Source organism: Metopolophium dirhodum, chromosome 7 (genome assembly GCF_019925205.1).
Source record: "Metopolophium dirhodum isolate CAU chromosome 7, ASM1992520v1, whole genome shotgun sequence".
Classification (NCBI taxonomy): Eukaryota; Metazoa; Arthropoda; class Insecta; order Hemiptera; family Aphididae; genus Metopolophium; species Metopolophium dirhodum.
The window spans coordinates 9,995,935-10,063,840 of NC_083566.1; the positions used below are offsets into that span (position 1 = coordinate 9,995,935).

At 30.3% G+C, this 67,906-nt stretch overlaps 4 protein-coding genes across 12 annotated transcripts; 2 read left to right on the forward strand and 2 right to left on the reverse strand.

Annotated features, from left to right (window-relative positions):
- Nucleotides 1-10,769: 10,769 nt before the first annotated feature.
- Nucleotides 10,770-13,929, forward strand: LOC132949583 (isatin hydrolase-like). Of its 3 annotated transcripts, none has more exons than XM_061020553.1 (5): nt 10,770-10,926; nt 11,337-11,418; nt 11,509-11,863; nt 12,655-12,844; nt 13,427-13,929. In XM_061020553.1, the coding sequence occupies exons 3-5, from the start codon at nt 11,542-11,544 to the stop codon at nt 13,713-13,715; spliced, it is 801 nt and encodes a 266-aa protein (XP_060876536.1). In that variant the 5' UTR covers nt 10,770-10,926; nt 11,337-11,418; nt 11,509-11,541; the 3' UTR covers nt 13,716-13,929. The 3 variants fall into 3 exon arrangements, with proteins under 3 accessions (XP_060876536.1, XP_060876535.1, XP_060876537.1); XM_061020552.1 differs by having other exon boundaries at nt 11,522-11,863; XM_061020554.1 differs by lacking the exon at nt 11,337-11,418 and having other exon boundaries at nt 10,807-10,926; nt 11,522-11,863.
- A 3,135-nt stretch (nt 13,930-17,064) lies between these two features.
- LOC132949762 (histone acetyltransferase KAT6B-like) lies at nt 17,065-29,013 on the reverse strand. 4 transcript variants are annotated; one of them, XM_061020825.1, is made up of 15 exons: nt 28,291-29,013; nt 27,393-27,450; nt 25,790-26,481; nt 25,500-25,730; nt 25,247-25,440; nt 23,032-24,284; nt 22,299-22,399; nt 21,970-22,236; nt 21,771-21,902; nt 21,568-21,691; nt 21,339-21,506; nt 21,048-21,259; nt 20,541-20,962; nt 20,232-20,448; nt 17,065-20,137 (listed from the first exon to the last, which is right to left on the reverse strand). In XM_061020825.1, exons 3-15 carry the CDS (start codon nt 26,474-26,476, stop codon nt 17,615-17,617), a joined length of 6,531 nt encoding a protein of 2,176 aa, XP_060876808.1. In that variant the 5' UTR covers nt 26,477-26,481; nt 27,393-27,450; nt 28,291-29,013; the 3' UTR covers nt 17,065-17,614. The 4 variants fall into 4 exon arrangements, with proteins under 4 accessions (XP_060876808.1, XP_060876807.1, XP_060876806.1 ...); XM_061020824.1 differs by lacking the exon at nt 27,393-27,450 and having other exon boundaries at nt 28,291-29,011; XM_061020823.1 differs by lacking the exons at nt 27,393-27,450; nt 28,291-29,013 and adding an exon at nt 26,943-27,249.
- A 4,860-nt stretch (nt 29,014-33,873) lies between these two features.
- LOC132949542 (cytochrome b5 reductase 4) lies at nt 33,874-36,747 on the forward strand. The gene is made up of 8 exons (XM_061020484.1): nt 33,874-34,106; nt 34,736-35,007; nt 35,089-35,283; nt 35,468-35,810; nt 35,886-36,174; nt 36,244-36,336; nt 36,400-36,570; nt 36,628-36,747. The coding sequence occupies exons 1-8, from the start codon at nt 34,097-34,099 to the stop codon at nt 36,677-36,679; spliced, it is 1,425 nt and encodes a 474-aa protein (XP_060876467.1). The 5' UTR covers nt 33,874-34,096; the 3' UTR covers nt 36,680-36,747.
- Nucleotides 36,748-38,412: 1,665 nt separating this feature from the next.
- LOC132949489 (uncharacterized) lies at nt 38,413-60,465 on the reverse strand. Of its 4 annotated transcripts, XM_061020406.1 has the most exons (21): nt 60,080-60,465; nt 59,700-59,887; nt 57,896-58,052; nt 57,670-57,821; nt 57,322-57,505; nt 54,196-54,338; nt 53,559-53,709; nt 53,325-53,464; nt 49,666-49,834; nt 48,501-48,955; nt 45,356-45,636; nt 44,710-44,856; nt 44,209-44,622; nt 43,931-44,131; nt 42,292-42,407; nt 42,008-42,212; nt 41,192-41,254; nt 40,892-41,132; nt 40,000-40,049; nt 39,104-39,271; nt 38,415-39,011 (listed from the first exon to the last, which is right to left on the reverse strand). In XM_061020406.1, the coding sequence occupies exons 2-21, from the start codon at nt 59,776-59,778 to the stop codon at nt 38,982-38,984; spliced, it is 3,546 nt and encodes a 1,181-aa protein (XP_060876389.1). In that variant the 5' UTR covers nt 59,779-59,887; nt 60,080-60,465; the 3' UTR covers nt 38,415-38,981. The 4 variants fall into 4 exon arrangements, with proteins under 4 accessions (XP_060876388.1, XP_060876387.1, XP_060876390.1 ...); XM_061020405.1 differs by having other exon boundaries at nt 38,413-39,271; nt 59,700-59,882; XM_061020404.1 differs by having other exon boundaries at nt 38,413-39,271.
- Nucleotides 60,466-67,906: the final 7,441 nt, after the last annotated feature.

Genomic DNA, 67,906 nt, shown 5'->3' on the forward strand with positions numbered 1-67,906 from the left:
CAGTTAAATTTATTCAAAATTTTTTTTTTGTTTCCTAAAATGCATTTGCCTGTGGGCGCCAACACCCTCCTTCAATTTTTTTTTTTAGTATTGTTACTCTAGTTGAATTTTTTGTATTGATTTGAAAATTGATAACTTTCTGCCAATGAATAATCATTCTATAATGATCTAAATATTTTGAATACTTTTTTCTGTTAAAGATTCTGGGCATTTTAGTTTGTACTTTGTAATGTGTATTCCTACAGTTAAATTTATTCAAAATTTTTTTTTGGTTTCCTAAAATGCATTTGCCTGCGGGCGCCAACAACCTCCTACAAATTTTATTTTTAGTATTGTAACTCTAGTTGAATATTTTGTATTGATTTAAAAATTGATAAGTTGGTGCCCTAGGAATAATCATTTTTTAATGATCTAAATATTTTGAATAGTTTATTCTGTTTAAGATTCTGGGCATTTTAGTTTGTACTTTGTAATGTGTATTCCTACAGTTAAATTTATTCAAAATTTTTTTTTGGTTTCCTAAAATGCATTTGCCTGTGGGCGCCAACACCCTCCTTCAATTTTTTTTTTTAGTATTGTTACTCTAGTTGAATTTTTTGTATTGACTTGAAAATTGATAACTTTATGCCAATGAATAATCATTCTATAATGATCTAAATATTTTGAATACTTTTTTCTGTTTAAGATTCTGGGCATTTTAGTTTGTACTTTGTAATGTGTATTCCTACAGTTAAATTTATTCAAAATTTTTTTTTGGTTTCCTAAAATGCATTTGCCTGCGGGCGCCAACACCCTCCTTCAATTTTTTTTTTTAGTATTGTTACTCTAGTTGAATTTTTGTATTGACTTGAAAATTGATTACTTGATGCTAATGAATAACCATTCTTTAACGAACTAAATATTTTGAATAGTTTTTTCTGTTTAAGATTCTGGGCATTTTAGTTTGTACTTTGCAATGTGTATTCCTACAGTTAAATTTATTCAAAATTTTTTTTTGCTTTTCTAAAATGCATTTGCCTGCGGGCGCCAACACCCTCCTTCAATTTTTTTTTTTAGTATTGTTACTCTAGTTCAATTTTTTGTATTGACTTGAAAATTGATAAGTTGGTGCCCTATGAATAAACATTCTTTAATGAACTAAATATTTTGAATGGTTTTTTCTGTTTAAGATTCTGGGCATTTTAGTTTGTACTTTGTAATGTGTATTCCTACAGTTAAATTTATTCAAAATTTTTTTTTTTGTTTCCTAAAATGTATTTGCCTGTGGGCGCCAACACCCTCCTTCAATTTTTTTTTTTAGTATTGTTACTCTAGTTGAATTTTTTGTATTGACTTGAAAATTGATAACTTGATGCCAATGAATAATCATTCTATAATGATCTAAATATTTTGAATACTTTTTTCTGTTTAAGATTCTGGGCATTTTAGTTTGTACTTTGTAATGTGTATTCCTACAGTTAAATTTATTCAAAATTTTTTTTTGGTTTCCTAAAATGCATTTGCCTGCGGGCGCCAACACCCTCCTTCAATTTTTTTTTTTAGTATTGTTACTCTAGTTGAATTTTTTGTATTGACTTGAAAATTGATAACTTGATGCCAATTAATAATCATTCTTTAACGAACTAAATATTTTGAATAGTTTTTTCTGTTTAAGATTCTGGGCATTTTAGTTTGTACTTTGCAATGTGTATTCCTACAGTTAAATTTATTCAAAATTTTTTTTTTTGTTTCCTAAAATGTATTTGCCTGTGGGCGCCAACACCCTCCTTCAATTTTTTTTTTTAGTATTGTTACTCTAGTTGAATTTTTTGTATTGACTTGAAAATTGATAACTTGATGCCAATGAATAATCATTCTATAATGATCTAAATATTTTGAATAGTTTTTTCTGTTTAAGATTCTGGGCATTTTAGTTTGTAGTTTGTAATGTGTATTCCTACACTTAAATTTTTTCAAAATTTTTTTTTGGTTACCTAAAATGCATTTGCCTGCGGGCGCCAACAACCTCCTACAAATTTTATTTTTAGTATTGTAACTCTAGTTGAATATTTTGTATTGATTTAAAAATTGATAAGTTGGTGCCCTAGGAATAATCATTTTTTAATGATCTAAATATTTTGAATAGTTTATTCTGTTTAAGATTCTGGGCATTTTAGTTTGTACTTTGTAATGTGTATTCCTACAGTTAAATTTATTCAAAATTTTTTTTTTGTTTCCTAAAATGCATTTGCCTGTGGGCGCCAACACCCTCCTTCAATTTTTTTTTTTAGTATTGTTACTCTAGTTGAATTTTTTGTATTGATTTGAAAATTGATAACTTTCTGCCAATGAATAATCATTCTATAATGATCTAAATATTTTGAATACTTTTTTCTGTTAAAGATTCTGGGCATTTTAGTTTGTACTTTGTAATGTGTATTCCTACAGTTAAATTTATTCAAAATTTTTTTTTGGTTTCCTAAAATGCATTTGCCTGCGGGCGCCAACAACCTCCTACAAATTTTATTTTTAGTATTGTAACTCTAGTTGAATATTTTGTATTGATTTAAAAATTGATAAGTTGGTGCCCTAGGAATAATCATTTTTTAATGATCTAAATATTTTGAATAGTTTATTCTGTTTAAGATTCTGGGCATTTTAGTTTGTACTTTGTAATGTGTATTCCTACAGTTAAATTTATTCAAAATTTTTTTTTGGTTTCCTAAAATGCATTTGCCTGCGGGCGCCAACACCCTCCTTCAATTTTTTTTTTTAGTATTGTTACTCTAGTTGAATTTTTTGTATTGACTTGAAAATTGATAACTTGATGCCAATTAATAATCATTCTTTAACGAACTAAATATTTTGAATAGTTTTTTCTGTTTAAGATTCTGGGCATTTTAGTTTGTACTTTGCAATGTGTATTCCTACAGTTAAATTTATTCAAAATTTTTTTTTGGTTTTCTAAAATGCATTTGCCTGCGGGCGCCAACACCCTCCTTCAATTTTTTTTTTTAGTATTGTTACTCTAGTTCAATTTTTTGTATTGACTTGAAAATTGATAAGTTGGTGCCCTATGAATAAACATTCTTTAATGAACTAAATATTTTGAATGGTTTTTTCTGTTTAAGATTCTGGGCATTTTAGTTTGTACTTTGTAATGTGTATTCCTACAGTTAAATTTATTCAAAATTTTTTTTTGGTTTCCTAAAATGCATTTGCCTGCGGGCGCCAACACCCTCCTTCAATTTTTTTTTTTAGTATTGTTACTCTAGTTGAATTTTTTGTATTGACTTGAAAATTGATAAATTGATGCCAATGAATAATCATTCTATAATGATCTAAATATTTTGAATACTTTTTTCTGTTTAAGATTCTGGGCATTTTAGTTTGTACTTTGTAATGTGTATTCCTACAGTTAAATTTATTCAAAATTTTTTTTTGGTTTCCTAAAATGCATTTGCCTGCGGGCGCCAACATCCTCCTTCAATTTTTATTTTTAGTATTGTAACTCTAGTTGAATATTTTGTATTGATTTAAAAATTGATAAGTTGGTGCCCTAGGAATAATCATTTTTTAATGATCTAAATATTTTGAATAGTTTATTCTGTTTAAGATTCTGGGCATTTTAGTTTGTACTTTGTAATGTGTATTCCTACAGTTAAATTTATTCAAAATTTTTTTTTGGTTTCCTAAAATGCATTTGCCTGCGGGCGCCAACAACCTCCTACAAATTTTAATTTTAGTATTGTAACTCTAGTTGAATATTTTGTATTGATTTAAAAATTGATAAGTTGGTGCCCTAGGAATAATCATTTTTTAATGATCTAAATATTTTGAATAGTTTATTCTGTTTAAGATTCTGGGCATTTTAGTTTGTACTTTGTAATGTGTATTCCTACAGTTAAATTTATTCAAAATTTTTTTTTGGTTTCCTAAAATGCATTTGCCTGCGGGCGCCAACACCCTCCTTCAATTTTTTTTTTTAGTATTGTTACTCTAGTTGAATTTTTTGTATTGACTTGAATATTGATAACTTGATGCCAATAAATAATCATTCTATAATGATCTAAATATTTTGAATAGTTTTTTCTGTTTAAGATTCTGGGCATTTTAGTTTGTAGTTTGTAATGTGTATTCCTACAGTTAAATTTTTTCAAAATTTTTTTTTGGTTACCTAAAATGCATTTGCCTGCGGGCGCCAACAACCTCCTACAAATTTTATTTTTAGTATTGTAACTCTAGTTGAATATTTTGTATTGATTTAAAAATTGATAAGTTGGTGCCCTAGGAATAATCATTTTTTAATGATCTAAATATTTTGAATAGTTTATTCTGTTTAAGATTCTGGGCATTTTAGTTTGTACTTTGTAATGTGTATTCCTACAGTTAAATTTATTCAAAATTTTTTTTTTGTTTCCTAAAATGCATTTGCCTGTGGGCGCCAACACCCTCCTTCAATTTTTTTTTTTAGTATTGTTACTCTAGTTGAATTTTTTGTATTGACTTGAAAATTGATAACTTTATGCCAATGAATAATCATTCTATAATGATCTAAATATTTTGAATACTTTTTTCTGTTTAAGATTCTGGGCATTTTAGTTTGTACTTTGTAATGTGTATTCCTACAGTTAAATTTATTCAAAATTTTTTTTTGGTTTCCTAAAATGCATTTGCCTGCGGGCGCCAACACCCTCCTTCAATTTTTTTTTTTAGTATTGTTACTCTAGTTGAATTTTTGTATTGACTTGAAAATTGATTACTTGATGCTAATGAATAACCATTCTTTAACAAACTAAATATTTTGAATAGTTTTTTCTGTTAAAGATTCTGGGCATTTTAGTTTGTACTTTGTAATGTGTATTCCTACAGTTAAATTTATTCAAAATTTTTTTTTGGTTTCCTAAAATGCATTAGGCTGCGGGCGCCAACACTCTCCTTCAATTTGTTTATTTAGTTTTGTAACTCTAGTTGAATATTTTGTATTGACTTGAAAATTGATAAGTTGGTACCTCTTGAATAATCCTTGATTTATGAAATAAATATTTTAAATAGTTCTTTCTGTTTAAGATTCTGGGCATTTTAGTTTGTTCTTTGTAATGTGTATTCCTACAGTTCAATTTTTTCAAAATTTTTTTTTTGGTTTCCTAAAATGCATTTGCCTGCGGGCGCCAACACCCTCCTTCAATTTTTTTTTTTAGTATTGTTACTCTAGTTGAATTTTTTGTATCGACTTGAAAATTGATTACTTGATGCTAATGAATAACCATTCTTTAACAAACTAAATATTTTGAATAGTTTTTTCTGTTTAAGATTCTGGGCATTTTAGTTTGTACTTTGTAATGTGTATTCCTACAGTTAAATTTTTTCAAATTTTTTTTTTGGTTACCTAAAATGCATTTGCCTGCGGGCGCCAACACCCTCCTTCAAATTTTATTTTTAGTATTGTAACTCTAGTTGAATATTTTGTATTGATTTAAAAATTGTTAAGTTGGTGCCCTATGAATAATCATTCTTCAACGAACTAAATATTTTGAATAGTTTTTTCTGTTTAAGATTCTGGGCATTTTAGTTTGTACTTTGTAATGTGTATTCCTACAGTTAAATTTTTTCAAATTTTTTTTTTGGTTACCTAAAATGCATTTGTCTGCGGGCGCCAACACCCTCCTTCAAATTTTATTTTTAGTATTGTAACTCTAGTTGAATATTTTGTATTGATTTAAAAATTGATAAGTTGGTCAGTTCGTTTGTCAGTCTTAATGTCGATACTTTTTTGAGCATATAAATTTGATTTCAAGGCTTGGCTTCGTTGAATCTTGAAGACTTTAATTCGATACGACCAATATTGAATGATTTACGTTTTCGATATAATACGAATTTGAAAGACATATCAAACAATTTAAAAGGCTTGACTGCGTTGTATCTTAAAGACTTCAAGTCGATAAGACTAATATTGATGAAGTTAGGATTTCAAGTATTTTTAAAAAAACTATAAATCTAAAGTTCAATTTTTGGAACTCAGATCAGCTATGATAAATTTTCATTAAGTACCTACTTTATCAAAAGTATTCAAATACTTTTTAATCACTTAAATACGCGTATTTTACATACTTTTCAAAACAGTTATCTGTATTTGAATACTCTTAAAAAGTATTTTTTCTAGTAAGTATTATATTAATTGTTAAACTAACATTCTAATAGATAATAGATTTAAATAATAATTTAACAACTGTGTTCCAGAATACAGAATATAATATATAGTGTATTATATATGGATACATTTACGACTTTTGTTACACTTATAAGTTATAATATATTTACAAGACTTATATTTATTTATTTCATTTTTTGTTTATTATAGTCTCAACAAATAATACGTTTTGGATAAATTAGATATTCACAGAGTTAATTTGAAATTATGTTAATAAATCATAACCATTGTTATTACTTATTTGTTAACTGTTTTCAAAATTTATATTAACAGTAGTAATATTTAAAATAAAATTGTCAAAATTGTACTTCATTGTTAATGTAGTCGTTAAACGTCAGTGTTGAAATATTTCCTTATTCATATGAAAAAAACATTATATAGCCATATAGGTAGTATTATTTAAACATTGTTAATTAATCAAAAGTTCATATTATATAATATCCATTTATAACTTAGAATATAAATTTAAAACCATAGTACGTGCAGTGCTACTCTACCTATGTTATGTTAAAATAAATTAAATTATTTATCTAAGTAATCACTGTAGCTTATGAAAAAAACAGTCTGTTGTGGCATTGTTCATGTACAAAATGTATCTGAACCACTCAGAACACCCTGAAAAAAAGTTCTAATGATGTGCCTGATAGTTATTAATATAGTATAGTGCAGTGGTCGGCAACCTTTTGAAGAAGGTAAAAAGAAAAAAATAACTGTTTAAAACTTTAAAATAATAGAGCATAAAAATTACAGTTTTTAATAATATAATAATTATAATATAAAATTATGGAAATTACAACTGCTTTAGGCTTAATTTGATTTTTGTCGTTGGATATTGTTTATTATTTTTTAAATTTCCACATTAAAATTTCTTGTGCTGGCTCGAAGTACATGGTGGAGATGGTCATTAATTAAACGTGAACGGTATAGATTTTTAATTTTTTTCATAGGAGAAAAGGCCTGTTCACACACGTAAGTGGATCCAAACATACTGAAGTATTTTGCAGCTATATTTTTAATTTTTGAAAATGATGCCGGAAGTTCAACGAAAAAAAGTAAAGGAGATGCTTTGAATGAGTCTTTTAAGATATCTTGTGACTGAAAATCTATTATTTCCATTTGAAGCTCAACATCAACATCTTCATAATCAATATTAAATGGATTGGCGAGTAGTTGAAAAACGCAACGTTTTACTTTACTGAACAGAATAGAAAATTAATATTATAATCCAAATACAAATAAATCCAAATAATAAAGCCAATTTAAAGCGGGCCGCCGGTTGCCGACCACTGGTATAGTGTGTACTGAAAGAATCCAGATTTGTTTGTTTAATTAATATAGTATTAAAACAATTTTGTTAATTTAACACAAGAAATCGATAATATTTTTAATATTTTTTAAAAAAATTAACTTAAATTATAAACTTGCTGTATATTTTATTATGATTGCTTCTAACAGTAATTCAAGAAAGATAATGTGTTTATGTATGTTTTCTTGCCAATTATAAAAATATTGAGTGCTGAGTGGGTAAAATATTACATATAAATAATAATGTTTATTTTAGTAACAGTAAAAAACTGTATGAGGGATACATTTTCAATTCAGAATTAAATTAAAAGTGTAAAATTAAATGATATACCCAAAATACGTATTATGAGATGTAACAACTAATAGTTATTAGGTTAAGTTGCGTTCGGTTGTATACGACTTAAGCAATTATTATATTAATTTATAACTTTTTATTTTTAAGTTAGTATTGCTAACCTGTGGTTATAATTTATAAGCGATAGTTATGTTTTTAGATATTTTAAATTAAGATTTTTGTATTTGTATTTTAGAAACACTGGTATTTAATTTTTAAATAACCTAGGAATATTTAAAACATAATATTATTATATTATTCATATTATTATAATACAATATTTAAATATAATATATTATGAACCTACTGCCCTACTATTTCTAGACGTTTACATGGCAATAGTAAAATTCTATTAAACCTATTAGGTACGTAAACAACATTTATCAATATGACAAATATTTAAAATTTCAAAAAAGGGGGACCTTCAAGTTAATACCCCTCACTTTGTTTTTTGGATAGCGCTGGGAGTTTTTGTGCAAAAAACGTCGGGACCTGGTGCACATTTCTGCACAAACGATGCACAAACGTTTGGCACATTCAAAAATCCAAATATTCAATGTGGGGGGGCTACCGTTTCAATGGCCCCCCATTTTGTTTTAGGGATAGAGCTTTCAGTTTTTGTGCACAAACGATTGGACATGGTGCACATTTCTGCACAAACGATGCACAAACGTTTGGCGTGGTCAGAAGTTCAAATTTCGAAAGTGGGGGGGCCATTGAAATGGACCTCGGCCACTCCGTTCCCCAACAATAATATTATTTTGTTTTATACCACGATTTGAAACAACATATATTAATGGTTCTTTTATAACACTATATAGGTATACCTATATAGGTTCATTAACTATTGTTTGATAATTATTTGTATTATTTGACTTATCGAGCATATTTTGAAATATTTTTATTTTTTATTTTATAATCTCTGAAATGTTGTAACTATATAAGTAAAACTTGTAAGAAACGACTCCTAATAATAATAAAACAATGTAACATCAAATATTTTTTTTAATAAATGAAGAAAAACTATAAAACAAGTTATAGTAGTTATTATTACAGGCCGTTAAACACTTTTTAATTTCATATTCCACACTTAACATTTCGTACTACACAAATATTGTAGTTCCTGCTGCCTATACATATTATAATTAAAATTAAAATTTTTATAAATTACTTTTAAAAAAAATGTAGATTAGCGTTGCCGTAAACCACCAGCAAGCTCTGTTTTGATATTCGATCGAAAACCCTACAATGGCAAAATTCAAAAACGTATAAAATATGTATTAGTTGACAATCAACTGGTGTCACCAGCGTCCAACACTATATTAGGTTCGAAAAAAAATTTGCAATTTTGAAACTTGTTCTACGTCTATGACTACTGACTAGACTTTACACTAATAGACGAAGCAAGGAAGGCGTTCCCGCAATGAATGTATATAAGTGAGGTCAATGATTTTAGTAAGATTCTTGTTTCTTCATGTCTTTGAATTATCCTTTATTATAAAGCTGATATTCATACAATCTATTTTTCAGCATGTCTATAGAATATGTTCGAGAATCGTATAGGCGTAATATGCGTTCTTGTATATTTTTTAGGTAATAGCACTTGCATATATACTTTTAAAGCAATTTATTAGTCATCTAATATGCTTTTTCCAATTTTCATATAGGTACTTATAGTATTTTTATCCACCCTTTAATTCCGTAAAATAATATCAAAATATAATTATATAACACGAGTTATTTATATGTAATATTATAATAGGTATATAAGTTCTTCAATTGGATTTATTTATATAAGTTAATCCAATGTTTTAGGTCAATAAACGTAATATTATACTCATGAACCGATGGTTAACCCAAAATGAGGTACCTATATAGGTACCTTATGAATATATATATATTCATAAAAATCAAAATATCGAGTACATAATCTGATAAAGTCAAAGGTGAGAAGTACCTATACATAGGTATTTTTATATAATATTAAATTATAATATGTGGTTACAATAACAGTATAACACGAAAAAAACAATAAATCTGTTATGTAATAATAATATATAGGTAAAGTAACTACTCGGGACATATAATATATTATACATTGTGAGTAATCGATGTATATAGGTTTAAATAATAGGTACCGATACGTATATCGTATTATAGTCTAAAGCTGGGCAAGTAAGTCACTTTTTCAACAAGTTAAAGTTAAGTTATACTTTAATATAAAAACTAACCAACTTAGAGTATATATGTTTGTTCTAAAATTTACCAAAATTCTAACAAAGTTAGTTAAAAGTTAGTTTGGTGAAAATAGTAATTTAAGTTAGTTGTAGAAGTTATAGAATAGTTAGTTTTTTTTTGTTAAAAATATAAATTTGTAAAACCGTTTTTTCAAATGTAATGTATTACATAAATTAATTATTAAGAAGGTATATCTATAGGCAAGTAACTAACTTAAACTATTGGTGATGAATAAAAAATTGAATTCAACAACTGTCAACTGATAATTTGATTCTGATAACCTTAATTTATTGGAATATCAGTAATTAAAATATAGAAAGTTTAACAAAATAAGATATTTAAAAATGAAAAAAATGAAAAAAACTACAAAAAAAACTAGTAAAAAACTACTTATTATTCTTAACGCGTTAGATTAGATTATTTTACACATTAAATTCAACTAGTTAAGTTACAAAGTTAATATTAATTAAAAATAACTAGCTAAGTTGGAAAGTTACTTTCTAACTTCACTAACATTCTAACTAGTTAGTGCCCAGCTTTGTAATTATACGTATTAAATATTAATATATATTATATTATTGTGTAAAGCTGTAATGACGGTTTTTTTAATACAGAACATTAGGTAATGCATATAGGTCCCCATAAATGTATAATTTCGATAACCTTTTCTTCGATTTCTTCTGCAGTTCAATTCGTCTGAGACGATGATATTATGATCGGGAGAAAAAATAATACACTTTTTGCGTGTACGACCGCAACTACTCAGTTATATTATATCGCATTACTTAACCTATAAGTGCACGTAACACAATATGCTCTGCAGTGGATCACGTATAGTATAACAATATAATTGCAAAAGGTAAGTACCTCCTAATATAGGTAATAAATAATTATAATATTATATATATAAGCAAAACCAACGTTCGGAAGTTTACGCTTAAATAATATTTAATTTAATTTAATTCTAATTTTTTGAAAGGTTGAAGAGTACTCAAAGTGATAAATACCACTTTTTTAAATAGGTAGTTACTCACATTTTTTTCACGTTATTTAAAATGATGTAGACTATATACGGCTCTTTGTGAGTTTTGGGCTTTTTATCATGCAAATAAAAAAATTTTTTAAATCGAAATTCGAACAAGTCATTTCTCGGTTTTTCTCCTGTATGTACTGAGAATAATAATTATATATAGTAGTCTATATTAAACATTTTAATATAACATTATTGTGAATACCTATTACCTATATCATTTTTTCGGTATTCTGCAGCTATTTAGAGAGAATTCGTCCCGAATTACAAATTTGGTGAAGTGCTTGTACATAAATCTGTTTCGAATACTTTGTATAAATAGTAAGTATACCTACCTGTGGCTTCTTAATAATATAATATTATAATCGACAACCGTAGTCTTACAAGTAGATACTATTATTTTCTATACAGGTACATTATATAGGTATACCGGACTACAGTGAAATGGAGTGCTCACGACTACGATTACTGTCGTCCTCGGTGGGGTTGGCTGTGGTCGCGATGACGGCACTACTCCCTTACGATACCACAGCCGCGTTGATAGACCTGTGTCACGGTTACCGGTATGGTGTGACAACATGCTGGGACCCGACACAACGATTCGACATTTTCGACGTGCACACGGGATCGGGACCGAACGGAGTGTACACCACGGAGAGCTTCTCGACGCCCGAACACTGCGGCACTCATCTGGACTCGCCATTTCACTTTAATCCAGTCGGATGGAAACTGGAAGACATCCCGCTGGACCGAATGGTGGTCGAAGGTAACTGCGGTTACCGTGCTAGCTGGGGACGGTGGCAGAAATTATGATCTACTTAAATGGTTTGACACACCATATATTTAGATATATAGATCCGGTATCGGGGAAATTAATATGAAACAATCAAATATTGATAATGGATGATAAACTATTAATACGCAACTACAAAACTTTCTTTTGGCATGTAAAAATTAGAGTAAAAAAAAAATGAAGATTATAATTTATAAGTTAACACAGACAATTTTTACTTGCCAAAAGAAAGTCAATTCAGCACCTTTTTTTTTACTAATTTAATTGTTACTAATTTAGGTTTACATCAGTGGCGTAGACAAGGGGTGGGGCGTGGTGGTTAGATCCCCCCCCCATTGGCTTTTTTTTACCTTAGTAAAAAGTTTTGAGAAGGTGGGGGATTTTCCAATTGTTCCCCTCCCATTAGCTATGGGGGGTTTTTTTTTTATCTTCCTTTCAGAAATTATGTCTATGCCACTGGTTTACATTACGATAAATTGGGTGTTCAAATTGTTTTTTTTACATATATAGGTATAAACGTTTAACATTACCCTGCAGCCGACTAGGCGACGATAATATTATTGATTCTCATTTTATTAAAAATACTCTCCGAAAACCTGTAAGATTCTTTCATTGATATTTATTATAATCTATGAAAATTTTCAGTGAGAGATCTGTCTGTAGTCGGTGAACAATCTTAATGCTTTGTGTATTAACAATGCATTTTAATTTATTATATAAACTGCTTAACTATACTTAATAACCTTACACGTATATAAATATAGGCGTACACGTGAACGTAAGTAGCGAAGTCAACGGAAACGGCGACTTTTTACTGACCGTCGGTCATTTGAAAGCTTGGGAACAGGCCCACGGCCCGCTGCCCAATCGATCCGTGATATTGGTGAACTTCGGTTGGGCTCACAAGTTCGGTAATCGCCAGTCGTACTTCAACGGACTACGCGAACCATATAGGTATAATATACATCATCATTATTCATTACATTTATATTGACTGGAGTTTCGAGGGAAAAACACGTTTTTAAATTTGAATGCTGAAAGTGTATATAGGTTCCTACCCATAATACAAAATGCCAATGTCAAGCGCAACTAAAATATTACATTTTTTAGAGAATAGGTAGTGGGTGCCCACGTCCTTTTGGAAAATGTATAACCAGCCATATAAATACCCGCGCATATGATTTCATAAATCTCATATAAATATCGCTGCAGCCCTTATTTTTTTTCACCCTACACGTCCAACACTCGTCGGCGAAACCTACGCGCTATGATATAGTTATACATACAAGGTATAATATCGCAACTACCCGTATATACAATGTACCTCTATATATATGTCATGTTATATGTAACCCTAATAAAATATATTTTGAAACGCCGTCCGATATTTGTAAACATTATTGGCATCTATTGACATTATTTTCTACCCGATAAAATTGATCGTCGTAATATAATAAACAGTGTTTAATCCGGAAAAAACAATATGTACTTGACCTATAACCTACCTGTATAACAACGAGTCGATCTCCGCTGCAGGTTTCCCGGACTGTCCAGAGACGCGGCCCAGTGGATCGTCGATTCCGGCAAGGTGTACGGCGTCGGGGTGGATGGTCCGAGCGTGGACCCTGGACGGTCGACGACGTACGGCGTGCACGGGGTGCTATCCAAAGCCAATCTGTACAACCTAGAAAATGTGGCATTGAACGGCACGACGCTGCCGCCGAGAGGGTTCAAGCTGGTCGTCCAACCGGTCAAGATCGTCGGCGGCACCGGTGGCCCGGTCAGGATATTGGCTTTCACGAACGACCCGTTCAAATTATTATGATCGCGACCAGCAACGGCGCCGATTTTTGATTTTTTTTTTTCCCCCTCACCGTTCCGTCCGCGACAACTGCACTGCACGACTATGATATAATATGGAGGCGGACTTGGCCGACGGGATACCCGGTGGCGCCCGCTCCTCGAAAATATATCTTGTTACACTACTAAATACACACCTAAATATAATGAAAAATAAGAATAAATGTAAATTATAAATATTTTGCATTTTTGTATCAAAACGCGCGAGATGTGGAAAATTGTCGCTTATATTAGGTGATTGAAATTTTAGATTTTGGTTCGGTTCATTATCGTCCACATCGATTGGATTCAAATACGAATTGAAATTTTTACTGAATTTTCTTAAACATTAATTTCCAACCAAAAAATTATTTTCATACGTCAATGAATTGAAAATAGAAAATTTTTATTTAGCGTTTATTTAAAACTTTTTTGACTTTTAGAGCATTTTTTTTTAGCGTTTTTAGGACATTTTTATGGTTTGAAGGCAGTTGAACAGCAGTTTAAAGATCGACCTATGTTTTTCATCCATTGTGACTCAGTTATAGACTATAGAGTATATACTCTATTACAATAGGAAATAAGTAATACGTTGTACTCTGTACTTAAGATAAATTGCTAAGCACAGTGAATCTGAAGTTGTTTCCTGGAAAAATTCTGAGATGAGTATAGGACGTGACCTTCATTTATTAAAACTTTGTGTACATATATATTTAAGTTTTTACGTTTTGCGATGATGATGATGAAATGACAAAGGCCGGTCGAAATATAGACTCCCCGAACCGAATAGTTATCCCAGTCCGCCCCTAATGCACGTCATGCATAGAAGACATAGGGACTCTATAAATAAAATATAATCATGTTCGTACATACTACAGTCATACCTATATAGATGTTTTAATTTTGTGACGACGCTATTTAGAATCCCGAGAAAAAGATCCCCAGGAAAAATTACAATATTACTCACAACCACGTCATGCAAATGGTTGAACATTTATTTTTTAAGCGTTAATAATTAGTATCTATAATTACCATTCATCGCATTATTGATATTTAATTACAAATACGTAAATTTTATTATATTATACTATATTATAATATCATATCATTCAAAAAAATTATATATAGTAATAATAGAATATTATAGCTGGTGAGTATATGTTAACGTATATAAGGCAAAATTAAAACATTCTTGTTGACCAATTAAGTAAGTCGATCACTCGAAATATTTGTATATGCAATATTTGTGATGGTGAGACATGAGTGGGTACGTTATCCATTCATTATAATTTCAACTTTAAACTACAATATTATAATTTGCAAATGTTTGTAGTTAAGTTGAATTACACATAATTTATCATCGTAATTTAAAACAAAATATTATTTATATTATCATTAATATTCTATTATTATTTATTACTATATATAATTTTTTTGAATGATATAATATAGTATAATATGATATAGGTAATATACGTATTTGTAATTAATAATGTGGTAATTATAGATACTAATTAACGTTTAAAAAATATTTGTTCAACCATTTGCATGTGGTTGCGAGTAATATTGTAGTCTGGGGTTTTTTTTCCAATTACCCACTATTTAATATTTTTTCACAGAGTTGTTCCAAATACTTTCCTGAGTGTCACCACGCGTGACCCGATTTTTAATTTTCTTATATCAGTGAGGAGGGAGAAGGGGGATTGGATTTTCATAATGTATAAATAATGTATATATTATATAAAATCCAAATACCACTGGCTCACTGATTTGGAATAGTGGTTCCTCTAAAACTTTCACCGTGCAATAAGAAAGGATTTACTGAAATTCGCAATTTAAAGAGGTGCTCCAACGGGAACACTGAGGTTCACAATGGAAATTGGAAATTTTATTTTTATTTATTAATAGTCGCCATTGGTTATTACAGTATACAGTAGACATTAGTATTTATTTATTACTATAGCTGACCTCGCGCATTTCGTTGCCCGTCAAAAATGACAAATCTTAAAAAAATTGTGATTGTTCAACTCCTTTTGGATGTAACTTGTTGCAGTAAGTGCAATTCAGCCACCCTGGCAGGCAATTCATCTGCCCGCCCTGCGGTGGATTGCGGAAACCACCGATGAGCGACTATAAGTACAACTCAGCCTACTTTCAAATACTAATTTCTACTAATAATTATTTCTCCCATGACCAATAGCAACCATTTTAAACCAATGGAAACTAATAATTATTATTATAATAGCTATAAAACCCATGGCAACCATATATAAAAATTTCCATCGGAAATCTCAAAATCCCTGTTTGAGCACCTCCCAGGGATGATCCTCTCTCTTTTTAAATTAGCCTATCTTCTGCCCCTGAGGTCTAATCTATCTCTGTACCGAATTTCATCAACATATTGGTCAAGCCGTTTAGGAATGCATAAAAGACACACAGACAAACATTCATATTTTATATATAATATATAGTTTGGTCATTCGGGCAGATCAGGTACAAGCTTACATCAAATCAAATTATTAAACATTGCCTACCAAGGTGAAAGAGTTGCCCTTTGTCCGAAATCCGACATAGTCGGATTGCCTATCAGGATGGCTGAGTTGCACTTACTGCTGCAAGTTCCACTCAAAAGGAGTTGAACAATCATAATTTATTTAAGAGTTGCGATTTTTTACGGACATCGAAGTTCGCGGGTTCAGCTATAGTATCGTAAAATATTATATAACCTGACCTGATGAGATCTTCATATTACAGTCAGAATGCAGATATTAGATCATATTCAAAATAATATGCATAAAACAATAACGGAAAGAAAAATTTAAAATTAAATTGAATAGTTCCATTGCATTCATTAGGTATATTTCCGTGAGAAATTATGTTTTGCGCGGGAAAGAACCGAGAAGGCTAGTAATAACTAAGAAACGAAATTTTCACCACATAAAAAGGATAACTTTGACTGCTATATCTTTTTTTTTTCGTTATCGTAACTTACATACATTTTTAGTCTTACATTGAATTATTCAAAATATTTTTAAGCAATAGCTTGACAAGCTAAGACTGACACGTCTTCTATCTACGTCATCAAAACAAAGTAAGACATATTATTTATGTTGCATAGGCGTCTGCATAAATTAATTTTTTTTCTGCAACGATTTAACATAACTAATGGGATTCTTAACATAGATCAGCTCTGATGAGTGATGATGTAAAAGATAAACCTTTGCCGTGGCATAATAACCCATTATATATGTTCTTTAATGCCTAGATTGTTTTAGACCATTGAAAAAAAATGATAAACAGTCTGATTACAAAAATATAAAATAACAAGTGTGTAATTAATTTTTAATAAATTAGTTATGTATATTTTTATACAATTACAGTAGAAAAAAATAAATAACAAGCTGAAACTAGACTTTCAAGTGTTTTAAAATGTACTTACAGACTAGGGAAATTCTTTGAACTTTGTACAATAAAAACTTGACGTACCCGTTCCTTTAACATTTTTTTGAATTGTAATGTTTAAATATTGATCTCAACAATCAACAGAAAGAAAAAATAATAATAAAATAAATACAAATTGTTGTGAAAAATAAAAAAATAAAAATAATGCGTAGCATACACAACTAAAAAAAAAATACTGTTTGTGAACTAACATAACTTAAAGATAAGAATCGACCCGTTGAAAATGCACTTTTCTTATGGTATAAAATGAAATTTTGTGTTGTAGTTTTCATCTTAATATAACAAACTGGTAACATTTTTTTCTTCTTCCTTTTCGTATTTTTATATAAAAGTATATTATGTTAATTATGGTGAATAACAGACTTTTAATCATAATTAATATAAAAAAAAAGTTAATAATAAAAATAATAATATAACAAGAGATTATCTATGCATGGACCCGTTTAGAGGTTGTAAATACGAGCCGTTGTATGCCGAAGTGGGGTATACACTATTCTGATGGTGTGGATCTTGTGTATGCGTCGTGTACTGTAGTTGTCCAGGTGTCTGGTTCATATAACTCGCAGCAGATGGCGGTGGAGTGGATTGCGACGCTACCCTGTAACCGTTAAAAGGAGGTGGCGCACCATACTGCATTGTCATAAGACCAACGTTTGGTGTCGCCGAAGAAGCACGTGTTTGATGTCCATACTGCCGTGACTGATTGGTCTGACCCGCCTGTTGGTACAATTTATGATAAGCAACCGCAGACTGTTGGAGCAAGTGTGCGGCGGCTGCAGATGCAGCAGGAGGTGGTGGAGTCATATTGGCAGGGGAAGAGGCTGGTGATGATGCAGGTGAAGATATATGCCTGCGGTGGTGATCCAATCCATTTGTCATTTGTTGAAGTTTGGACAGGTTGCACGATGCCATCTGTGCAGCTGCAGCAACTGCGTGTTGGTTAGAATGTGACAAGTAAAAATCAGCAGACGAACATGAGCCTGCTTGTTGACCCATTCGGTGCTGGATCACGGAATGATGATAGGGACTAGAGGGTGATGGCTGTGGCATCATGTATGTAGCTGTTTGATGGTGATGGTGATATGATTGTGTGTGGCTAGGTATTGGTGATGGGGTGGGTTGTTGAGTAGACGGTGCAACAGGCGTCTGGTTCTGTTGAGCCAATCTCCTTTGTTCGCTTTTTTTATTCCGAGATTTAGTCTGATGAACCGGAGGCGGTACCTGAGCAGGTACAGGTGGAGTGTGATGATACTGAGATGAATGAGCCAAATGATGATGGAGCGATAAGTGCATCATAGATTGGTCTGTGTAAGGTGATTGTTGCATAACAGATGAATACAAAAGACTGTTGTCCATAGTCTTGGGCAAGTTCATTACTTCTTTGTCTTTGGGTAAGTTCATGTTAACAGCATCAGTTTTTTTGTCTGCGTACATGTCCTTTGTTTTAGAAATATCTGGATGGCCCATAGCTATAGAATTATTAATCTTTTGATAGTTGAGAAACCCCATTGTAGGCAAGTATTCATGTAATCGTGATTTATCTACTTGTGGCACTTCAGTGGGCAAACGATATGGCACAGTTTTTGGCGAAGGTGTAGTTCTTTTAGACTGCTTCTCATGTTTGACATTGTCGTATTTAGGCACAACTATTGTGTGGTCAGCAACAATTGAAGAATAATTTTTTTCAGAAACTTTAGGTTTTGATTGCTCAACGACCTTAAACACGTCTTGTGAACTATTAATGGGTGTTGGGATAACTTGCAAGTTTTTTATATACTCAACAGAATCTTCTTTATTGTACATTTGCTTGTTTATATCTGACTGATGCATGTCCAATTTTCCATATTCATTTAATAAAGCCTCGCCATATTGTTTTGGATTTGGAAGTACTACTGTGCCTGATTTAATGTATTCATTTGGCAAAGGTTCACCACCATACTGTTTAACATTTGACATCAATGATGAATCTGACAATGGTTTACAATAATCATTTGTAACCATCGAACAACCACTGTACTGTTTATCAGTGATAGAAGACATTGGAGGCTGTACAGTAATATCTATTTTGGGAAAATTATTGCATGCTGCTGGATTATTAAACATTCTTATATCAGTCTCCACAGAATCAGATTTAAATTTACTAGATAAAACAACTTGGTCATTGTATTGCTTTGTTTCAGTTTGAAGAAGATTTGTCTTGTCATAATTATTTGGCACATTTTCATTTTGCCTTATATCCAGAGGCAAAATATTATTAGAAGGTTGTACTTTAGGGTTTTCTAATATTACATTATCCACAATAGATTTTTGAGACTTCTCTAAGTTGCATGTAAATTCTACAGCATTGTTAGAAGTTTCTTTCTCAGATTCTGATAGTTTTCTTTTAGGAACATCATTACATATATCGACTACATTATAAGACTCTCTGTCATTAGGACGTTTTAGAATGTCATTGTTAGTTAATACTTCGACGGCATTAACTTTACTATCTAATTTATTTTGGTGTTGTTCGAGTTCTTCCTCCTGGGAATTTGCAATATTATCACCATTAGTCTTAGAACAAATTATATTTTCAACAGTTATCTCATCAGCCTTGAAATCTGTGTTCTTTTTTGAACATTCAGCTATGACATTTTTTGATTTTTCAACCAATACATCAGTATCTATTTGTTCTATATTATCATCTATTGGAGTTTCTTCTTCAAACTTTGTATATTTATCTTCTTTTTCTTCAATTAGGTTTTCTGGACTCTGATCGTTGATTTTGAGTAAATTTTCTTTTTCTCCTTCGTCATATTTTTCAGATATTTCTTTGTTTTCCTGTTTTTCCTCTACATTTTTACTGTTAAGATCATCTACATTGTCCAGTTCACCACCTTTGTCAGGTTCATCACCATTGTCCAGCTCATCGCCATTGTCCAGTTCATCAGTGTTCTCATTCTTCACCTGATAATAAAAATAATAAACCGTTAAATTTAAATACATTTATATAACATGAATATACACATAAAAAAATACTAAAGCACTACAATGTACTTACAGGCTGTAGTTCTATATTTTCATCAATAGATTCAATTTCAAGTGACTCTGGTTCAATCTTTCGAACTTTCTTGGCTTTAGGTTCGGTGTTGTCATTCTGGTTTTTGGATCTTTGTCTTTTACGTGATCTACCTCGAGGCAACTTTCTTTTCTTCTTTTGAGGAATAACAGTAACTTTTGTATCTGGATTTACACGCTTAAGGAAATTTGTGATTGAACTGAAACAAATTATTCATTATTATAAATAATAATACACATCAAAAAGCATTAATACATAAAAGAACATATATACAATTACAATTTTTTATACCTTTGTTTGGTTTTGGCTGAAGATTTAGTATTTGATATTTCTACTTTGACATCTTCAATGCACTCTTCCTTAGATTTTTCTATCATTTTATCTTTTTTAGTAGATTTGTCAGCATATTTACATTTTGACTCAGACTTTTCATCAGTTGAATGGTCGATTGTTTCTTCTATTTTTATGTTGATTATTCGTCCGTTTTTATGTTTTTTCACAGTTGGCTCTTCTTCAACTAGGCTTATTGTGGTTTCAATAGATTGAATAGAATTAGGTTTCTTTTCTGCACCATATAAACACCTACGCTTATTCTTATCCATTTTCCTACGTCTCTTTATCATTGGCATTCTTCTTGTAATGCGCTTCTTTTTAATTGGACTTTTGATTATTTCAATTTTTATTGGAAGAGGTTCTTCAAAATCTTGGTTATCCTAAGAAAAAAAATATTATAATAATTAAAAATCAGAATCTTTTAAATAAATGTTAGTTATTTTTTCTTTGTCAAGAAAAACTAACTTTGTCATCTGGCGAAACTAATAAATTGGATGCTGGCATTAGAGGAGTCCATCTTAAACATTCTGGTTCAATAGGAATTTGTTTAGATGAATTTTTCCTGTTTAAATGAGTATCTACGATGTTCCAGTCGATACAAATAGTCAATTTTTCACAAATTTCAACGACCATGTTGAGAGATTGTAAAGTATATGTAATATCATGTCTCATTAAACCTGAAATAAAGTTGTAATTATTTTTAAATTATCTCGTAAAATTCAGATTTAAGTTTTAAATTATTATTTTTCTAATTACCAGTTTTACTGCTAATATCATTAATACAAATAGAGTTACTGTCTCTGTGTTTGTCTAAATATTCTAATATAACAGCTTTCCAATATGCATGATATGATACTTGACCCAAGTCGGAAAGAGGTTTCTCTGGTGTTCCTGGTTGCCCTTCAATTTTTGATAGAAGATAACCTGAAAATATGAATTTTACATGATGTGGTAAAACAACTAGGTGCATATAGTATTAACTTACTGAATTCAATAAGGAATCGTCCAAACCCTTGTCTTTGATACTGAGGCATAGTTAAGATACAAGATACATTATATTTTTGTTGACAATGTTTTTCTTTTGAAAAGTAACCAACCAAATGACAGCCCTTAACATTTTAAATAAAACAAAAATAGTAGACAACTAAAGAAATACAATATAAAATGTAATTAAACAGGAACACTTACAAAACCGTCATTTTTTGTCAGAACATAAAATAAGAAAGGCTCAACATCATAGTACAAAGTTTTATGATCCAAAAATAATTTTGCTAATAGACATAATGTTTGGCAATAAATTTTATTGGCGTTTCCATCAACCTGGGTGAAATAATAAAAATTATTGTATAGTTTACCTCTTATGAATCAATAAATAAAATTAATTTACTTCAAAAACACTCAGATTTCCACGTCGATATATTTCAGTAGCTGGCGGGTGTCTCCAGTTACAGTTGTGCATATGTCTTTCCAAAACCGATTTACTCTTAGTGTATTTCAAACAAAACTCACAAAGGAACAATTTCGGAAGTCTAGCATACTCTTGTGGAAAAGGAGATGAAAACCATGTCTCCACTTCATATTTACCAAATTGAATTGCAGCAGGACATCTTACGGGATGATTAGACGTAATGAACTCGGGAGCTTGAATTGTACTCTAAAAGGCAAATTATCAATTAAAAAAATAAAACACATTAAAATAAGTTATTAAAATTTTACATTCATTGCTCGTGTTCTTGTCTCCTTATAGATTTCGACATCCTCATGTAAAACGCCAGATGGTAAGTCTGATGCAACAAGGCGGCTCATATTTTCTAATACTGAAAATTGTATTTAATATTTATTATTAAGACTGGTTAGTGAGCCAAAAAAGTTAACTGCAGCATTACACTAATAAAAATTGTTAAAGAGCATAGCAGAACACACATCAACTGTTTAAAAATACAGTGTAACCTGTTAATTTTGCATAATGTTTATTTTCCAGTTCTCTGATGAAGAATTTCCAGCATAATAAATTTTTTTACCGGTCCCATGGAGATTGTCTTCAATGAGTTTTACTGTATTAAGTAATAAAATAGAATGAAAACATTATAACTTATATAATAGTTAATTAAAATGATTATCAGAATTGTTTATAATATTAAATTGAGCATAGTCTTTATATATGTAAACCATTGTATTAATTACTGCGTAAATTAAAATTAAAATTAAATTAATTCACATAGTTAATTTATTTAAGGCTGTCTGATATGCTCTTAACAAATAAATGCAATATTGTGGTATAATATATTACTTGGTATCTACATACTACGCTCGCTTGATTGACTCAAAAGAACAGAAATAAAAACCTACAGCATGCAATGGATTAAAATTTATATAAGCCCTTATGAAATATGGTAGTATTTTATGCAGCTGGCGAATACTAGCAGGATTTTGTAAGGAACTTGCTTACCGGAACGGGTGACTGGACGTATCGTCGGCACGGACAGATGGTCACGGAAGGCGGAAGGAGAAATGTCTAAGGATTTATCATTATTAAGCATTTTATCACCCTCTATTCCTGCTACTTCTCTAGTTTCCATCAGTTTAGATGATACAGCTGACTTAACCAAAAAACTAGGAGATTGATGTTTGTCTGGTATTTTAAGCTTTTTATCAGCAGAGGTGACTTTTGGGTCAGATTTACTGGATAATTTTGGATCTTTATCATTTCGAGGTCGAGTACGAGATTGTAATGGTGTTGAATAGAAATGACTTAACCCATCAAATAAACCTTTCAGTTGAATAAACCCAGCAATAGGTTTATCTTTTTTACTATTACAGACTTCGGGTTTTATAGGTTCAATGGGAGCTTTGGCAGCCAAAGCCGCAAACCCCCATGGTTTATCTGAATTCTCTATCAATAATTGTTTGAACAGAGAAATAGGTGAATCTGAACTATCTGATTTGGAATGTGAAAGTGGAAAAATTTTAGGCTGTGAACAATTCACTTTAGCAATTAGTTTTGGTGCTCTTAATAATACTTTAGGGGTTACTTTAGATTGATTATCATTTATTTTATCAATTTTTTTTATGCCACTAGGATCATTCAACTTGTCACTTATTTTTAAATGATGTTCATTCTTTTTAGAGGATTGAGCAGACTCAGATGTTGAATTACAACTTTTAGAGGACACATTTGAAGGACTTTTGTTAAAATCGGCATTCCTTGCGGCGAGACATTTTGGGAGAGGAAATATGGGCCGGCTTGGACGCACAGAAAGAGAACAAGCATGCGCACTGCTGCTACTACTGCTGCTAGAGCTGTTACTACTATCACTAGAGCTACTGGTTGTGCTACTTGAACTGCTGCTGCGACTCCGGCTGCTCGAGCTTGAACTCGAGCTGCTAGAGCTGTCACTGCTGCTAGAACTAAGGCGCTTGTTTAAGGGGGCATTGACTTTCGGCACACCAGATCCTCTCCCGTTCACACCTCGCGCATTAAACGCAGCACTTTGCCTAAAGAATTTTGCTTTCTCCTTGGAGATAGCAGTGTCCCGCCGCACACTGCCACTAATCGGAACGGGAGAGGGGGGAGCCGAGGAGTCAGGAGAGGAGACATTACCGTCTTCCGTGACATCACGTTGATTCATTGAACTTGAAGTGGATGGTGTTCCTAGCTTGAGATCTTGCATCTTTAAGTGTTGACTTCGACCACGACTAGACCTAAAAGTTGAACAACAATTTTAAAAGAGGAAAACCATAAGATTTTATAAAATAAAATCATTAGTTTCAAGTTTGATATTATTTTTGATTTAAATGTTTTCATAAAATTATTTGCAAATTTTTACAATTTTAAAAACTGAATTAATATCATATTATAATAATAATATTTAACTATTTTAGATTCTGAGTGAAGAATATATTGGCTGAAAGACACTTTTTATAGTTAAACAAATGCCCTAATCTTTAACATTGCAGGAAGTTTCTGGCAGCAAATTTCATCTAGTATGTACTTTGTATTAATTATAAAAAAAACAGGAATATTTACCCAAAACTACTAATTTAAAAAACCGTAGCAACTTTTTTTCTAAATATTAATATTGGCATTTTCTAAATACAATTATATTTTCAAAAATATTCAGCTATTAGTAGAAATTTGAAATTTTCAACCAGTCAATTTTATTTTTAATAAGCATTTTAAAATTGTATAGAAATTCATCAAAATTTCAAAAGAAGGTTTATTGTTTTTCATTATATACAGTGACTTATTAATGAATTCAAATTGTATCCACCCATTGCAGTGACCTACTCTGTGTCAAGGGGAACACTACATCTACTACAATACAGCAAAGCAATGTCCTCTTTTTTTAAAAACAATTGAAATAATTGATAAAATTACTTTGGGTTGAACTGGATATTAGAATGATTCATAAGTAAAACATTCAATATACAAATATATTTTTTATATAATAGATGTGTAGATCATCTGTTTTCTTATATAAAATTGCACAAATTTAATTGTATAAAAAATAATACATACACCAAGTTTAATATGAGGTGTAATCATTTTAAGAAAAAACCGCACAACAATTAATACTATTTAATAATTATGTATTTGTCTCAAAAACAATCAAATCTGAAGTACCCAACTAACTTGTAACTAACAGTATATTTCATTAACGTACCTTTGGTTTTTAAGACTTGACTTTTTTCTACCCCTACGCTCTTCAAATGGTTCTACCTCCATAGAAATGGTGGTGTCGTGATGATCTAAGCAAAATGAACATCGCCATGCCGATTTTGGTTTATCCACAACCGGAGGTTGTAGACATTGCATATGATAACCTCGATCGCATGTATCACAGTTTAATAAAAACATCTATGTATAAAACAAAATTAATACCTACAATTTTTATTTTTTATTTAAATTGTACTTACATGTTCAGTCACTGAACACGATGGTATTGCTGAGCATGTTCTACAGTCCTGACAAAACCACCGAGAACCACGAGCTAACAGAGTAGTCAAAGGACCACTACATTTAATAGCTAAACAGGATGGATGCAATGAAACACCACAACCACCTCTGCATTGTTTTAACGATTCCGCTTCACCGCAGTGGTTTCTTGCCGATGTACCTAAACAATCAGCACAGATATTCCTGGAAGCCTGTCAAAATTACGATATATTAATAAATACTGAAAGAAATAATATTTGACCTTTATTACTTTATTTAACTCTTTGTCACTAGCTTCATTATCAGTCAGTGAACTAGTATCACAAACTGATATCTTTTTTCTTTTTCTTCCCGCTCTACGGGGGGTAGTTTCAATTTCATTTGAATCTACTTTAAGCAATCGTGCTTTTCTTCCAGAACTATATTTTAAGACTGGTGTACCAATCAATGATGTTGTGGAATCTGGACTAACAGGTAACCTATATAATTTTCCATCCAACACCAATAAACCCTTATCAACTGCTTTGGTCAATGTTGACTTAAGTAATGAAGTCAAGTCACATGCTTCATTTTTGAGTTCTATAGAATAGGCATGTTGAATGTAACGATCAATGTTTTTATAAGATGAACCCTCTTCATCTAATTGGCCAACTACTTTCACCACAATCTTAGTTAAATCAGTATCTGCATTAATAACCAGTTTACGATTTGCAGTGCCACCAGGGTTCATATAAGTATTTTGGCCTTTGTTGAACACTTTCAACACAGCACCACTTTCCACACATCGTTCAACTTGTGTTTCAATGTCTCCTATGGGGTAACGGTGATGCTGACGTATTGCATTTACAATACGTTCTAAGGATGGTCGCTGCTTTTGGCCACGAATTTTATTTACTGCTTCCAAAACCCATGTCTGCCATTGGGAGAAACTTACACTGGTGTTCTCTTTTTCCTTCATTTTTCCTAAAAAATTGAAGAAACTAATTATGATATTGAACAAGAAGCTTCAAAAGCAAATCAATAACCAATAATTTATTACTAAGGTAAATATTGGCTATTAAAACATAATTGTGGTGTCAATCAGGTTAACAAATAAAAAACAATTTCTTATATAATAATAAAATTAAGTCAATTATCTAATAATTTTAGTAAAAATTACTTGTAAAGTTTAATACTTAAATGAAAAAAAATGGAGTACTTAATAATAAAAAAATATGATATTTTTAATTTAATTGATAAATCTAATTTTTTCAAGGAACATTTTATTAATTATAAATAAAAAAAAGTATATTTGTCTTCAATCTTTTGAGGTTATGTATAGGTATAACCTTTGAGGTTAATAAGTGTTAGATCATAGGCTTCATTTGAAAGTAAATTGAAGTACATATTACAATTATTATGAATTTTGATGGATAGGTACTTACTCATAAAATACTATACCAATCGGAAAACAAAAAGAAATCCCGGGTCGGTCATTAATATTATGTGACAAGGGCCTTGTGTAATAATTTATTAAATTGTGTCATTAGGAATTGAAACGAGTGTCACCATTAAGGATTAAAAAAAGATTGTTCAAGACAACAGTAGAATGGTTGGGACGCTTACCGACAAAATAATGAACATTACATTACGTTGGAAAAAATAATAACAATTGAAAATGGATTGAAATAATATTAATATCTACCATTTACGTATCGTTGTGATATGGTAAGTGAGAAAGTTTATCGATGCCTGATAATAACTATAGGTACGGATGTATGCGTCAACAACCAAATCCTATGTAAATTTTCTGGGACTACACCTACCTATAACAGTTAAACGACGGTTACGGCTTTAGTACGAGGGAAACGTAGAAAATAAAAAATACAACTCACAAGCTTAACGTTTCGGCGACGGGCAAATGTCCATTACGAAAGCGTCTGACGAAACGATCTAAAATTAATCGGAAAAGTTACGTATAATAATAGGTACATTTTTATATAATATCGTGTATTTGTCGTGTGTACAGTTGTGTACGAGACGAAAAGAGAGCGATGCAGAGAGAGACCGACACCACGACGGCGTATCACAAAGAAATCGTATTATTATTATTATTAAAATATGTAGTCGTACAGGCTGCTATCACGGTCGCGAAATGATAATCGCATTTGTTTTGAATGGAAGGAGGGTGGTGGTGGTGGTGGAGGTGGAGAACCGGGGGATATCGACGCGGGAGAATAAAATATCATAGGTGAATCAAAATATTATATTATATCTCTGGTCGTCGATCGCACAGAGATAATTTAAAAACCAAGATAACGATAATGTCCTATTTATCGCCGTACACCGTAGAGACCGAAACGGAACCGAAAAACCAACGCGACGAATTATGACGACAATGACGGTCGAGTGACGCGAGGTGGCAGTCCGTCAAGTCGGGGGGACACGGCTGCGGCCATTTTGGCGACTATCACGGGTGTGGAGGGGGAGGGAGGGAACAAAACAAAACACCCTTTCCCTCCCGCCGCGACGACCCAGACGAGGACCGCTCCCTCCAAATATTTGACCCACATAGTGCACACTGTACACGAGTATTATTATTATTAATAAATTCGCGAATACGCGCGCACACGGTCAACGGTCATAGCAGGCTGTCCGAAGGTAAGCTACTGAGTTAGTGAGTTAGTGAGTACGACGTTACGCGGCGGGGGAGCGGAGTTTCGTGGAAAAAACTCCGACGAAGACGAAAAATTAAATACGAACGACGACCACAGCACAACACTGAACACTCACCTCCTTGTTATTCGACGACCGGCACCGCAACTGCGCAATAACGATAATCGGTCTGGTCCGCAACAACACCGCCGACCGTCCGCGTAGTTGTAGTTGCAGCGGCTTTATTGCACATAATATTAAATGATATTACTATTATTATTATTGTCGCTCGCTCGCACGCACGCGCCGACACTCGTTGGTCGTTCGAAACACACACGCTCGGCGGCGGCGACGAACCGGAAGGTCCGTTCACAATCGTCGTCGTCGTCGGCGTCCACCGCGTACAAACGGCGACGGCGGCGGCGTACGACACACTATCAACCGACTGAAAAAGACGCAAAGGTCGAATACTTATCAAAGCGAGCGCCCTAAAGCCGTTACGCGATGCAGCCCCAACGATTTTTCGCGCGCGATCGACAAAGGACGACGGAGTATCGAAACGAAGTCTTATTGTAGGTTTAGCTGCGTTTTCGTATTTACCGCACGTCGTAGTTTGTAAAATAATTATAATATCATTTCATAGTTAGCAGTGCTTCGAGTTTCCCGACCGTAATACTCGTTTGTTGTTTGTAGGACATCTGGACGCGCGCGAGAGGACATGCGCACGCTCGCTCGCTGTTACTGACGCGGCGGCTCAACGGGGTACGCGCAGTACGGCCGTACGGGGTCTCTCGCCGTTTCTGTTCGTACGCTGGCGGCGGCGGCGGCGGATACGGTGTAGTGTATGACGCTATATAGTGGCGCGCAGCCGCGTTTCGCCGAAGATGGCCGTTGTGGTCGTCGACTATTCCGGATACGGTTATAGTGGTTACGCGTCAGGTTGACCAACGTTATCGCGACCGGCCGGCCCTAGCGTCGTCGCGTTATAATACTATATTGTTTTACTCTATTGTTCTATGATATAATACGAACTACAAAGTGCCGAACAGCTTACTTATGTTCAAAATAAATTATTATGACGTTAATATTTCAAACGTTTAACATACACTATATAATTTTATTATTTTGTAATAAGTGGTCGAATTTATTTGCCGCGTGAAGCCAAACAAAATATGACATTTTATCAAGTTCTTTGTTTAACATGTGATAACGTTGCACACTGCAGCTGTTCCCGCGTAAAATATTATATCGTTTAGAATGCCGCGATCGTGTACAACTAGGGTTAAACAAATACTGAAGTACACCTCGAACAGTTATAACTTGTAACCACGAATTACAATATACTAATATTTTAATTCGTGCTTGGAACTTATAAGTCTGTTGTTGTTACATATTATAATATAGACAATAAATAATAATCTATGTATGTCTGTGGTTGTTGTTATTGTTGTTGCAATATTATTGTCAGCTGTTATCAACTATCCTCCCCACTATTTGTAGCGCGTTTGTGGTTTGTATAATAACGACATGTCGTACGCATGGACCCTATCATGGTCGTATGGAGGAAGCAGACGATCAGCAAAACACAATAACCCCGTCACCCCGCGATTCCCGGCATAACACAAAACCTGGCTTTGACGGCTATTTTCATTTTTCTTATTGCTGGGATCTAGGAGAGAAATGAGAATGAGTAATTTATCGGGCATTTGGGAAACGAATAAAATTCCTTATTTTCATATTGTAAATAATAAATATAAAATATTATATATTATCGTCGCCTAAGACGTAATACCTCGTAAGTAAAAAAAAAAAGTATTTTGAGATATTATATACATCAAAATATACAGAAAAAATAAACACATAAAATAGTGAAAATATCACGTATATCCCAAAAAAACCCAAGAGGAATTTAAATGTTGAACAATATTGTCGCGCGTATCTAATCTTATTGATCCCCGTATCAGTTTTATGGGTTTCTTGAAAATAAAACCACTTTTTGAAGATACGAGGAATTGCGTCTTAGCCGACGTTATGTTTTTGAACATCTAATATCTATTAAGATTAATATTGTTGCATTAATATAGGACAGGGATGGACAACTGGCGGCCCAAACCTAACCTAACCAATTTTAACTGGCTCGTGCTACATTTCAATTTAGTTAATAAAAATATAAAATGTAAAGATTTTTCTGTATTTTATTTTATTTTATTCATAAAATTATAAAAATCGATATAATGTTTATCGTAAAACGTAGATATAAATTCGTATCTAGTACCTATTGAACTATTAAATGTAAATAATATTATATTATTTATAGGAGTATAGTTATTCCTTAGCATTCGGTTTTTTCAATTTTATACAAATTTTAAAATTCAAAATTGGCCATCTAGTAGCATTGAGTTGGCCGCCCTTGATATAGGCAGGCGTGCCCAACCTTTTTCAACTTGCGGGCCACATTCAAAATTTATATTTATACTGCGGGCCGTATATTATGCTTCACGGGTTTTTTTTTGTTCATTTCGATAAAATATAGACTAGTCATAGGTATATCTATTGTACATTTTATCGGATATAATATTATCTTTCTTCACTTATCAAATTTATAACTCAAATCGTATGTGTTTAAAGTTCTCAATATTTCCACGCTATAGTTGTTACTTTGATTTCGTCATTAGAAATTGTATAGTTTCACATTAAGATGTCTCAAAATAAAAAGCGCAAAATTGATACCGAATGCCGTGTTTTTAATTATAATTGGAGTTTAAGTTATTTTTTTTATCAAGTATCGAAATAAAGCTATGTGTTTAATATGCTACGAAACTGTGGCGGTCTTTAAAGATTTTAATATTAATAAAATGGTCACGGGCCGGTTGGAACACCTTCGCGGGTTGGGCACGCCTGATATAGGGCATAGGCCATAGGGATTATTATTTTATATAACTTATATAAAAATGAATTTTTCTTTCTGTGTTCGCCATACAGAGTACAGACTAGACCATCTGGACCGATTTACACGCAGTTTTTTGTAGAAAGGTCCACATCTGTAACTGCAACTGTAACTTTGTTTTGGTCTGTGTCCTGTAACACTTTGCAAGTTTTGTGTTTTGTAATTTGCAGTGGCGTAGCCAGTGGGCTAAGGGGGCTATAGCCACCCCCCCCCCCCCCACCACACTGACTGTGTTGTCCTTAAATTGTTATCAAGATTAATAAAAAAATAAAAAAACTAAATAAAAGACATATTGTATTTGTATACTTAGCCCCCCCCCCCCATACAAAATTCTTGGCTACGCCACTGGTAATTTGTATATAGTGTTGGTTAGTTACAAAAATACAAATAATTACTGTGACGAAATTATTTTTAAATGTAAATTCTATGGAATTACGAATACGTGCTATTTTATTAAATTATGATCTTATGAATGTAGAATGCATGAGTATGACAAACCCTATATTATAGGGGCTAGTCAAGTTAATTTATTTTCTATTTCGTAGTAATATTAACAATATTATTAAAGATCTCAAGAATTTATGTTATAATCAGAACATAAAAAGAGCTCAGATACAAAAATAAAATATTATTAAAATGAATTATGGCATAATAATATGAGTAAACTTTAAAATATTAAAATAATAATATTAATATTGTTAGTTATATTATTTTATAACTTTTATACCTACGAGTCCAGGGCTTAGCACCCGAAACATTTATTCGGGTTTTGGGTGCTGGATGTATTCGGGTGTTCAAACACCAGAATAAAAAGTTTAAACGAACATTCGGGTTTTCAAAACCGCTATTATTCGGGTTAATATTGGTTATTTGGTTAATACGGGTGTTGAGTAGTTTTGAAAAAACATAGCTTTTGATGAACCCTCTCCCCCCCTATATAATAATAACAGCAACAAAAATGCGTGAGAGTAGTGTGGTGCGTCGTAGTGTGAAAGTGTGATTCAAATTACAAACATAAAATTTACTACTTGCGAAGTTGACGGATATAATAAAATGTTAAATATAGATAGGCCATAGGACGTTGAGCCGTAGAGAAATTAAATAAAATATAAATTATGATATCACGATTTCAGGAAAACTAGTAAATATAGCCACGATTTACAATATTCGTTACTAATTTAGGTATAATCACAGATTATTATTATTTAATCTGTGGTATAATAATACCGCTTGGGAAGTTTGTAGCAAATAATACTATATATAGGTATTATTAGTTATTACTTATTAGTATTTGGTATTTTGGCCACGACTGCCAATACGTTATTTAGTTTTGTCTAGACCATGTCTATATTTTATATTGCTATTGCCTATATTTGGATTATATTCAAATAATTTATATTATATTATACCTATTAGTTATTACTGCCAATTAGGTATAATAAGATTTTTATTAGATTTTATTTTCAAGAAAATAATTATTGAATTTACCTGTGATTGATTGTAAGATTGTTCCTGTTAATTTATTATTATTATTAAGCAACTACAGAATCGAACTCACTACAAGAAATACGTACAAAATTATATATCACTTGTCTTATTCACACGAAGAGTTTGTAAAAAACAAAATTATTCGGGTTAACCCGAATGATTTATTCGGGTTTTGGTTGATACGGGTGTTTCGAAAACTGAATCATTTGGGTTATATGGGTTTCGGGTGTTTGATTTTTTAAGAATGTTTAGGGATGTTAGGGGTTTGGGTTAGGTTAGGTTAATATTTTGTTATCGTGGTTAGTGGTTGGTTTTTATTTTACGAATAATTAATTATCTTGTAATATTTTATTCTATCTACATATTATTATTATTAATATTGTCATTTGTCACTATGCCTGACGAATAAAATTAATGAATAAGATTTTGAATAATGCAATTTGTCAACTACTCACAGGAAAAAGAAAAAGACAGTGTCGCCTTACTTTTGTATAATAAGTTTGAAAAAGTTGTAATATTTTTAAATATATTTAATTTTGTTTCTAGTTTTTAACATATTTTATTTTTACAGTATAGATAAATTAATTCAATAGGCGGGGTCATGGGGGGGATCCAGGCGGTGTGCTCCAATTTTTTGCAATGTCTCTCCGGCCTAAAGACTCCCGCCTCGCCAAGTATACGTATTACGTATATATACACAAAATAAAATATTAGATTTCCGTTTGCCGAAACAAAATGCCTGCGTGATATGGCTTATGTACATGTGTATGGTGACGCTAAATGTGAATGTTTTTGAAATAGCCATGTTTTTGAAATTTAATTTAAATTTGTATAATAATCGTAAGTTCCTGGTTCTTAGTTTCCTATACGGCTATACCTTAAGTCTTTAACTCTATGCAATTATAGAAATACAATAAACATACCTAATACGTCATATTACATATTGTATTATGTATGATTAATAATATTCTACGTTTTAAGTATACCTGCAGAATCTCAAAAATAAAATACCGTTGTTTGTATTTTTATTTAATTTTTCAATCATTTTTTTTTGTTTTTGTTTTTGTAGTTTCTCTATTGAGCCCGTCTTGTTCATGAAGACTAGAACTTCTAGAATTCTTGAGTGATCAGTGATCTTATAAGTAATGTCAGATATCTGGTTCTTCGTGGTTTTGTACAGTTGTACTTTTGTCAAGTGTTAAACTAATAATTAATAACACAGATTACAATATAAAAATATAATCTGTGGTGATAACATGTTTGTGCTAACTGATAACAAATTCACAGACGTGATAATATTATCGACTGAATTTTTTCTCTTTCGCCATTAACTATAATTAATTATGCCTTCACAGTTCACACTTGGGATTGCAGTAATTTTCGACAGATCGTTAATTTCGCAAACACACTCGTGCGAACGTTTGTTTTTCAATTACAAATATGCATGCATGCAAGTTCGAATCGATTAATTGTTGACACTTGACGGTCACAGCCTCACAGGATTCAACCATGGCTACCGGTCAGTAAATTATTAATATAAATAACATGTACAATGTACCTATATACTTGATTCGTTCATTTTTGCGTTAGTGTCTTGGAAACTAATTTGGTTGAAACGTACTAAAGTGGCGAAGGAAAGATGTTCTACTAATTGGTTCATGATTTTTCATAAATAATATCAGTAAAACAATAACATGATGAGTTATGAGTACCTACATTAGTGATATTATTCTAGGAGATTAGTGTGTTGTCTGGGTACAAATAATAGTAACATTTTGGATATGCAATTAGAATTTTAAATTAAAACTGAACATTGATAGTTGTCATTTTCTTTGATAGTGTTAACTTTTAAGCTTTTCAAATTGTATTAAGACTACTTATATATAGTATTTCCCTGGGAAATGTTACCAAATTTGTTTTATTTATTTAATGTGCGTTATTGTTATTAATTTAAACTAGACTTATACTTATTATTTTATTTTTTTTGTGATGACTTATTGTTTTTTATCAATACTGACACATCCTATTTAAGTGATAATTCCTTAAAATTTACATAGGTTTTAAACACAGTTATGTCTATGAAGATGCGTTATTATAATTTAATATCTATTATTTATTTAATATTGTTGTTTTATGTTGAAATACCAGGTACGACTAGAAACAAGGTGGCACTTGCACCTGGTCATTCTCTGATGGATTGGATTCGTTTAGGCAACTCTGGGAGTGACTTAACTGGAGTTGGTGGTAAAATGTTATCTATTTCAAAATCAGAATTAGCCAAACACAATAAACGAACAGATGCTTGGTTGGCTATTCGTGGAACAGTTTACAATGTCACCCAGTACATGGACTTCCATCCTGGCGGTGTTGATGAATTAGTTAGAGGAATTGGCACAGACGCTACCAAATTGTTTTCAGAGGTAACAAAAGACCTATACTAACAGACAATGTAATTGTTGTTAACTGTTAACAAATTGTTTACGAAAGATTGTGAACAACAGATACATGCTTGGGTGAATTACGAATCAATACTTCAGAAGTGTGTGGTTGGCCGATTAGTAAATGAAGAATTGTTTAAATTGCCGGATATTTTGAAAGCGGCTACAGATGTCCCCGAAAGTGATTTGAACATGGACTGGTTTCAACAACTTGGCTTCTTATGTTTTGTATTTTATACTAAAACACCATATCCTGAGGTACTTAAAATGTTCATACACAGTTATTCATTTTTTTATTTTGAAAGTTCAATTTTTATTTCTTTACATCTAGTTTTGATAATTTATTATTGATTTAAAGCTTATAGTATAGGATTTATCAAAATTATATCAATATTTGATTATAATTACTTCTGATAGTTTTCAATATTTTTTCTGATTTCAGGTGTCTATTACTTTAAAGCAACCCAATGAATTTCGTTTTGTATTGAATGGAAAAACAAGATGTATCACTTTGCATAAAAATGTCAATTGGCCTTGTGTTGTAAAAATAGTAGCAGACATTGGAAAAGTTCAAGTTAAACTGATAAAAAAAGTACTCGGACTTTGGCCGACATTTGGAATCATATCAACAACTAGAAATATTCAAATTGATTATTGGAAATGCGAGTTACTTGATTCGTTCAATGTTACTCATAACACTAAATTTTTATTATTTAAGTATGAACATAACTTGTACAATCATATATATCCCGGTCGACATATTTATATTAAAGCTAATGTGAATGGTACGAATCCAACAAATATTAATTGAGAAAATGTCTTGAAACATATTTTCTAAGTATTAAAAATGGCTGTTCTAGGTCATGTTGTGTCACGGCCATATACTCCAGTGGTGCCTTTAGTTGAAACAACAGAGTATGGGAAAATCTCTGAAGATACTTTATGTTTACTAGTTAAAAGTTATCCAAATGGAAAATTAAGTAGACATTTGTGTTCTTTAAGCCAAGGAGATTCAATTGAAGTCAGCCGTCCACAAGGTAGTTTTGAGTGTTGGACATCAAAAACAAACCTAATTTTATTGGCTGCTGGTACTGGAATTACACCAATGTTACCAATCATATGGAATGCTTTGCATTCTTCCATTAAAAAGTAATTCAATAACATACTAATAGTAATCAAAATATGAGTTATATATTATTTTATTAATCCCATACACAGTTATAATATCACATTATTGTTTTTCAACAAAAAAGAAACATGTATCATTTGGAAAAAGTACTTAGATCAAAAAAGTGCTGCTTACTTATCAAGGTAAGATTGTTATGTGCACTGTGTAATTTGATAGTCATTATTCAGTTGTTAATATTTGTATAGACTGACTGTACATTACATTTTGTCGGAAGAGGAAAACTCCAAGGGTGACACAAGAGGGCATATTGATGAAAATGTAATCATTAAATATTTTCCTTCATTACATAACGATTTAAAGAATGAATATGCAGTGTGTATTTGTGGCCCATCAGGCTTCAACAAACTATGTGAAAAGTAAGAATAAACCAAACATTTAAAATTATAAATATAAATATTTTTTTTTTTCAATAGGTTAGTTATCCAGCAAGGTTACAAAAAAGATGACTACTTTGTATTTGGTTGATTTTTCTGTTGTATGCATTGTATTGGATTGTATTTTTTTTTTATATACAAATATACCATAATATAGTATTTTTGAAAATGTTTTTTTTTTTTAACATTATTGAAACTAACTTTATAATATTATTATATTTTTTTCTTTGAATTTAATTTCCTATATGCTAAATTTGATGATATAATTTTTAATAATGCCAATATAAGTTAAAACTGTTAATTTAAATAAATGCTGTTAACGAGTTAAATAAAATATTATTTTGTTCAGTTAAATAACTATAATTTACTTTTTAAATTTAAAAGTATTTTTACCCTAAAATTATTGTAGAGCATACATTTTTATATCTATTGAATTTCTGGATAGTTATAGCAATATGAATTACAAAAACTATTTTGTGATATTCTTCTATGAAAATAACCTATTTTATAATACATTTCTATAAAAAGCACAACAAATAAATATTTAATATTGTGTTTGTATTAGGTCTAACATTTATTTATAAAAATTAATTTTAAGGAGACTATTAGGTTTATAATAATATTATGTATGATTTATTATTTATGTATAATCAGAGGTATTCAAACTGTGTCGTGGCTCCAAGGGGAGCACAAAAGTATAATGATAATGAGTGATGATTAATATATTATTTTATTTTATTCGTGAAATTTTAGATTCTGAGCGAAGCGATGAATGTATTGATTTTATAATGATGATTTTTTTTTTTTGATTATTTTTATTTTTGTGTCTGTCATCACCTTTTAGGACAGTAAAGATGCTTGGATTTTGTTCAACAGTAACTTTTCTGATAGGAAAGTGAATCTAGTTGGTACTTCGGCGGTCAAAAGTAAACATTTTCTAGTTTTCAAAAGCGACGTGAAAAACAAAAGAAAAATTAAGAGAAAACGGGGATTTCACGCAAAATTTGTTTCGAGAAAATAGATTTTGGTTTTTGGTGCAACTCTAAAACAAATGACCGTAGGTACATGGAATTTTGACTGAATGTTTATATTAGCATTTTCTATACACCATAACATTTCCCAAATATTTTGACTCATTTTGAGCTGTTTACGGACATTTTTAGTTTCCATTTTTTTTAGTTTTTTTTTTCTATAAATATCAATAAAATGGTATTTATTGGGTAAAAAAGCGTGAACATTTAATGTGAGGCTCCTGATATATTGTTACAACAGCTGTTAAAAAATATTAAAAATACATGGGCACAATTTTTTTTTTTAAGCATTTAAAGTTCAAGTTTTGACAAAATTATCAAATTTAAAATTTAATGATTATTTTGTATTTAAAATTCAACTTTTATAGCTAAGGATTGAAAATTTAAAACAATAATATCATCAAATATACTTGGTAATATCATAGGCTGACTGACCGTTTTCGCTCAGAATCGTTTTTCTTATACAATGATATTATATCATTGAATTCAAAATTAACACCATCCATTACAGTGATCCACTTGTAACCTACTGTACAGCAGAGCGACATCCACTTACCCACCTTTTTAATATTATTATTACATTTGTTGTCTTAATTTAACTTATGTATTTATAATATATATATATATATATATATATATTATTAGAAATAATTAAACATTAAAACATATTTTTCTTTATGTGTCCTAATTTGAAAGCCACCAAAATGTTGTGAAGATATGAAGGAGTCGTGTAATAAAGATACTTTAAATAGGTACCTCTGATGTGTATAGTTTTTAATGGTACAAATTTAATACACTTAATTGGTTATAGTATATAATTATATATTTTCACACTTATTAAATATAATATTCCTATATTATGGTCAATGAATTTCTTAAATAAAACACACAATATCATGGTATTGAATCTGCAATACTAAAAAGCAACTTCTGTGAATATAATGATGATAAGAACTATTCGTTAATAATAATAATAATTATTATAACATTATAGTCAAGTTTAAAAGAAAATGAAAATAACAATTTGATAGATCACATTATAGTACCTACATTGATACAATATGTCAAAAATATGTATTAACAAAAACGAGTACCTACTTTAAATTAAATAGGTACGTAACGTACGCAAACACAATCCAATATATTTTGTACCTACATGGCAACATGGTGCATTACATAATATTATGTTCAAGTATAAATAGGTTAATAGTGAACTTGTCAACTTGATATAGTTTATAAGACGTAATAAAATAATATGATTACTGATTAGGTATTACAATATTGGTCTGCGTGCAGGTTAGCAGTAGGTATCTAACTAATTATTTTCATAATGTCGCGTGAAATGTTATTCGGCTCGATTACTTAAAAATCGGTCGTAAAAAAACCTTCATCCTATCGAAAACATACATGCATCAAATTAAATAGGTAATGATTTCGTAGTATAGTTATCTTATATTACGGTACTTAAACCCGTTGAGGCATACCGAAATCTCGTTGCTGACGGATTTTACTTCTGTAGTAATGATTTTCCGAGGGTCGGCTTCGTGCACAGGACTAGAGTACAAGTTCGATATTGACGGAATCTCATTGAGCGGTGCTAACAGAGATGCCTTTATTTCGTTCAATTTTACGATACCTGGATTTTTGGTTTCCTTAAAATCAAGAATAACTATAGTAAGTATGGAAGTATAGTGAGGTATACATTATAGTTTATACGCAATAGTAGTTGTATTAATCTTATAATAGTGCCTTATACACAATATATAATTTTATAAAGTCAACAGGGTAAGCATAACATTGAAGTATTACCCATATTATAATATGATCGAGATTTATCATGTATAATGGGTATCGGTGTCTGTAATATTACGAGTACCTATAATATAATTATTAATTACCATTCATAATAATTTGCGGTTAGAATCTTCTCATTGATTATGTTAGAAGTCTCTCAACAATTATCGATCATGATAATTTGATAATATTTTATAAAACCATATTTTGCAAAACCATGAATTGAAGTCTGTTTAAATTAAACCTTTCGAGTTTCTACACGTAATTCATTAAGTACATAGGTAACTAGGTATTTACTTATTATGTTCAGCACGAAATAATATGTTAAATTGCCTATACGTTACGCCGTGGAACAAATAGTAGTAATATGTTTCAATAAAATTACGTTCACTTCAAATTTTTAAATAACCAAAAATTATTCCTGCAACCTTCATCAAAGCGTTTGATAAATATTCGTTCTAAATATATAAATGATTGCATTAAAAATATATTACGTTTAAATGGTTAAAAATAATTATTATTGATTAATAACCTATAGAATATAGTAAATAGTACGTAGAATAATACGTACTAAAATAAAACGTACCTTTAAGTGTGCATTTGCCATATTGTTATACTTCTCACCGCTCGTTTCAACTGAAAATGTATTGTAAAAACCATTTATAATATTATGGGATGGTCCAATCGATCATTATATTAGAACATCTGACATATTTCGTCAAAAAAATTATAAATATTTATTTTCTTTATAGAACACTTTAGAAGAAGAAGAACAGTAATTTAAAGTTTCAACTAATTTAAATATTAATAAAATTAATTTAATTTTAATACAATGCATGGGAATTGTATACAATGTTCAAACTGGCGAGGGAAATATTAATATTAGGTTTTATAATTTTTTTTATAAAATATAATGGAGGGACAAAGACTTCAACTTATGGTGGTGTGAAGTAGCAAAAGTCAAATTATAGTCACTATGTCCAATAAGCTACGCCGATATGGTATAATTTTTATGATTTTTAATCTTTTCTATTTTGTTTATTTTACTTCTCATTGCATCAAACTCTAATTAAACGTATAGAGGTTTTTCAGAAGTGTCATCACTCATTGGCAGATAATCAGTTAATTTTTGTGGGCTACCCGACGTAAGTTGCACATGCTTCACTATATCTATCGTTCACCGATGCACTGACAAATATATGTAGTATCACAATAGGTATAATATGAAGGCCGTAACTGAAAAAAATTTCGGTTGGGGGGGTCCAAACTTTATTTAATATGGATTTTGGACCTTTATCATTTTTACGTTCAAAATATAAAACTTTTGTTCTACTGATTTTAAAAATTTCCGGGTGTGGAGGGGGTGTCTAACATGGACCTTAACATTATACATCTATAAATATCCAATCGACAAACATATTAAATAATAAATTATTATCATCATTCATTACATATATAGGTACCTACATAGTACATACCATTATTTACGTTGATATCCGACAACAAAACGTTTTTTAGATTCATGTAAACAACGACCATTTCTGGACGTTTCTCAGCTATATCTGCCACGCACGCTTTACCTAAAGTTATAAGTATTTCAAAAATATGAAATGAATCATGTCCGGCCATTTTGTCAGCGATATTCGCAATCGAAGATTTGTCATGCTTATTCACCAATTCTTTCTGAATAAAACAGTTGTGTAAGTCAACACTGCACGTCTGCGTATGATTATTATGAAATAACTAAGATGCTAAATTTCTCATCACAACATACTCACCAAATATTTGTAATTTTTGTACCTGTTGAACGCTCTTAGACCGGTCGCGATTTCAAACATCACCTGTGAACAATAACATATTGCAATATCTTACAGACGTTTATAAGATAATAATACATGGCATTTATATATGTTATTCCCGTTTCACGTCGAGAGATTGCATAAATATAATATAATATAGATAACATATGCTATTGCCTATTGAGAAATATATAGGTTGATTAATTTGATGTAAATCACTCATTACTTCAAAAAGTATAAACGTGTTAAAAAAACGGTATGCATATTTTTTACTATATTTTTATTGTTACCTATCCTTTTTTCCTTTTTTTTTATGATAACTTGCATTTTTATTATCTTGAGCAGAATATAATTTGGAACATTTTTTATGTCAGACAAGTAATTTGTGAGTTATATATTAAGTATAGCTCATATCTAACTTATAAGTAGGTATTTAAAGTTAAGATAAATAGAGTAGTGTACCAACATTTTTCGGAGTACCCCTGTAACAGTCCGCTCATTTAAAATATTGAATACTTATAAATATAAGTTATTACTCATAAACATAAAGTACTAATCCAAAATTCGATTTTTAGGTATCGAAGCACTCCAAAAAATATTATGCTTTGAAATGGGAAATTAAAATGTAAAATGTAACTAAAACATTTAACAACTTAAAGTTATGAAAAAAAAAAAATATTTTTAAAAACGATAATAGTTTTTGAAATATTGAGTGTCTTACATTAAATCGATCCCCGGTATAATATTATATTAAATCATTTAAGTGTAGCAAAAAAAACTAAATTTTGCGCATACCACACCGAAACTGTAAGTGTCCACTTTGGTCGATAGTTTTCTACTCCTACAAAAATCTTCAGGCAAATAAGGCTTCGTGCCACACACGTGGCTGACATCAAATCCAACGTTTTTGTTAATTAATTGTTCCTGCAGTGGTCCGGTCCGAGCAAGCCCGAAATCTCCTATTCTGGGCTCAAGGTTAGAGTCCAAAAGTATATTGGCACTATAATAAATTAATATGCGTTAAATGATTATGTGATTCATTCGACGTTAATGGAATTGCGTTCACTTATAATAAATACCTTTTTATATCGCCATGGATTAAAGGCGTCTCAACATTGTGCAAAAACTGTAAGCCTCTTGCTATTCCTGTCGCTATGTTACCACGCATCTTCCAGGATAATGGATTCGTTCCGCTCTATTTAATATGATATATACAAATAGAGAGTATTAATTTAAAATGGTATTATTTAATGTGACGAGTTTGATAAAAATGTGATCTCGCGTATAATATATTACTTTAATTTTAAATTTGAGTGAGCAAAATAAAAATTTTATATTAAAATTAAATGAAAGACTTTATATAAATCGTTCTATTAAGCGTATCACACGTCAACTATATCGGGGGTTTCAATTCAGCTTTTGGGAAAACCGGGCAAACGATCAAATTGGCTGATTTGAAATTATTATTATTATTATTATTGCATATGACATAATATCCCGGCGTGGGTAAAATTTGAATAGTTAAATGTGAAATGAGTAAGTAACATAAACAAAAATAAGTAAATAAATATATAAATAAACAATACCTATAGTTAATAAATAGAATAAAATAATTAAATAACAAAGTAACATGAACCGAGTAACTAGATATAAGGTTAAATGACTATTTTATAACTGAACTTCTAGATTTTTCATCCATTGGGGATCGCTTCCTGTTCCATGTTGTGGAGTTTTTCGATACCACCGATAAATGTTGTCCTAGGACAGGAATCTACAATATGACGAACCGTTTGTAAATTGCCACATTTGCAGTAAGGAGACTCGGTCATTCCCCATTTAAAAAGATTATAGCCGCATTTGATTTAAAATAAAACTCGATTATAATGGCAGCATTAGGTATAAATTGTCTGAAGTACAAAATGGGTACTGTCAAACGGGCCAACTTGGGGCATGTGTTTAACTTGGGCCAAAAATATTATCTTTTAGTTTTACCTCCATAACGGTTTCTTATCAATTAATTAATGTGATATAAATAGTCTGTTGTTATCTTAACAATATTTAAAAACACTTTGGTAGTGTTGCAGCATCACATTTTGAACATAAGTATTAATTTTTATTAATTAATTTTATGTTTAATGTCTATCGTTTTTAAAAGGTCCGAAAACTTACACTAATACTCATTGAATTAGACGTTTTGCATAATAATTGATGATACATTTTTTTTTTTTTTTATTGGATAACTCGCGGCAACATATGCCATTGGGTGTGGGGAGGGAACTGTAGATTTTTAGATTGGGTAGGTTGGTACACGTGTGTGTTGTGTTTTTGGCAGAATTTCTAATGAGGCACCCGTATAGGTTTCTGCCATGCCCGGGTGGGGGAATGGCGGCACTTGTTCTCCGGACACCGTAACTTGTCCGAAGAAAAATGCCGCCCGCGGTCGAGGTATCGAACCAGCGCCGGCTGCATCGCAGCCGACACCTTAGTCCACTCAGCCACTCCATCCCTCCATTATAATAAAAATTATACATACTGCTAAGTAGTACCTACTTGCTGAAGTGTAAACAATAGAAAAAAATATAACAAAAACGCATATAGAATAGACTAAATTATAATATTATTTCGTTGTTGATGGGTTATCCTTATTATAATATGAACCTATCACAATAACACCTACCGCCTGTGGCTAATATATTTATAGAGATAAATCGAATATACTTTGCACTGTAATCGATCTTCGAGCGACCCGTTTGCCATAAACTGATATATCAAACAAGATCCCGTCGAATGGAAGCAAAACCCGTACATGGACAGTACGTTATCGTGTTTAACGGCGTTTAAATACATAATCTCTTTCGACGGATTCTGCAAGAGTCCGTCTCCCAAAGTGTGCATGTTTACCACTTTTTCAGCTAGTCCCTAAAATATGAAATAAATATACCAACAATACCAACATAATATAAGGCATAAACCGTATCGTAACGTGTCACACCGACCTCGGCTTTCAGTCTTTTGATCGCTACGTCCGTGTGTCTCCAATTGCCTTTGTACACCACCCCGAAGCCGCCCTCGCCCAACACGCGGTTCTGGTTCCAGTTGTCGGTGGCCAACACCAATTCGTCGTATTGGATCCGTTGCATGAAAGTTTCTTCGGAATCTTTACCATCATTGTTGGCGTGCTGCATGGACATCAGATCGCAGGAATCGCATTGGATGTTTCGTAATATGTACAACCAAACAGTCCTGTGCAATTTAAAATAGACAGACAGCAGACAAACGAATACGACGAAACCCAAGGCAATGAAGAGGTAAAAATAATGGGTTTTCCATTTTTTACAAAGTTCGTATTCGTTCATGTGGACAAGAGGGACTGTGGAAGACGTGCAAGTGATTTTATTCATATCTCCGATCTGGAAAATCAACGAACCGTTCAGTTAACGCGATAATCTGGTAACTGCAGTCTGCAATAACTTTATATTATAAGTATGAATTCGGACCTTTGATTTATATTTTAGAAGGGTGTTCAACAAATCACATTCACATGGCCACGGGTTTTTCGATAACATTACGACGTCTAGTCTTTGCATTAATCTCAATGCGTTACCGTTCAGAGTTGTTAACTTATTATTGTCGGCGAACAAAACCTGCGGAAATAATTTTAAATAAAAATGTTATATACTAGAAATACATGATGTTAAATACGTACGAGTGTTTTACATGACTTTTTTTAATATAATACATAACATGTTATAACATACAATTCAAAATTGTAACACTATTAGAGCAATAATAATTAGAGTTTAATTCAAATAAAATAAGTCCATGTACATATTTGATATAATATTATAGAGTATAGACTCTATAGACTCAGATAGGTAAACAATATCATAGAATACTGACTGTGGTTTAATCAAATTTTTATTGAAAAATGATGTCTTATTCTGATTTTATAGTAGCCGTTTAAAATATTAATGTTCAGTAAATAATAAATTTACTCATTGATATTATGATTTTTAATTAATATTTGTCTAAGGTGGAAGTTCTAGTTGACGTCAACGATAGATATGTAATATCCATATTATGCATAAATCATAACATACATATTATATACAATACATGCTAAATTATTATTATTTTTCTTACTTTTAAACTTTTAGGTAAAAGATTGGCATCCAATGTCGTTATACTGTTATTACTGATATCCAATAAAGTGATATAAAAACTTGTTAAATTAGGTAAGATTTCTATCAAATTGTCTCTCAAAATTAAATCAATAGATGACGAAGTTGTTTTTAAATCAGGAATAATTGTAGAAGGGTCAATTAGGTTACTTTTTGAACAGTCAATTTTGGACACATTGTGTTTTGGGAGAAAATAGCATTCGCAATCCGTAGAACAATTATATTGTATGTCAGCCACCATTCCTATAATAAATTAACAAAATTATTAATTAAAAACAGATAGCTTTAAAACGAATTGAAATGTGTCATTACCATACACTATATAATTATAAAAATAAAAATAGTACCTACATTTTAAACTAACTAGGTAATTATAGTTGAATTTTTGATTAAATAAATTTTTTTCAAATTTATTTTATTTTATTGAACTGATAAATAATAATAAAACCATTCCTGAAGTTAATTGTTATCAGTGTTGATTTAATTTGACTGTAATACTGTAATGGTGTACCTACTACCTTTATATTATATTATATAGCCACTAGTCACTACTCACTAATCGACATCAGCCAGAACCACAGATCACTGGCAGGCCGTATATTAATACGTTTTGAGAAAATTCTTATGAACTTTTACAGACTGAGATAATCGTCTATATTTATTTCAGTGTATAAAAGTTTAATAAAATTCTCTGGAAATTGCTTTAATGTGAAATATTGAGACATATATATAGTTAATATAATTAAGCATATCGATATAGATATCGGGTCGACAAATTGGATGGAATCTCGCTGTCCCTATATAGGCCTAAGTAAACAATTGATAACATTTTATGTGATATAGAATTTTTATTTTCTCCCCTTTTTCAGATAATTTATACCTTAGGATTTCAAAAATAAAAAAATCCTAATATTTTTCTTAATAATCGAGAAAAACAAAAAAACAATTAAGGAAAAATTAGAATATTTAGGTAAGTATTCAAAACAATTTAAAACTGATTTTGCTTTTTTTTTATTTTTTGCTGACGAAAATCGAATATTTTTTGTTTATTTAAATGGTTAGCATCATCCATTAGTTGCAGATTATATTACTATTATAATTAGTATAAATATGGCATATAAAATTATTTACAAATATACTATATAAACAAAAAACAAAATTTAAAATCAAATAGGTACAATCATAGATTATTTAATCTATATAGTATATTTAATCTATGGTACAATGTACCTGGTACATTTATTTAAAAAAAAGGTGGATAAGTGGATGTCGCTCTGCTGTACGGTAGGTTACAAGTGGGTCACTGTAATGGATAGTGTTAAATTTGAATTCAATGATATAATATCATTGTATAAGAAAAACGATTCTGAGCGAAAACGGTCAGTCACCCTATGATATTACCAAGTATATTTGATGATATTATTGTGAATAAAGTAATTTATATATAACCTATTAACGTGGAGCCTTGTTTTAAATTTTCAATCCTTAGCCATAAAAGTTAAACATTTTATACATTTTTAACTACAAAATAATTAATAAATTATAAATTTGATAAATGTTGTCAAAATTTGAACTTTAAATGCTTATAAAAAAAAATTGTGCAAATGTATTTTTAATATTTTTCAACTGCTATTAAAACGATATATCAGGAGTCTAATATTAAATTTTCACGCTTTTTTACCCAACAAATAAAAATTTATTGATATTTATAGAAAAAAAAACTAAAAAAATTGAAAACTGACAATGTCCGTAAACAGCTCAAATAGAGTCAAAATATTTTCAAAATTGTATGGTGTATAGAAAATGCTAATATAAACATTCAGTGAAATTTTCAAGTATCTACAGTCATTCGTTTTTTAATTACAATAAAATAAAAAAATCGTTACATGAGAAATCGAGTAAATATCAAATGTTGTAAAAATATAAATTTCAGACGCTCATAAAAATTTAATTTAAGTTTCTTCTAGACATTTTTTTTTTGATAAAGGTAGACAAACTTATGAGTAATCTTATATTACATTTTCAAATCTTAGATTTAAAAAGAAAAATTTTTATGAATTCTCATCAAAATAATTTGCTATTTTTCGTGATTTTTCCGTATTTTGTCAAAATTTGAACTTTAAATGCTTATAATTAAAAACTGTGACTAAGGATTTTTAATTTTTTTCATCTGCCTTTGAAACAATAAACTAGGAGCCTTCTATTAAATTTTCAAGCTTTTTTACTCAATAGATAAAATTTTATTGATATTTATAGAAAAAAAAACTAAAAAAATTGAAAACTGACAATGGCTGTAAACAGCTCAAAAAGAGTCAAAATATTTGGAAAATTTTATGGTGTATAGAAAATGCTAATATAAACAACCAGTGAAAATTTCATGCATCTACGGTCATTTGTTTTAGAGTTACACCAATAACCAAAATCGATTTTGTTAAAAATCGATTTTGCGTAAAAATTCCCGTTTTTCCTTAATTTTTCTTTTGTTTTTCACATCGCTTTTGAAAACTACTGGGAAATTAAAATTTTGACCTCCCCAATGCACCAACGATATTCACTTTCCCATCGAACAAGATACTGAAGTCGAAAATCGAAGCATTATTTCGACTACTTATCGTGTACACAGACACAAAAATAAAAAAATAAAAAAAAAAAAAAATAAAAAAAAAAACACACATCATTGTAAAATCAATACATTCATCGTTTCACTCAGAATCTAAAATAATATTTTAATATTATCATTACACATTGCTGTATGAGTTATGATAACAATTATTACAATGATTATTAGTATTATTTGCTTTCTTAATTCTGAATATACAGACGAATACCAACGATGTTGGATTTACGTCGGCCTTAAACCATTTGTTGAAGCTGTCTTTAGTTTTTGTGTTTACATAAAAATATGTCCAGAACTAAGAAGTGGAAAATCATAACCTTTACCATTGATTAGTGCTTGTACCAACCTATTATATATTTAAATTGATGAAAAACGGAAAACGAATAAGAAAGACCGATTTATTTTAACCCGGGTGATGTTGAAGCTAGTATAATATAATATATTTTTGTTATGAAGCGATATCTATATAATTAAACATAAAATACATCACCTATACGGAACGCCGCGATTTTAAACACTCCGCCGCAATACTTGTTCGCGTCACCCGAGCACTGAGCGGAACACTTGTTGTCGTCGACCCGCACCGCACCGTCGTCCGCCGGATGGCTGTTTCCGCAAAAACACGATTCCCTGTTGGATAGTTGGAAATATTCGTAGCCCACACTGGAGCAGTGCCTGGAGCAGATTTTCGGCGTGTTGACGTACGGGAATTCGATGGACTGGTTTTTCTTGAACGCTCTGTATACGTCCGTCTCCTCGTAACAGCCCAGGTAATGGTCACCGGCCACCCTGGACGTTTTCAGGCCGGTGGCGAACACGTTGTAGTGGGTGCGATCGCCGCACACGCTTTCTGTGCCACCCGAACACCTGACGTTGCAATGCGGTCCTCCCGCTTTGACTTTGGCTTCGACCGGTGGACTATCGAAACTGCACAGACACTTCGTCCTGATCGCGGTTTGGCACACCGATCGCAGACGTAGCGGGTCACATCAAATAATTATTACCATATCACATATACAAGTGCATAGCATGTGTATTATAGTAGTATAATAGGTAGTAGGTATAGTAGTACCAGTACTTAAAAATTATTATTATTTATTACTATTATATAATACGTCATTGTATATTCGCTACAGCCATGGGCTATGCATGGTAAATTGGTTTTTTTATCAAAAGTCTTTTTCTAAGGGACCAGACCTAACATACCTACCCTAACTAAAGGCGTGCTCAAGAAATTCGTATGGTGAGAGGGTTGGCCATATATTTGTATATAGCTCAGAGGGGGGGGGGGAGTATAATGTATTATGACTTATGAGAATTATATAGTTATCATAGTTTTTCATATATCAATATATACGGGTTGGAAGGCAACCCACTCGGTATTAATTTTATTTTTGTACCTAACCATGAACCAGCGTCCAGCAAGTTATACTATTGCACAAATACGAAATTATGAATAAAATTACGCAACAAATTATACCTTTTTAAAATGATAATTATAGAGGTTCATAATTAACCTTAATTATTATTATACATTTTTTACGAATTTGACATGTATTAAGTCTATACGAGTATACGACATATTATATAACATTAATAACAACGCAATATTATAATGGAAACAAATCTCCATAAAGACAATTCGAAGGACTCACGAAGACACTAGTGCTACGAATGGAAACCCTCGGGTGAAACAACTAGAAGCGCACTTTTGTGAGGTCAATTCGCTAGGAAATGATATATTCCATCCATCCATCACTGGATACATCCAAGAGTTTTCAAAACATCCAAAATGAGTATTTGATAGATTTCCAGTAACCATGCCTATACATATGGATTCAAAATACAAACACCAATTACGTTTCGTACCGGATTTTTTTTTATAAATCAGAGCAATTTTATGCACCCAGTTTACTTAATAAAATTAATTTTCATGTGCCAGGATGTGACCTTTGTCCTTTTTCATACTCATACACATAATTTTTGCGTCCCTTAATATGCAGCTGACAAGCAAACAAATAGTCCCTTAGCCAGGATTATGCCTATGCGGATGGATAAAGAAGATTTTTAGTACTATACTACTGTACAAGGCTGGGAATTAACGAGTTAAAAAGTTAATTTTATTGAACTTTTACACTTAACTATTTACTTTTGGATTTTCATTAACTTAATCGTGAGCTCAGTATCTAAATTTCTTTTTTAACTAACGTGAAATTAACGAATTAGTTTTTCATTTTAAGAAGTAAGTTAGATTAATTTATTTTAGTTTTGGGTTGGAAAAAAATTAAGCACGCTAGCGTTGTATAAACAAATTAACTTTTTAACTTTATTAACTTAATAAAAAGTTAACAAAAAAAGTGTATATATATAACCTTAGACTATTATTATATATCTTCATTTTATCTGCATTCTTACGTTATTATTTGTTTATATTTTATTTGTAACTCGTTACTCGTTTCTATAATATACACCTCTTAGCTATTACTTATTAGGTACCTATGCATTATTATTTGTACAAAATTATTTTAATCATTAATTATTTTTTAAGCTACTGTAATTAAGATACATGCTATGCCCCTATACATATGTCATATAATATTATAAATAAATAAATAGAAGGAAGTAGGGAACTGCTCTATACTGTACAGTTGTAGGCGTTGAGTGTACCTCGTCATTGAGTAAGTTAATGCACGTATGACGTATGGGTTAAATTTGAATTCAATGATAAATCATTTCATACAAAAAACGATTCTGAGCGAAGTCTGTACAGCCTAGATTACTAAGTACGTATATATTTATATAGCTACTGTAATCATTTACTTTACTATTCGTAATACGGTAGGTTGATTTAAATGTTGGTGAAAACATTAGATTTATTATATTATTAATATATACAAATATACATACAAACATATGGTAATATCTAGACGACAAAATTCGTGGGGAACATATAGAAGTCGAGAATTATAAATTTGAAAGAGCACTTAATTTAAAATACTTGGGCAACGATAAATACCAAAACAATAATCATAAATTCATGAAGAAATTTCTTAAATAAAAATCACACTCTACAATGTAGTTGTAAGACTAGTTCTTCTGTATACTTGTAAAACGTTGCCGACAACCGAAAAAGATGAAGACAAAATAGTAATTCTAGAAAGAAGAATACTAAGAAGAATATAGGTACGAACTAAAAAATAATAATATCATCCAACAATATGAAATAAGAAGTATATCATATTAAACTACAACAATTAAACAAAGAACCAGTCATAGCAGCAGTATTTAAATATAGAAGAATTACATGGGATGGTCATACATTATGTATGGAGAAAGATCACTAGGTAGACCAAAACAAAGATAGATAGGCAAAGTTGAAAATAATTTAGCAGAGATTGGAATAAGAGATGGAGAAACATTAGCATAGGGATATATCAATATATGGAAACAGGTTTGTCGTTTGTGTTACGGTAATGTGCCTCAAAGACCTTTGAAAACCGTCAAAAGAGAGAGAGAGAGAGAGAGAGTATACAAATGTATAAAGGTAATTTTTAAAATGTTATTAGGTATTATTTACTAGTTTATTACGTTATCTGGCCATGGTATAATAATGTTTCAACATATTATTATAACACGCTATAACTAGTATAACTTTGAGTTAGCGGATACTATATATAGTCGTATAGGACACATATTTATTCAGTGACAAGATGTTGGAATCTGTTAAAGAACCCAATACCAGTTTTCAAATTTTCCACAATTCTATAAAATTTGAACATTAAATTTTATATTTTAGTTGCCACCTTAATTATAATACTATTATATCGAAAAAAATGACTTCACCGGAATAATTCTCAGGCCTTGTAGAATTGTCAGATTATTATAACTATTTTTTTATCTGAAAACACAAGACGTCCTACCAGTGTAGGACTGGCACACCAAAGGGCTATGGCTCAGAATTTAGACGGAGCCCCAAAATTAACGGCCTTGAGCCCTGTAAAAAAAAATTGAGCCAAAAAATTACGTACGGTTAAATATTTTGATAAATACTTCACGGGGCCCCTACACCTTAAATAGACCAGGATCATGCCAAGCAAATAAATAATTAATTACGAAACTCTAAAAAAAAGGTGTGGCCCCGACCGTGTTTACTTTTGATGTATGTAGGTTAAATTGGGTCGTGTTTACCTACACTTACGTAATTTTATCGAATGTTTGTCAAATTTGAATTCCATACGGTTAGAGTTTGCATTTGCCCTTTTTCACATTTACTATTATGCTCAGATAAAGATAATCTTACAAAATATTAAATAGGTACCAACTCACTATATAAGTATAAAACAAATCATAACTGTGAAAATAATATTTAGTAACAACAATAAATAACCACCACAATGTTGTTGCATTAACAAAAAATTAGACCCCTGTTCTGTTATTTTCTGCTTAGATAACATCTATACGCATATTCGATTGCAAAAACGATGGTATATTATATTATATTATTATTAATGCTAACGCCTCGATAACTAGACCTTTGGCTTGTATTACATACATATATTAAGCTTAAACTAAATATATATTATTTTTTATCTTTAACACTTTATTTATTGTATTTTATTTCTTATTAAAAAAAATGTCCATCCGTATAAATATATTTATAATATAGGTACCTAATAATAAAACAAAACACTCGATGCACACGGTGAAGGAAGTTATCCAGCGATAGAACCCTCCATTTATTGTATTTAAACGAGTATTACCATTTATACATTTTTATTACTATATATTAATATATTATTACTATAGCAAATTTATTATTATTTTTATCATAAAAGAAAAATGAAATACTATACAATACTACTACAAATTGGTGCAAATTGTAATATACAGTAGGATCTGGACATCTGGCGAGTCTTTGCGGAACTTTAAAGTGTATTGATGATCAAAGGTAAGGAGTAGCAATTTTACCACACAATAATAATTATATCGCTACAAAGTTTAATTCAAGGAGATCAGCAAATGGGTGATACTTAATAAAAAAAGCAGTGAAACGAAGAAACCTACGTTGGACTCTTTCTATTAAGGAAGCGTTGTAAGCAGTTTATTATTGCAGACTCCAAATAATAGAACCATATTTGAGAATATTGGACGAACCAAAATCATAATAAATTGCTTTAATAGCTTTTGTTGTGTTTTAAATTAGAAGCTGTCCCCAAAACCAAGTATTATAAAAACTCTACAACATACCAATGAGGCCGTGGATCGAGCAAACTATTAAATTGAATATGTAATTGTAATATAAAATGTAACAAACCAAACCAATCGTTTTCGTAGATACTAATACGTTCGGGACCACCACAATATTCCGATTCGTCTCCAGCACATTTTCTACACTCTTCTAGTTTTTTCCGTTCATCTGCACTCGGCGTTTCGTCGCTGCACTCGCAATGATCCCTACATCGGTTATACATATATGCACTTTATAATATAAGTCAAAAACTACGATGGCGTGTATAATATATAATAAATTCAAAATAAGGTTATATACTCGTTGACTGCCACGTATTTATATCCTCTCTCGTTGCAAATATAAAAACACCTGTGCGGATCAATGGTTTCCTTTAAAATGTATACTTTCTTGTCGTACCGACTAAATCCGTCCAAATTGTAACATCCGACCAAATTTCTGAGTGGATAATCTGTTTGCAATATAATAATAAATTGTAGACTAACCATTATAATGTGCATATGTACCTATACGCAGAGCGAACCAACGATACAAAAAAACCTAGCAGTATAAGTATATAAAATAGTATATTAACTCGTCGGCCTAAACCGTTAAGGTCGTAAGTTCAAAATGATACATTTTACAGGAGATGAAAATACGTTTCGACCATGTCGTCGGCCTAATAATTCCCTAATTAGTAATTCACAAAGGTCGTATCTCCATCATTTATTAATATAATAATATGGAGATACGACTTTTTTTAGGACTTGTAAGATCATACATCGGAGATACGACGATTTCTAACCATCAATTTCATGGAGGATAAAATTATAAAATCGGAGTTATGACTTTATTATTTGACGCTTTTTTTTTCTTCATCTTAATCACACCTAATCCCCAAATGGAAAAAAAATATAATTACGACCTTTTCGATTTAGGCCGACGGTTATGTTCTAACCGACGATCCCAGTGGAATAAACGCTTAATCTCCACAGACCACCGCAATTTTTGGACGTGTCGCCCGAACAGATGGCGTTACATTTTGCGTCACTTATTTTGAATTTTTCTGAAGGATATTGATTGCCACACCAACAAGCAGCTCTGAAATGAAAAAATGAAAATCAATATAATAATTTTCAGTATACGCACGTTCAGCGGCATATTTATAAGAGTGTATTTTGAGCATATATAATAGAACTGCCCTTATAGCTTTGGATTTTAAGTTTAAAGTAGTATTTAATACTTTGTATAGTCTGATATAGATACCTACTTATTCTATACAGACAATATGATTATTAGATGAACAGATATAATAATGATTATATTTCAAAATGGGTAACCAATAAAATTATTAAAAATTAAGTGCTAAGAATGGCCAAATAATACTTGTATTTTTAACATCATTATTAGTTTTAATGTATAGACCTATGCTTCAAAAAGTTTTGATTATCTATTACTAAAAATATATATTAAGGAAAGTGGATTATATTTCAGTCAAATCGACTGTCCATATAATAATATATTCTTGACCCGTTAACTCAAAAAGTTTATGTCAATTTGTATAAGAAGTTCTTATTAAGAACGCTTTAGAATATTCTGAGAAATCATGTAAAGTGGGAAACCAGTCATAAAACAATCTCGTTGTCTTTCCATTTGACAATTTTAAAAACGCACATGAAGTTAATTTATTGAAGAAAACATAAACAATTGTCCGATAATACTAAACCTAGGTAGTGATATAATATAAAAATATAATAAATGAGTAGGCACGTAAAAATAAAATTGTCATAAGTGGTTGTCATGCGCATGGTACATAAAGTACTGGTTAATATTATTAGAAATGTGGGCGTTTTTTTTTTTGGTCTGTGAACCATGATATTTGTTATCCACCTTCTATAAAAAGTGATAAATACTCCGCTTCGCACGTTTAATGTTTAAGTTTGGTTTTGATTTGTAGTATTTATAATTTTAAATTTCTACGGTCGTGTAGTAAAACATATAATATGTAATATTTTCTATAATAATATGAAATTTAATATTTATTTATTTGATAGTGTCATAATTGAAATGTCATTATTATTATGCTTGTATTTATGTCTTGATTGAGAAAATGATTTCGGTAGTATTTGACATTTTGACGATTTTTTTTCGAATCTAAATTCTAAGTAGGTATTTGAGAACGACGTCGACCTACGTATAGGGTTGGATTAATGCCTAGGCCGGCAAATTATTGGGAGCGACAAATTCTGTAAGAAATTGGAAAAAAATGTATTATTGTTTATTATAATTTATAATTATTTGTTTTGTTTATAATTACTACTGACCTGATTTGTTTATAATGAAATAAATTTATTAGTAATAAATACTACACTTTTTTTTCTTGGGCTAGGGGCGGCATATTTAAAAGGGCCTAGGACAGCACCTGTTCTAAATCCGGCACTGACTATTATTGCGATTAGAATTTATTCTCATAAGGATTTTATAGTTTTTACACAGGTTTTTATATTATTGTTCAAAACATTTGGATAGTAATTTTCCTGTGAAATAATTACATTAGCATATTATCCATTAAAAGTATAGTTCATCTGCGGAACCGCCAAACATGCACTATAATATATATTCTGTAACGCAATATCAAAATAGTTCCACCGAGTATTTTAAATAATACAATTGGCGTGAAAATCGTATATACAAAAATAATATTATATTTGTGGTTATCAGACACATAGGTAAATCTTGGAATATTTCGCGGGATAAATTCCATCTTGATTCTTGGCATTTACCTATCATCACTATAATTTAAACACTCAATGTGAGAGTCTATAGACGACAGACGTATATATATTATATAATATATGTATATACGAATAATTGTAATTACTTTTTGTACACCCAGTCACGTAGATTTACATTAAGTATAGACTAAATAGACGTCGAATAAAAATGTTGACAAAACGATTTATTTATTGTGTTTCATGACGCATTGACGCCACATGAGCACCCTTTTTAAGATAACCCTAACTCTTCCGTGTATCAAAACAATAAACATTATGTTTATTTGACCAGTATCTGTTATATGTATTAATATATATTGTAAATCGTATCAATTATAAAACGTATATTATAATAAATATTTCAAATTTTAGTTCATATACCTATTATTGAGTTAACTATTATTTTTCGATTAATTATACGACTGATCACTATAATAATTGCAGTCGTCGAATCTATAAACAACTATAATCCTATAATAATACTCATAGACTGTATCAATAAAATTGGTTTTTAATTTATATATATATTGCTTATATTATGGCTAAATAAAATTGTATATATCTTTATTTTATCAATTATAATTTTTATATGATGAACGATTATTCCCGTGCAGAATACCTAAAGTACCTATCGACTAATAATATTATTACTAACTCTGGTTATAATACAATTTAGATACTCTGCTGGAAAAATCAGAACTATAGCGATCAAAACATATTTTAATACGATGAATATCATGAATGTGTATATAAATAGGTAATAACAACAGCGTGTATACATAAAACTAAAAAAAAAATTGAACTGTTCAACGAAATCGTTAACTGGGTATAATTTAAACAATCATTGCAATGTGTAAATACTAAATACCTACTCGTGTATGTGGGTGATCAATTTAACTGGCTACATTAATTTTTTATTCTAAAAAAATTAAAAACCTTTAAGAATCGTAATATGATAAAAAATTATACTTATTTTTATAAGTATGTATATTATATTATAAATACTTCAAACAATATAAATAATGTTTTAATAAAATATAAAATTGACCTAAGGAACGTTTTCCCTAGTATGTACCAGACCGGTGTTGACAGCTAGACGTCCAGACGCTGTGTTAGGGAAAAGTAAAAACACTCATAATATTACCTTATTGAAATAAGTTCGGACAATAATTAATGAATCGTCGCATAATAATTTAAATATTTAATAATTCGTTTAATGAAATATTTGTACCAACTCAGCAACTCAACGCCCATTATAAATACAATAAATGAATTGCGTGTTTATAAATATTTATATAGGCTTATATTACCCCTGCTTTTCTCCATTTGTGGTTCCAGAGTACAGAAACCCGATTTTGAAACATTCTTCGGAACATTTTTGCGGACTGTTATCATCGTACCTCTCGTGGGGAAATTTCAGCAATCGGTTCTTATCGTCACCCATTCTTTCTCCGAAGCATCCTAGGTAGATCGCTTGAGGATATTTCTCCTCGCCTTAAAATTAGATATATATAATGTATATATGCAATATGCATGACTTGACTCATTTATACATAACTAGTATTTAGTAGCATTGTGTATTTGTGTGTATATTAAATAATCTGTAGTCTGTGTTCCTATCTAAAGTATAACTGTTAGTTTATCTTAAGTATAGGTACCTATTATACTTGTATTATAAGTCTTGAACATTTTAAAATGCAATTGACACCTCTCGTTTGACGCGTTTCTTGCAGCGTTACACGAGCCATTGCAATCGTCATCCATCTCCTTCGTCAATTTAGACATGTAATTATTTGTGCAGCGACAAAATCTTATTGAATAAACACACGAATAACAATAGTATATGAAACGGGAAAGATAAGAAAACCGTTCAATTTATCTTACGGTTCGTTATTAATTGCGGCATAAGTGTAATTGTTTGCGTAACATTCGTCTGAACATTCTTGAGGTGTCAAAGAAGCGAGTGATATATTTAGACCATTTGAAATATTTAGATCTTCGTTCAAAAAACATCCTAAATATTCTGGACCTGACGCTAAAACTGAATAAAGAAATTTATTATTAAGATAGGTATTATATAAATAAATAATTTTTTTTTATTAATAGATATTGACAATCTGTGTTTGACAGCACAATAAGTAAATTTGATAACTTATATACAATATTATAACTTTGAATAATATGAAGAGGGAGGCCAACCAGTGATGGAACCCAACGTGAAATTATTTTAGGCTAGTAAATCTCTGCAATATTTTCTCTTGAGCCTACGGATGGGATTTATAAGTTGAGTATTAGATGAGATTTGCGATACTAATGGGTTAGTATGGGAAGATAGATTGGAATAGAATGATCTATAATGTTTGGTGGCTAATTGGTCAACTGACTCGATTTTTAGGTCAGAGTGTAGTGAAGAGTTGGATACAAACCAAGGTGCAGACGTAGGGTAATGAACTGGAATGCTTGTATGGTGCGAATTTGAGACGGCTTAGCACAGCCCCAAATTTGGATTGCATATGCCCATATTGATCGCAAGAGAGATAAATAAATAATTACGTATAATAATTTTATTAAAGTAGTTTATGTTTAATTTGAGTGCGTAAAAGGAGGGGTTAAGTCAACGCTTTTCGTGTGAAATTAAACAATTACTATATTATAATATATTATACTCTAGTACACTCTACCGATACATTGTATAGGTACAATTATACATTGTTCTATGATTATACATAGCTACACTACTACACTAGTGCACAACTAAATTGACAAAATGTACTCGATTAAACAAGGATCATTTAAAAATTCAAATATGATAATATTCCAAATCCATATTGTTGTTAATAGTATGTTGAAGGTTGGACAAATACTTAAAAGTGATACGTCGTTATACTTGTTAACTTATATATTAAATATTGTATCATATATGTATATAAACCACACAATAAGGCTTTATGGTGGTGATTTAAATGTCAATTGTGTTGATTAAACTATGCTCCACAGACCAACACTCTTGATATCATTATTTTCAACATTGTATAGTTTAGAAAATTCTATCAAAATAAAAAAATATTATACAAATTAAATAAAAACACCTAGTTTCAATTAGATTAATAGTATTTTTATTTTCTACTGTGTTTTCTCATAAATTTCTGTATGTTTGTAGATACTTTACAGCGTAAAGCTTTTAAACTCTAAAGGTAATTAATAACTTTGTTAGATATTATTTATTTATTTATCTAAGATGTAGATATTTTTTTTATTCAAACAAGCGACGTTCAATTAGACATTTTAGATTAGATTATTTTTTATTAGATTACATTACAATTAGACGTTTGACTTATTTTCAGCCTATATTTTTGCCAAAATTTAATTCAACCTACAACAGCTGTATTCGGTATACTAATAATAAAATTAATAAATCACTTAAATAGCAATAATATCATAAAATGCAATAATATATCTTTGCTCAGAAGTTTTTCGTATGCAAAAATTTATCATTGAATTAAAATTTAACACATCCATTACAGTGTCCCACAAAAGTACACGGCACATTACAATATGTACCAAAAACAGAGCGGAACCCACTTTCCCACCTTATTTTGAAAATCAATCGATGCTGAGCACAATATTATATATAAGTTTTGGTTTTTTTCATTGCATAATGATAAAATATGTAATTTAATATACTCACTGGAAAAATTGCAGGTATATAATAAGAGACAAACAATGACGTGATTCCACAATGGTGGCGATTCGTGTCTAAAAGACATTTCTCGCGGAGAATGAATATATTATAATAGGGCACTGCGCAATTTCGTCGAAAGCTGTTGCTGTGAACCGGATTGGAATTAATCTGATTCGAAGACGATTACACCTAAACTAAATTATAATTTTTATAACATAATAATATAATATTGTAACATTGTCAATCATTGTATATTTCATCATGGTGCGGTCGCGATTTAGGTCGATTTATTTTCTGAGTCAAAGGTACAAAAACTTAATCAAAAAAATAATTTATAAATAGATAATTATTGTAATTTAGCATGCATTTTTTTTTTAGTATCTTACAAAATACGTAAATATAATGCACAAGTTGACTGTGGTCGGTGAGCCGACGACGGAGAGCGTGGTTGTAGTCGTAGATACTGATGGGTAATATGCGTTGTTTACAAACTTTAATATTTCGCTGTCCGCGATATTATTGTCGTATTAGTAAATATTAATAACGTCATAATATTATCAACATATTACATAGGTACTGCAAATAATAATAATAACGATGACGACAAAGGTCACAAGCGGTGTGCTATTCGCTCGCGATCGCTGTGCTATGCATCCTAATAATAATAATAATAATAATAATAACAATAAATGTATTATAATAATAATATTATCGTATGTGCAAAAAGTGTAATTATATAGACGACGCGACGGTGGTCTGCGACGACTGCTGCCAGTTGCTACTAAACACACACGCGGGTGTTGACGGACTACACGATTTTCCTCGAGGCACGAGCGCCCCTATAATATAAATTTTGTTAATTTAGTATGACTCTAATACATTTTAAATTCTGAGCGGAGCGAGGAAGCTAGTGGTTTTACAATGGTGTTTATTATTTTTTTTTTATCCTGTATACAAAATTTCTACCAGAAGGAGTGCGTCAATTTCGACATATAGTATACCTTATTAGCAAATTGGATCAAGATGGTACTTTAGATAGGTCATTTTTTGATTTTCTCAATAGTTATTTGCCACGGGAAAAATTACCGAAAAATTACAAAAAACCGCTAAAAATGGGATTTTAATTTCTAACGTTTTATTTATCACCATAGCAACGAATAAAAAATTATAATATTAATATTTACATAATTACATATTATAATAATATAATAGGTGCATACTATACGTATAAATTTGATACAGTACAATATATTATAGGTACTCTTGACTCCATAGTTTAGGTTAAGGTTAGACTCAAAGCGCTCTACATTTAAATGGCCTTTTATCAAAATGAGAACGACTTTTACTTGTTTTTAGAATATTAAAAGCATTTTTAAAAAACGCCTATTTTTTGTACACACAAATAGGTTAGGACTCTGATTCCCCTTACAAAAGGTATAATTACGTCGCTGCAACCTTGTTTTTTTTTGCGTTTATTAAATTTTGATTTTTGGAGTTTGTATAAGTATTATATACGTTATACAGATAAATTCTATGTGTTCAGATAAGTATAGTTAATTCTTTTACAGCATTTATGGAGTATGGACTAATCTGTAGGGTGATATATCATCCTTGTCCTCCTAAAAATTCTGAAGTTTATTATTCACATTAGGATTTATGTACCTTTAACCAATATAGCCGATCTATGTTCTAAATCCATGACAAAATGCATATTCCTCATACAATTACATCCAACTAGTCATACAGGACACAAGCTGGTATTACGAGTATTACCTATATAATTTTTCCTCAGTATACAATATACATATTATATTAAGTAGGTATTGGAAGTCATTTTTTACATTTTCGGTTCATATAGTAAAAAAAAAAAATAGAGGCACTTGTATTTATGAACTCATAACAATATAATTCATTTTTTATTTAGATAAGTACAGCTATTTGAAAGACAATACAATTATGAATTAATGTATAATATTGTGTTAAGCCGGAAGAGAACAAATTATTATTTCATTATATTGAATTTATCATTATGTATAACCGTGACCTCGCCTGCCGAACGCCATTTTTCTGTTTTCACCGGTAAATAATTTTTTTTAAATACTTTAAATATTTAAATTTAATGAATGAAAATGCACCATTTATAGAGATTTACATTGATTTTATATTTGTTGACTAGACATTATATATTATTAATTATTATAGTCGTATAGCAAAAACGCTATTCTTTAAGAATTACACTATAATAGTGACCAGACGTTATTGCTCCTAGTTTTTCGATTTCAATTCTTATGTAATTTTATTTGTTGAACAAAATATTCTTTACGAATTTAATTATTAGAAGCGTGTACAAAAATCGATATAGGCACATCTAGTGTACGAAAATAAAATTGAAATCAAGCCTAAAGTTGTTCTGACAAAAAATAACCTTTAGTAGAATTTCTTGACTTATTTTTCCATTATGAAATAACAAAATAGTGTTAATTTTTTAAGTAATAATCTTCTATAAATGTGTTTTATATTTGCATAAATTACTGCAATAATAAGAAGCGTCAATGTATTTGTCATGCTATGATCATATAAGTATAATATATTATTTTTGTAATAGCTAAGTATGTAAAAATAAGATTAATTTATGAATAACTATAGACTATAGTAGGTTGATTATAGAAAATGAATCAAATTCCCAATACATCTGGACTCGTCAGAGGGAAATTTACATAAACATTGACCTAATAATCCACCATTTTGGAAAAAGCAACAATATATGAAGACTTTGGATTTTATTATTTTATATTTTAATCTATTATAATCATTAATTGATTTATTACATTAAGATTTTACTAATATAGGGAAAAAATTTAAAATTAAGAATAAAATTTATATTGTAATTGTATTTGTGTTGTAAAAAAATTGTTGCCCCCCCCCCCCCCCAGATCTTTGCTCTGGATTTGTGCCTGTGTCAGTCATCGGGGTGAAGAGGCTAGAGACTGCGCATTGTTGATCTTATTATAATAATTTAGTCGAGTTATTATTTCGAAAATTGGAAGAATAAAACCGTAACTCACTAAACTATACATTCCTATATACACCTAGTAAAATAATAAAGTAATATTACACATTTAAACTGTACAGTAATAATAAATGTGATTAATGACTATCATAGTACATAATATTATATTTGATATTTACAAACGTGTGCAAGTTAATGGTAAAATAATTGACTCAAGTTAGTAGTTGACTATATAATAGTTGACTCACTCACTAATTACTAATTATTTAAAGTTAATGTGAAAAAAAAATATTAACTTAACTAACTAAGTTTAAAAAGTAAATTATTTTTTTTAATTAGTATGTGAATTACTTAAAGAGTAGTTTGTGCTTACCTATCTATATAATATTATTTTATCAAGAAACATGACAGAAAATTTAGTATTTACAATTATTCTATTACTATTATTTAAGTACCTATAATTGGAGTCTCACCAGTCAATTAAAATAGTTAAGTTCCTAAGTTAATTAGAAAATGAATTAATTATAGGTAGTTAAGTTAATATGTTATAAATAAACTTTTTAACCAATAAAGCCACCTTTGGATATTTATATGAAACTTTATTGATTATAATATTATTACTATATATAATCTATATATATATAAATAAGTGTACATTTTGAATAAATTTTATAACTCAAGATCCACCAAACCGATTTCGATAAAAATTTCAGGACATATTAAAATTGATATGTAGATGGTTTCTGTGAAGTTTGTACGCTGTGGGATAAGTGGCTCTGGAGTTATGGCCTCTTAAGTGCACACCTGGCGACATGGCCAAAAACAACAACAACGTCTATACAATTATTTTTATCTATATATATATAACCCATAGCAACTATTAAAAAACAAAAATTTTGATTGTGATCACTTCCCTTTTTAAATTAGCCTATGACACTCACAAAGAATGTGGCTTTGTATTGGTGAAAGAATTTTCGAAATCGGTTCAGTAGTTTCGGAGTTTATCCCGAACATACAAACAAACACTATCATTTTATACATTAGTATAGATAAAAATGAATGTTAGTGTGTAGATAAGACCTCTGAGAAGAAGATAGACTAATTTAAAAAGTGTTATAACGGGCAACGAAGTACCAGCGGGATCAGCTAGTATCTTACATAAATATTACAGTTTGCAGTATTTCGCGGAATACTGATTCGTATAGATTAATATATAGGTTACGTCCCTTTGGGATATAAAATACTGCTACGTATAATATAGACTAGGACATTAGGAATATAGTTTTGGTTTTCCGAATTCCTATAATTTGCCGACTGCAAATTGTCAATATTGACACATTGAAAATGACGTTGGCAACAGAATATATGATTTGATATAAATAAATTATGATAAACTTCATGATCTGTTCATGTATTGTGCAAAATTATTATTATATTATTATTATACCATCTGCATGTAACAACATTTTCTCAATATATACTTAACCAATTGTATTGAGTTTATATCATAGAAAAGTTTTTGATGGTTTATAATATAGGTACAAATGTACAATAACTAAAATGCATATTATTTAATATTATAAATTATAATATAATATCCCAATTTTATGCCAAAATAATATAGGATAACTACCAATACCTACCTAATATTACTATTTGGACGTTGGTTATACATTCAGTTATTTCCCATTATTGAATGCTTTGAAAATATTAGTTTGACTATTGATAATAATGAATGGTAATATGACATCAAACTTCTTATTTGTACCTATAATTCCAGTTTCATTGTTCTTTGGGAAATTGAGAAATCGAACATTGTACGTTGACAGTATTTACTGATTCGGAAACGTTATTTACTGTAGACGAACTGCGTTCTATACAGCCATATAACATAAATCGGCCATTGGCCAATATAAATCAATTATAATTATATTTTAAAAAATTGTATTGTTTTCACTGTATTTAAAAATTTAACCGTTTTGAAAATATGATATACTTACATATTACATATTTACACAGAATACCTAAAGATAATAATACAATATTTCAGTTTTTTATAAAACGGAAAAAATGTTAAATAATTAATTTTTATCTATGTCACCGACCTAAAAATCTCACGTAGGTAGGTATAACATACTTGAAATACATATTCATATTTACATTTTACAGACAGTAAGTATCAATTATGATGTTGTTCGTGTGATTTTTTTAATGACTACCTATGCATCAATATAATGAAAAAAAAACCAAAAAAAAAAAACGATTTGTACTTAATTTGGTATTTTAGACATTTTGCTTCTTCATTAAATACAACACTCTAAAGTTTATTGAAGTAATTTGTAATTATAATTAAAATAGTATTTGAATAATATAATAATTATGCTTATCTGTCCTTAAAATGAATTACATTTTTTTGTGTTTCAAAGATATGAAATTGTATAATAAATAATTTTTAAAAATGTATTTAGGTAGGTCCAGTAAATTAAATATATTACAATTATTTCGATTACAACTTAACTAATTTACTATTTACTTAACATAATCATTAAAAATATTTTCAAATATTGGTGAATTGTTACCTTTTACCAACTACAGTTATGATACCATTTGATACTGCTGATCTAACGGAATCGAGGTCTGCAATAGAAATCAGTTTTTCGATTAGGTACCAACTCATTAGTTATTAGTTATTACTTATTACGTACGTCTCGCTGGCCCCCACTATCATCCTCCACTAAAAGTAGATAGTCTGTACTCTGTAATAATATACACCCATTAACATATAAGTCGCGTGTTATTTTTTAATTTGAAAAATTACAGGTTCAAGTCCTTTAAGTATGAAAATAATAATAATTATATCAAAACGCATAATTATTACAAAATTATCAATGTTTCAATTAAACTAAAAGCTATTTTAGAAAAACCACGTATTATACCTACATATTATGACAGGTAGGTATACTTAATAATAATAAATAGGTAATATACAAAAACAGGGTTTAAATAGTAGGTACCTAACACAAAATGGCAAAGTATATTGTGATCTTTATACTATTTTTCAAATCGTTCAATATAAACTTAAATAATTATTTTTAAATTTAATTTTGTTGTTATATAACCTTCAGCGTAGATTAATATAATTTAGAGAACGGGGACAAATAATTTACTAGTAATAATAATATAATAAGCAAAATATTGGTACCTAACTTATTACTCATATAAATAAATGTTATATTTCAATATTTTTTCTTACTTTTTGGAAGCAAACTCTTTGGTCGTTTCACTGACATATCAACTACTTACACCAAAATATCAATTTCAGATCTCAAAAATCAATCATCTGGAAATTTATTTTTCTATCATCTCATATTCTTTAAAGTTCTCTCTCATTTTAGGAAAATTTGATTTATTTTTATTGTTACATAATGTAGGTCACTGCACTTCCTTAAATTTGATACATAATGCTTCAATCATATAAGTAAACTATAAGAGCTTTTAATTGATCACAATATATTCCTTGAATTTGAATTAAGGTTTTGTTGGATATTTCTAAATTAATGTAATATTATACTTCTATAAAAGTGCCATGTATCCAGTTTCTTTTATGAAACATTTTTTACAATGGCTTGGCATTTCTAAATTTCTTAAAAATTTGTTAAAAAAAATTAATTGTTTACCTATATTTCAAAACTTTCCGCGATATACCAAATATATAACATAACACACACTTTTGGGTCACGAGAGTTTGGGAATCTCTGCTCTAAATTATTAATCGCTGTTATTGTGACTTCAATATACATAGAAAAAATTTAAATCAACTATAGACATAAGCCCGTAGACATAGTTATAGTTACATATTTGAAAAATGAAAAGATAATAATGATTTTTTTTTTTATATCTACATCTATATTATAGTTCATATAAAAACAATAATTGATAGGATATAAAAAGTAGAAATATGTTTTATAATTAAAGTAGATACAATAGATATGGTACGTCGGTATAACAGGAAGACGTATATATAATAATATATTTGGTAGGTACTTACATCTAATTATATATATAATATGCTTCAAGAACAATAAATTAATGTTACTTTTTATGACCACCCATATAATATATTAAATATTATTTACTACTTACTGATAGTAAAAAAGTGAAACACCAGAATAAATAGTAAACCCGACTGCAGGGACAACTGTTTTATATTTAAGCAAAGCTTGAGTTGTCTAAAAATGGTCAAAACTTCTTGTTAAAACGTGTGCTTGCATATATTTTATACCTACTATTATAGTGTTATAACAATCCGTGTCTTTTTATAACCTTTAGTAATTCTAAAATATGTAAAAAAAAACGGTACCTATTGTATGATAATTTGTTATGAACATAATATTAGTAAAAGCTCAAATGTGGCACTCATACGATAGATAATAATATTCCTAATATTTTAACAGAAATTAATAATTATGGAACTAAAAATATAAAAATACCTATATGTACAATGAGACATAGGACACACTAAGACAGTGGTTACTGGTTATCAACCAGGGTGACAAAAAATCTCCACGGGTAAAGGAAAAAAAAATAAAATTTAATTTATTTATTCGAAAAAATCATATTATTATTTATTACTGCCACTGTCATGTAAAAAGCATACCTCAAAGTTCGTATTCGTATTTTTCATTTTATTATTCCTTTATTATTTGTTAGTCTATTTGACTTACTATAAGACATAACCTAAACCCAGTGGCGCAAATAGGGGGGGAGGGGGGCTTATCCCCTAAAAATCACTCAAAGCTCCCCCAACAAAAATATAATATAATATATATTATTAGTTAAAAAAAAGACTAAACCAAAAATACATACAACTTATAGAACAGCCCCCCCCCCCGCCACACGATGGCATAACCACCCCATCTAACTGTGACAAAGCCTACGTTGGCAGAGCACCACTGTGCATATTCCCCTTCCACAATACTTACATATGATCCAGATACCTCCATCAAATTCAAGTACTTCTATCTGACTGGTGCTTCCTGCTTCCATATAACTCCGATACTTCCATATAAGTCGTATCATGATTCGGGTATTTTGATCTGATTTCATACCATACTACACTAGTACTTCCATTTGATCCGGATGCTTTATAATACTAGCTAAAACCAGTTCAACAAAGAATTTATAGAACAGACATAAATTATTA

What these genes read in the sequence shown, in the direction of transcription:
- LOC132949583 (XM_061020553.1), top strand. Translation starts at nt 11,542, where the DNA reads ATGGAGTGCTCACGACTACGATTACTGTCGTCCTCGGTGGGGTTGGCT. An exon ending in GGACCGAATGGTGGTCGAAG is followed by an intron (nt 11,864 to 12,654) that starts GTAACTGCGGTT and finishes ATATAAATATAG; the next exon opens with GCGTACACGTGAACGTAAGT. An exon ending in GGACTACGCGAACCATATAG is followed by an intron (nt 12,845 to 13,426) that starts GTATAATATACA and finishes TCTCCGCTGCAG; the next exon opens with GTTTCCCGGACTGTCCAGAG.
- LOC132949762 (XM_061020823.1), bottom strand. An exon ending in ACGTCCAGTCACCCGTTCCG is followed by an intron (nt 22,400 to 23,031) that starts GTAAGCAAGTTC and finishes TACAATTTTCAG; the next exon opens with TATTAGAAAATATGAGCCGC. An exon ending in CAAGAACACGAGCAATGAAT is followed by an intron (nt 22,237 to 22,298) that starts GTAAAATTTTAA and finishes TTTGCCTTTTAG; the next exon opens with AGTACAATTCAAGCTCCCGA.
- LOC132949542 (XM_061020484.1), top strand. An exon ending in CTAAAACACCATATCCTGAG is followed by an intron (nt 35,284 to 35,467) that starts GTACTTAAAATG and finishes TTCTGATTTCAG; the next exon opens with GTGTCTATTACTTTAAAGCA. An exon ending in TTGCATTCTTCCATTAAAAA is followed by an intron (nt 36,175 to 36,243) that starts GTAATTCAATAA and finishes TCCCATACACAG; the next exon opens with TTATAATATCACATTATTGT.
- LOC132949489 (XM_061020405.1), bottom strand. Translation starts at nt 59,778, where the DNA reads ATGTCTTTTAGACACGAATCGCCACCATTGTGGAATCACGTCATTGTT. An exon ending in ACAAATGGAGAAAAGCAGGG is followed by an intron (nt 54,339 to 57,321) that starts GTAATATAAGCC and finishes TTTTCATTTCAG; the next exon opens with AGCTGCTTGTTGGTGTGGCA. An exon ending in ACAAAAATTACAAATATTTG is followed by an intron (nt 41,133 to 41,191) that starts GTGAGTATGTTG and finishes AATCATACGCAG; the next exon opens with ACGTGCAGTGTTGACTTACA.